General features: G+C 37.3%; 1 long non-coding RNA gene across 2 annotated transcripts; it reads right to left on the bottom strand.

The window, feature by feature from the left end:
• Positions 1–41004: 41004 nt before the first annotated feature.
• On the bottom strand, positions 41005–69509 carry LOC306800981. 2 transcript variants are annotated; one of them, XR_013773958.1, is made up of 3 exons: positions 69381–69503; positions 49457–49601; positions 41005–41684 (listed from the first exon to the last, which is right to left on the bottom strand). It is a non-coding gene; the product is annotated as an uncharacterized lncRNA (long non-coding RNA). The 2 variants fall into 2 exon arrangements; XR_013773957.1 differs by lacking the exon at positions 49457–49601 and having other exon boundaries at positions 69381–69509.
• Positions 69510–72089: the final 2580 nt, after the last annotated feature.

Raw genomic sequence — 72089 nt, 5'->3', positions numbered from 1 at the left:
TTTGCATAGGCAGGCACAAAAGGGATTTTTTTTTTTATAGCTACAGACTAACACTTAAATTTAAAAGCACTACAGAGACACTTTAGTACAGAGCACTAATTTGACAACTATAGAAGCAGCAAGTGGGTTCAGATGAGGAGAAAGATTTCAAGCTTTATTACTAACTTGGCTGGGAAGCTAAAAAAATGAAAGCAAAAGCAGTCTGACAGATGCCAGAGAAGCAATTGAACTGAGGTAAACTTGGAAGTCCTTTCTAGTTGTACAGAAAGCTAAAAACAATTTTTATCCCAATTCACTGATATTCTGTTCACCCAGAGAGAAGCAGAAAGTTTTGAAGCTCAGAGTCAGGGAAACCAGGGGTCCAGACTCAGAGCAGCTTAAAAACCAAAAGGATTAAAGAAACTGACTGTACACCTTGCTTCAAAAACCATAAGCTGTATGTTCCAGGCCTCACAAATATCATGGTGCTTACATTAGAGGCAGTGCAGCTTAGAGAAATCACTAGGCTGCCTAGCTCAAAGCTTCAAGTAAAATAAATAAATAAATACCCTAGCTTTTAAAAACAAGGATAACAATCACAATGTAAGATCTCACAGAGTCAAGAAACCTGCCAAAGATCAGCTTCCAGGACTTAAACAACAGTTCAGGGAATACACACCTCTACAGATCTCTACAGGACGTGCAGCTTTGTTTGTGGTACCATGTCTTGAAGTGCACTTCATACATGAATTTAAAAAATGGCAGCAACAGTGGGATTCTGTGTTTATTGCCTCCTAAGGATCCATCACTCGTAAATGAAAATACAGTATTTGCTAAAGAGTAAGCACCAGATCTTTTAGCTTCTATCAGGATCTTGCACAGAATGTCAGTTCCTTCTTTACATCATTAATTAAAAGGAAACACATCTCCAAAGATGATACTCTGCCACAGCTGTCTAGTAATTTCATCATATTCAAACTGTATTCTCCATTTAATCAGCACTAAGAGCCTCCAAAGATTTTGCACAGGGATAACTTGCAGCTATGCATATAATGGCACTAAATGCCATACAAAAATGGACTAAATCCACCTGCTTGCTTTCAGTTACCCCTCATGCTTCTTAGCTTTTGACAGATAACAGTTGGACAAACTGATGTTTGTCTTTATAATGAATTTTTATTTTCCTTACTTTTAAAAATAAATTAAAGCACCCAGATACAAACATGATTTCACAAAATGAATACATTTAGGGGAATAAAGTACTTTGTGGAACTGCTTACCAGCATAGAATTATAATTTTAAAATCAAAGTTATGTGATGACCATTCTCTGTAAATATATACAACTACCCAGAAACCAGGCTTTGCTCAGCAGCAATGGAAAGCAACTCACTTTACTGTGCTTGGGTGGTGTCAGGTAACAAAGATCAGAAAACAGAAAAAGTGCATAAAGAGAATACTGGGAATACTGGCAGAAAAGATGGGGAAAATTGATGGGTACAGAGAGAAAAGTGAAATTTACTAATTTAATTTACCCTTTCAATCCAAAATCTGTAGTACTAGGAATAAAGACAGAAGCAACTGAGTATATTTAGACACCTTAAATAACAATATACTAAATAATGAAATAGTAAATAAAACTTATTTGTGATGTCAATATCAGAAAGTGAACTGCAACTGTGATAAACTGAACAGTGATAAATTCAATATCAGCAGTCCACATAAAAGTGTATATACACTGTGCATACTGTTTCCATCACTAAACAAATTCATGCCCAGTTCTACATAGTTCCTACTCCCAGTTGCTGTTACAAATCCACACATCATCAATCAAGCTCAACTGCTCACACAGAATGTATTACTGGAAGGTCAGTGTAACACTGGACAGCCAAGGTAATGTTGATGAGAGCAAGATTATAAAGTAAGTTTGACATTTTTATGCTAAATCAATTCTGAGTGATGTGTGGATAAAAAAAATTAATTTATCCCAAAGTGATAAATTACCACTGCTTCGATCATTGCACAAAACAGCCTGGGCACTTATTCTTACATTTTCCACAATGAACCTGTGTCCTTCCATGGATCTACACATAACCCATTCTCTGCAGAAAAAAACTTCCCATATACTACAGTTGAATAAATCAACCTCAATTTTAGGCTGATAACTCAGTCATTACTAGTATTCTTAAAAAAAAAAAAACAAAAAAACCCAAACAAACAAAAAAAAAACAAAAAAAAAAAAAACCAAAAAACATATATTTTTAACATAAAGTGTACAGACTGTAAGGCATTGTCAGCTTCAGCTAAAGGAAAGGAAGAACTCCAGTGATGACCTGAAAGGTCTATAACTCACAGGGTGACAAAAGTGGATTATTCAAGTATACTCTTATAAAACTGATCTTTATACGACATTCTCCAGGTAGGAGTGCTGAAAGCAAATGAATGAAGGGACATAAACAAACCAAAAACATACTAAATGCAGACAGAAGTCTCAAGTAAAAGCATAAAATCAGGATGATCAAAATAGAGTGGCAAAAAGCCTGTGTAAAATTGAAACATTTGCACTCCTCTGACCTAACACTTTCCAATAAAAAGTTACTTCCTTCAGATTTTGGTAGAGTTTTAAAAGAATTACAGACAACAGGAAAGTTATAAATTCAAAGCCACTCAACTCTTGAGTGGAAGAGATGGGAAAAAACTCTGCATTCCCTGCCATCTGTAGTTGTGCTCTCTTACTACAAAATTCCTTCTCATCAACTTTCCACCTGCTGCTTTTCCCATCCTCTCATAATTTCATAGCTTTCCATGAGGGCAGACAAGGCTGGGAAGTTGCTTTTGTTGGGTATAAGAAATACCAAAAGATGGGAAACACTGTTTGATTTCACCAAGTTGTTTTTCAGAGGGATCAGTCCCTTAATTTGGTCACTGCACTGACTGCACCACACTTCTGTCAAAAGCTGGTCAACAGTGGGAATGGACATCAGGGAGCAGCAACATCAATCTGATCCTGCCAGAACATGGTACAACATCAAACTACAGTCTTTTCATTAAATTAATTAACCTTGATTTAATTAGCAAGTGAATTAAATCAGTCCCCTTTCAGAGATGAAAAGCCATGTTGTCAATAAGATCTAGACTTGTGACAAGCTCGTATCCTAATATGCTACATCTGCTCTTGAGCAGACACTGTAGGCAAACAGTATTATTTAAGAAGGTCAAAATCTGTCAGAGCCATGGGGGCTTAAAACACTTTATATCTTTGAATCTGAAGCCCTCAGCATACCTGATGCAAAGAAAAAACCCTCATGTGCTACATCTTCCTGCTGTAGCTACACTACCTTTTAGGCCTGGAACCAGGTGATTACTGTCAGCTCAGGAGAGATCTGCACATGTTCTCTCATTCAGGGTGAACATGCACTGATAGGACAAAGGGTAATTGTTTGAAACCAAAAGGCAGCAGGTTTAGATTGGACATTAGGAAGATTTTTTTTACTGCAAGAGTGGTGAGGCACAGGCACAGATTGCTTGGAGAAGTTGTGGATGTCACAACCCTGGAAGCTTTCAATCCAGGGTGGATGGGGTTTGGAGCAACCTGGTCTAGTGGAAGGTGTTCCTGCCCATGGCTAGGGTGGTGGAACTAGATGATCACTAAGGTCCCTTCAAACTGAAACCATTCTATGACCCTATAAAGGGCCACTACTGTCCCAAACAACCTCAAAAAGGCTTTCCATAGTTATCCAAGAGGTAGAAATACAGTTTTTGAATTTAATTTGATCATTAATATAATATTTTCTGAGAACAAAAATAGTACAATTACTCAGTGTTATACTTGGTAAGTTGCCTCAGGCAAGAGGAAGAGTATATCTATATATCAAGTTTGCAGATTCTCTTTACCATCCTTTACATTTATCTTTTACATTATGATTCCCTTTTATTTCTTAGGAACTCTTGCTCGGGGAACATTATAATACATCATCAAGTATCTTTCACGCTTGTTTAAGTGCTCATATCCTCAGTCTTAATTCTTCATTAAGATGACTGTCAGCTGTTGTTTTGGGCAATGGAGTTTTTAAAGAAGAAATAAAAATGCATCAGAATGACCTCATGTTTTAAAACTAAAAGAATGGTGTAACTAAGGTAATCACTCCTCTAGTATTCTGCATTCAATACTATACAAAACCAATAGTGAGAAATATCACTAGACAAAATGATACAATGCTGATAGATTATGTGTTGATTTACATGAACATCAACATATTGGGAAACATTACAAACCATTTAATCTACCATCAGAGTAGAGAACATTTAGGAATGAAAAAAGACCAATAGTGCTTCATACACAATTTGGCTTTAGGGACCAGATGTGTTATAGCTTCCATATGTCTCAGCCTACTAAATGCATTTTTAATGGCAAGTTCTTGCAGAGCAAAATCTGCACAGTTGCCTGGGTACTCTGTCAAAAGGCAAAATTTGCCCTGAACTGTATTTCACTGATGCTTCTACAAATTCTGGGAGCCCCACAGAGGTCACAGAAGGGACGGAAGCATCAGACTCAAACTATAATGAGCCTTTTTTGGATATTCTACCAATTTCTAGGGCATTAGACATAGATTATTGTTCTTATGACTCAGTATTGCCAGCCCTACTCATTAAGCCTTTTGAAACTTCCCCTAGATAGTGATAGATCATTGGTACTGGAGGACTACCAGACCAATCACACATTTCTTTATCAGAGCAAAACTGTTCCAATAAATTGTCCCTCAATCAACAGCAGTCTGGGTGCTACAGTTCCTCAGGTCTTTCAAATTTCAGACTTTTTCCTTGTTCTCTAATGGCTCTAAAGGGCCCAAAAATCCCCGTTGGAATGAAACCTAGCAGAGTTCTACATTCCATTATACAAACAAAAGCTCAGGACAAAAAAAAAAAAAAGCACAGAATATTCTTATGTGAAAATTACTTTTTCCAAGAGGAATGAAGGTCTAAAGAAGTGTTAATAGGTGCACTCAAGTGTGCCATTTGGCACACAGTGGTATTAGAATCTTTTCAGAGTTCCCTGGCACGTATTGTTTACCAACAGTAAGCCAACATTAAAAAAACCCACGTTTTGTATGATATCTAACATTCCTACATTTTCAACAATGTTTCAATGGTATAAAGGTCAAACTTCTATTTTAGTAAAAATTATCCAGTAGTAAAGGCTCTAAAATCTAATTGAAATCTAGCAGGATTTAGAACAGGCCAAGGAGAACACCTGAATGGGTCATCACCAGACAGGTGAGCCTTTATAAGCTTTTACAGGCACTTCACAGAATAGAGTTGGATGGGACTTCTGCAGATTCTCTAGTCCAACCTCCCTGCCAAGGCATGATCATGTAGAGCAGGTTACACAGGATCCAGGTGGGTTTGGAATGTCTCCAGACAGGGAAACTCCACAGCCTTCCTGGGAGGCTGTTCCAGTGCTCTCAAGGTAAGGATGTTCTTCCTCATGTTCAGGTAGAATGCCTTATGTTTTAGTTTACAACTATTACTCCTATCTGGTCCCTGGGTACCACTGAAGAAAGTCTGGCACCATCCTTTCAGATATTTACATGCATTGATGAGATCCCCTCTCAGTCTTTCCTTCTCTCAATTAAGCAGGCTCAGCTCCCACGGTCTCTCCTCTTATGAGAGATGCTCAAAACCCCCAGACAGACCCAATCCATGGGACCCTCTCCAGGAGCTCCATGTTTTTCTCCAGCTGTGGAACTGAACACAGTACTCCAGCTGTGACCTCACTAGGGTGGAGAAGAGGAAAAGGATCCTGTGACTTGCTGGCAGACTCTTCCCGATGCACCCCAGGACACCATTGTCAGCACTGGCTCATGGCCAGCTTGTCATCCACCAAGACTCCCAGGTCCCTTCTTTCAGAGCTGCTCTCTAGGGGGTCAGCCCACAGCCTGTACTGGTGCTTTGGGTTATTCTTTCCCAGCTGCAGAACCCCACACTTACTCTTGTTGAACATCTTTATGTTTCTCTCTGCCCAGATCTCCAGTCTCTCAATGAATGGCAGCACAACATTCAGCTGTATGAGCCACTGCTCCAGTTTCATCATCAGCACTCTTGCTAGGGGTACATTCTATCCCTTTATCCAGGTCACTGATAAACTTGAGTGAGACTGGACCCAGTGTTGATTTCTGGGCAATGTCACTGCTGCAGACCTCCAGCTGGATTCTGCTCTGATGATCACAACCCTCTGAGCTTCGCCATTCACCTAGCTCTTGATCCACCTCCCTATTCATTACTCTAACCCATATTTCCTGAGCTTTCCTATGAGGATATTATGGCAGACAATGCCAAAAGCTTTGCTGAAGCCAAGGTAGACAATATCCATTGCTCTCCCCTCATTGATCCATCCTGCCACCAGATTTCCCCTTGGTGAATCCATGCTGACTACTCTTGAAGAAAAGTCTATACTCAGCCAAGTTTGTAGTGCAAAGGCAAGTTGGACAAAGTACTCCAGATCTGCTGCATGTTACCAGGGCATGCACAGGCTGCTCACTGCAGTGACCTTTAGCAACTTTAACTTGATTGCACACTTGATACCACAGAGTAATATTTTTACATGTCTAAAAACATGGATTCATGCTGTATGTTATCGATCAGTCATGTGAAAGCAGTTTTAAACATGGGCAAGCATTAAGACAAGTTTCAGTGATCTTCTTTTACTATCAGGGAAAAAAAACCAGGTTACATGAAGGGGTAATTCTGTTTTAACTTCTCAAAACAAACAGATATTTAAACACATGTTTTTGTAGTCCCTAATAAGGTTAATTGCATGGACAATTTTCAAGGCAACCTGAAGATTCCTAAAGTCTGTAAATGCAGTTTCATGTAGGAAACAGATTTTCACCTTAAGATATTGCCATGGGTTATAAAGTAGATCAAATTCCACTGAATTTGAAAACAAAAAATTTACCAATTTTTGAATGTCAAAGATGGCTTTTTCCTTATCTACCACCTGCAATAAAACTCCATCTGAAGTACCTTAGAGAACATTCATCCTCTAATTGTTATTTTACTGCTCTTAGAATCCTGTAGTGAGCAATCATTGAATTACTGTCAGTGATGGTAAGTTTTTAAACAAATACCCTCTTTAAAAAGCCCACATGCATATTTCATACTCAGAAAAACACAAGCGCCTTCAGACTCTTGAGGAAAACAAAAAAGTTTTAGACACAATCTTCAAATCAACAACTAGATTTACAAGACACCTTACACAGGCTTACACTACTAAACACAAGCTTCTTTGCAGGTAATTTAACATTACTTTGATGCCTCTTTATTCTACAATTTGCTCTATGCTTGAGAAACTTCACTATTTTGGACCTGCAAAGTTCTGTTTTCAAACAAGGATGTGCTTGCACAGATTAGACTGAGTGATGGGGATGTCAGCCAACAATTAGCAAAAAGAAAAAAAAATCCCAAACATATACTTTAGCACAGTTGCCAATTATGCTGAAATTAAAATTCAACACCCAACCACTCAATCTAAAAAGCATAAGGGACATGCATGGAAAGAGAGATCATTTTGAGAGTTTTGGTTGTTGGGGAGGAGGGGGGTTCTTGTTTGCTGCAATGGAAATAGGTTCCTCTTTTTATATTGGCTTAAAAACCAAAAGATTTTATAAACATTTTTTGCAGGGATAAAAATGGGAAAAACTCCCAGCATACCTGCTTCACTAGTCAGTGAAGGCCTTTCTAAAATGAATATTGCAAATTTCACATTAAAGTCACATTACTATTCAGTTGTCCTCACATCAAACCTGAGCTTCTGTTTCCTCTGGCACATGTTTATTGGAAATAAGAAAATGTATGCTTTTTATCAAAGACAGACTTTGTACTTGGCACACTCTTCTAAAACTTCACATCACAGGTTACTTATAAAATTGTGTTACTTATAAAATTGAGTATCATATTCTAGTAAATCACAATTGCCTTCTCCTTCCCCCCATGAATCCTAGCAGATTAGTCCATTTATTGTTAAAACTTTCATACATACCAGATCTTAACCCTCTAAATATGCCAAAGACCACTCTTCAACATGTGTTTTGTCTCTTAAAGAAACTATGAACAGTAAGAAAATTTTGCAGTAGTTTGGGCTTGCTTCAAGTGCTGAAGCAGATCAGAGTGGATGTAGTATAGTCACAATCAAATACTCCATAACAGTACCTTTTAAATTGGATTTGAGATGTTATTTTCACTTAATATTACTTCAGTAGCATAAGAGGCACATTACCTCAGTTGATAAAGGCCAAGGCCCTGCGGAAATACACAGTATATGTATTATACTTAATTTTGTTGTCTCTAAAATTAAACATACAGGTCTTCACCATCTACAGAAAATAAAACTTTATGAAATAGGATACAGAGTCTGGATAAGTAGTTAATATCAACAGATATTTTAGAGTCATGAAAGAAGTAAACAGGTCATGCTTCTAGCAATGTATATTATCTAAACCATAAGAATGCCAGGTTTGTTCTGAAGCAGGCTTTTCTATTTTATCAAACAACATGAAAACAACCTCATTTAGAAGTAAGAATCAAATAGGTCAGACTGAATTCATATATGTCCCCCATCAACAAAATTCTGTGAATTTAAGAGACTACCATTACTTAATCTGAATATTTTGAAAATCTTCTGAGCATTGCCCTCTATCTGCTTCAGTCTGGATAGGAGACATGTGACTTGACTTCTCAGCCTGAGACTCATATCTAAGATGATATATGTAGTGTTGTTTTCAGAACACCAGATTCCTACACACTTCTATATTAAAAACTGATTATTGTGTTTTAAGTCATAGTGATTAGATTTGCTTGTTTATTCAGAAGATATGTTCCCTGCGAACAAATTAACTGGAGTGGAAGAAAATTGCTTTCTTGTTGACTTACCTAGACAACTCTTCAAAATTTTATTGAACATATAAAATTCTGTATTTATATAAATACCATCATTAAATTACTTTACAGTTTTATAGAAAAGCTTGCACCATTTTGCTTATATAAACTGCAAGTGAACTAATCTTGCCCTCAGCTCTACCCTTCAAACTGTTCCAGCCAACTTGAAAAGGAAGTGTGGTGCAGAGAGAAGAAACAATACAGATCTTTTTTTCAAGCATGTAAATTCTAATTTGTCTTCCATTTAAAAAACAATGTCTCTAAAGATTAGTTGTTCAGAGTATACATGCAAAACAGGGACACTTATCTGAACTTCCCCAATAAGCTGATAACAGGACTGTTGTTAAAGCAGTCAAATGGACTTACGGAGTTTATGAAAATGCTTAAGCAAGAAGAATTAATGTTGCTACTAAAGCGACTCCCAAACCATTAAATTTTATCAAATGCACTTCCTTTGATCAGATAGTACTTGACAGCTGTCAAAATGTTAAGCTTTAAAAATATCACTAAGCTTAGAACTACCTCCAGAGGATTTTGACTTTCTCATTAACATCCCTGTCAGGATGGCACAATCAGCTTCATACTGATAATTTTCCCCTTTTCAACAAATTATTAGTGAGTAAAGGTAGCAGATACAACACAATAATGAAAGAAAACTTGAATTAGAGTTTCAGAGTTAACAAAACGATCTGGCAAACATTAAAATACAATTGATCAGATTATCACAGGTCTCACACAGCGCCCACAGCTTGCTCCTGCTGAGTAATGAGGATGTCTGAAAGGTAACAGGGACACAACAGTTTGACAGTGTTACAGCCTGATCAGGAGACAATGCTCCCACGATTGCATTTTGCTCAGCTATTCAGTCATTCAGGTAGGGTGCTTAAGTAGACTGCTGACATGTGAAAACACTGCTTCTTTGAATATTCTAAGTGAAGCACTTATCCTGCAAATGTCACTGTTATTTTGATCATGGTGCTCACAAAACAGTGAAGGGCTAATGGAAGCTCCAAGTGAACTCTGTGCAATCTAAAACAAACAAAAAGAGTCTCTGAATTATTATTAGCTTTCTCCTTCACTAGATTACAGAGTTGCAGCACAGCATGACATCCTGCACCTTACCCAAAGCCTTATGCTAAAATAACAAGTTACTCTGACTTTTCTCCAGTTTTACTCAGTACATGTGATACTTCTACTAAAACACACAAAACTATCTCCTCACAAGAGGTTTTAGAAAGTCTGCCCCCATTCAAGGAAGAAACCAATTTTAAAGCATCTTCTCAAGAGAGAAATTTAGGAGGAAAATTATTAAAATGTGTATCTATACAAACTGCTTCATCTAACATCACAGTTTTGTTTTGTACATGAGTATTTTATTTTGATGCATGTACACACTGATAAATCACATAAATTAAAAGGCATTGCCCTGATGGTGCATCCTTACCTGGCTTATTCACAACTACTCACTCACAACATTGTATTTTTGGGGTTTGGGGTTTGGTTTTTTTAGTATTTACAGGGAAATTTCCCCTAGACTGAACCCTGCCAGAAACAGATTCATTTGTATTCCCTCATCTTCAATAAATCCCTTTAGTCCAAGATGCAGAAGCAGTAGTAGACAGATTGAATATACCAAAGACCACTCTACAACCAAAAGGAAAACTACACAACACTGGACAAGACAAATATCTGTCAAAGGAAAGGTAGGAGTCAAAGCCCATTGCTGAACTTGCTGGCTGTACATAAAGACTATTTGAAAATTATGTTCTCTGACTATGAACAAAATACAGGATTTTTGTTGTTTACAATGAAAACTGAATGTTTGCTTTGGATCTAAAATGAAAATCAGTGCAACAACTTGAAAAAGATGATTTTTAGAAAGCTATTCTAAAATAGCTTGGGAAAAAAGTAAAAATTGTTTTTACTGCCACTGACATTTGCAAGAACTGTAACAGAACTGATTTGCTATTTCATGCTGATCCTAAGTGGAAGCCAGTGTCCCCAGTGAGGTACCACACAGCCTTGTCATTGTCCCCATACCCTACCAGACCCTCCAGCACAGGCTGGTCAGCCCCAGCCCCAGAGGAGTGGAAATCTCCACGTGCTGCCATCCCCAAGGACTCCACCCACAACCATCAGCTCAGTCCCCATCCTGACAGCTATGGAAACTGCAGAAAAACCCACAGGAAACATTGAAAACAACTAAGTAACAACCAGCTTGGGCCACATTTAATCCAGCAAGCTCTCACTGGTGGAAATTTCACTGATAAAAAAACCAGCTTGTAACTTTAATTTGCTGAAGTGACCCAAATCAGTATTAGAGGCTTTTTGCTAGCTTTGCCTTAAAGATTTCCACTGAAATCCTGGATGAGGATAATTTTCTGGCAGCATTAATGCCTGGGTACACACTTCTACCATGCTGCAACAGCTACCTGAGAGATGGGGGCACATTTTGCTATAAGACTCCATAGGTGTTTTGTCAGTCCAGAAATCCATTGCAGTCCTGAGCTAAACTCCAGACCAATACACTTTAGCCAGAGATCTAAAAAAAAATTAAAAGAAGGAACCTATCAGTCATGAATTCTTCTTGTAAAAGAGAAAGAAGGGTGTTTACATCAGTAAAAAGGGGTGGCAGAGTCTACAATTCAGATTGGCATGACCAGATGCATGTGAAAGTAAGCAGATGAAAAGTAGAAGTAGATATAGCAAAAAACAATGCAGAAATAGACCATTAAAAGTCGATTAGAATCCCAAGGAGGAAAGACAGGCAATGAAGGAACAGATTGATAATTATAAAATGCAAAATGGAACATTAGGTTAGCAAGATGATAATGCTGGATAGATGAAAAGGAAAACTGTTTAAAAACAGCATGTCAACAACAAAAGAGAGAAAAACAAGGTAAGTTAAAAAGAAAATATCTGCAATATGTGAAAAATCTTCTGTGATTGATTTAGCATTCACTTTCTTCATTTCTAGTTTTATACTTTCTCTAACAGTATCACATACACGGAATCCTTTGCTCCAGCAAAAAGGAAAGATAATGATCACGTCCTGTACAACAATCATTGCAGGTGAATTTTCCTTTTCATCCTGAGAAGCCAGAGGTGTTGTGTTGACCTCACACCTACAGCTCCCTCCCCTGACACACATGCACCCATGCATGCAGTGGTTCAGCCATGTGAGTGTGATGACCACAGGCAGTCACCTGAGCTGCGCGCTCAGCACCGGCGCGTCATGGGCTCATGGCACGGCAAACTAGGCAGGCTCTAAAAACCCCAAACCAAACCAAACCAAACCTGCATCACCACTGCCATCCCCCACGAGTTTCACAAGCCTCACTCCCTCAAACTGCAGACTGCATCAGACAAGCTAAAGGCTCATTTAGAATATGAGACCAGACAAAAGGTTGGGAACAGGACTAATGCTGCCTCAGCAGCAGGTAGTTAGTTTGGATTAGTTTAGCTGAGTCTTGAAAACACATTTGAAAATCCTGCACATTTTCCTTGCCAGCTGAAGATGTGTCAATTGAAGAGTAATAAGTAGGAAAACAAATAGAAATTGAGTACATTTCCGTAAGATCTTCGTCAAAATGCTTCTCTCTGGTCTTATCCGTCATCCATTTCTGTGTAACAAAAAGCACTGGACTAAGAACTACTTCCTGATGAATTTGTCACTAATTAAGTTAAATTGGGCTGTCTACATCTCATCCCTGGCCTCATTTTCAGTACTAACAGCCTTCCTCAATGAACCTGACCGTCACCTGCTACATCCTGTAGCCCAAGGCTAGTAACACTCACCTGGAGCTTGACAGCTGGCAACTCTGGAAACAGTGGATCCTTAAAGAAGTTGAATTAGTATCTCTATTCTTTAGGAGTCTTCAAAAACTTTGTATCCAGCCTCCACAGGAGCAGAAGAAGGTAATTACATTTAAAGTGGCCAGCAGACTTCTCCTTGGCTGCTGTCTCCCTTGGCCAGGAGCAGTTGACAATAAAATTGTCAATAAAATCCAAGTTTCGAAAGTAAGTCTATCCTCAGGCTGCAGTAACATTATCACAGGGTCATTGTGGGATTGGCTACTTGACAGACTCATGCAACAAGCAGGAGTAGTTTGCTTCTTTTATAGCTTCCTTTACAGCTTTGGGCTGTAACTCTTCTCAAGAACTCAGATAATATCAGTCTGCAGTGGGCTACAGATGACAAACAGGATATGACAAAATTTGTTTTTTCTTGCATAGCAGCCCATCAAATGGCAAAACATCATGTACTTCCAATCTGCATCAGGCTAGGCAAGCAATGAAAATGGAAGAATCCAGGATCCTAAAGCGACTTTTGACAGACAGCGTATTTTTGGCAAATGAACATCTGAAGAACAGTACAAACATTTTGATACTACTCCAAAATAGCTCAAAGTCTGTCTTGAGAAGTATCAATAACAAAGAGCAAAAGCCTCCAGAACATAAAAGCTGTTGACAAAACTGTCAGTGCTGTGCAGCATTTGACAGGAAGTACAAGCACCAGCCTGGAGCTTAGAGGGAAGAAAATGAAATTCACCACCCAACCCACAGTCACCCAACACTCACCCCTGAACCTGGAATCCAGCCTGACCCTTGCCACTGCCCTGCCCATGCACAGACAGTAAAATCCAGCAGACATTGCACAGGCAAAACTGTCCTCACAACCAGACTTGGATACAAAACCTTAATAAAAGATTGAGCATTCACTTTATACTAATGTTACCAGATGAAAAACAAAACCTAGTATCCTTCAAGGATAAAATACTTTTCTTTCTTGAATTTTAGACTGAAACACATGTAGAAGGAAACACTATAAAAACACACTTCTTTGAATACCATTTCTGGTTTGAATACACATTCATTTCAGAAACATAAAGGAAAAGTTAATTTCACCTTTCTGGTCAATGACAAAAAAGGGAACTGTCTAAATGAAACCTTATTTGCATTATAATTGTTTACAAAAAATACATTTTTGGCCATTGTTAATAAGCAAAAAGTCCCCAGTTCTTTCTTTGTAGGTCAATATTTTCTCTTTTTATTAGAAAAGTGAAAATAGATTGGAGTGGAAAACAAAAATAGGAAAACCAAAAATTAAATAGCAATTTTCTGCTATTATCATCAAATTATAAAGATTAGTTTGAAAAAAATCATTGTTGTTAAAGACCACTAGGAAATGAAAAATTGCAACCAATTGTATAATGATATCCACTAATCTCCTAAGATTCATAAATTAATTCAATACATTCATCCTCTCAGTATGAACCTATTCTGCTGCTGCTTCTTAATAACTACTAGAATAAACATAATAAATTTACTTAAAATTTCATCTACAAATTACACTCTACTATATCTTCATTTTGTATTTTCATGTTTCTAGAATATTCAAACTATTTCATAGCATTTCTATATAATGCTTTTATTTACCTCAAAAGTCCTGCAAAACCAGAGATTTAGTGAAGGGAAAAATCTTGCACATTCTTCTCCCAATTAAGGTCTCAGTCATTTACAAAGCTTCATTTGATTCCCCTCATTCTTTTTTTTTTCCCCAGTGAGTTCTGCTAGAGATAAATTTTCCATTGCTCTGTTTTAAAATGGAATATATTGAAAAGCTGATTGAAAATAATTTCTATGCTATAAGATGTGGTTTATTTTTAGGTGGTGATAGTTTAGCCCTAACATTTCATTCACATAGGATTTTGTCCACTTGGATTTCTAAAACTGGGGTGTATTTTGGTTTGTCATTAGAATGAAACAGCTGTCTCACTTCCATAGCCTAAATAACATATAGTTGAGTCACAAAATGAGCTTCTGGTTGATTTTCTAGTTGTAAGGAGATTGGGGAATCTAACATTAGTCTGTTTTGGTGACAGAGAGAAGAGGGAAGATAAGAGGTTGCTTTTGTTTGTCATCCTTCATATGACAGCATACATTCAATTTCAAATTTTTATGCACCTCTGATAACTGCAGTGTTATGGTTTACAAATTTATCTAGTTCATCATAATACCAAAAGACTCAAATTGGTTTGGTATAGAAAACTATCAGGAATACAGCCTTCTCAAAAACAAAACTTCTCATTTATCAATGTTCGGCAATGTTGAAGCACAAAGGGACTTGAAGATTTTATCTGAACAATAACTTTGACTCTATTAAACAATTAAGAATAATCTTAATCAAGAACTAAAATTCCAGGCAAGTCTGTTGCCAAATTCTGAGCAACTGAGAAGAAAGCACCAGAGGAAAAACTTTCCACAAACCTTGAAGGATATTTTAGCACCCCTTATTTACAGATAAGGAAATTATGCACAGATGTTATACCCAAGGAGGATATGTACTTAACTGAGAATAAACATCCAGAATTAGCAAGCTCACCTCTGAATAGATATATTGCAGAGAAGTACTCAACCCACACCTGTGTAATTGCATCAAGCAGATATCTTAGGTAACAGGCTTGTTGCTAGGATTCCTAGGGATCTCTCTCTCAACGTGCTCCTCACTCTTTCAAGCCAATGATTTCTCTTAGGATGCTTTCAGAGAGAACTTGCTCACCCTGTTTGAATGGAGATATTTTTAGCTCACACACACATTTGGAATGGACATTTTTTCCTACATAAATTCCTTCTATTTGTTTCTGCTGAACTGATGTTATGGCTCTGCTGCATAATGCCTCCTGTTTTTGCTATCGCAGCTGGATGGAAAGGTGACAATGGAGGGCAATAGAGATGTTTTACAACATTTAATGCAGGCAGATTAGAGTTCACTGGCAGTAGTGGCGCTATAGAGACTGAAAAGGTAAAGCAAAACAGCTACTTCATGATTCAGCTGTTCAAGGATATTGATTTCACGAAAACTTGCAAGCCTAGTACAAAAAGATGGTGCTTGTGCATGGCTGGTGTGCTGGAATCACGTTATTGCTCACAAACAGCAACAGCATGTATGAAAGATTCCCATTCTTGGAACTGCATGAAAAACTTGCCATGACCCATGTTAACAGAGACATACAACACCCTTCCAGGATAGTGTGCTCACTGTTAATGTCATGTGAGGAGATCATTGGTTTATTTTAAAGACATGTCAAAGTTACTGCCTATGTGGATGTCATTATATTGGCTGTTAAGTGGCCTCCTGCACCTCTCTGAAGCCACCAGTTGCACAGGAATGCCTGCCGTTCTCCAGAGACACACATATGACAAGAAAGGAAGGGATGCAAACATCAATGTGAGCCACACAAAGTTGGCTACACCCTCTTACAAAGGAATCCTAGAATTTATCTGCTCTATTATTTTTGTTGTATTAAATCATAATTAGGCAGCATTCAAATGCCCAAACATTTAATGAGACCCTGCCACACAAACATATACTCCAACATCCAACCACAATTGCTGCTCTCTTTGTGTTTTCTGTATTTCTAGTAGAGCATTTGCCATTCTGCAATGCACTAGAGGTCTGTAAAAGGTACTATGCACACTAAAGCCCTGTTTATTGCTCTTCCAGCAATTCCAATGGGATAAAATATATTTCTCTCTTTATACAATTTACCTCTTGCTGCATGTCAGTTCTTTCAGATTACAGATCACCTAACTTTTTAAGTACTAAGCAAGGATTTTTCACAGCCTCTCTGCTCTCATCCTTCACAATATAAAACAAAATCTGCTGTCCTAGATACAATTTTCTTTTTACATTAACAATATACAGAGATCTCCAGGCTGCATGTTAACTATAATTTATCATATTTCTAACAATACAGTTAACTTTTCCAGAAGTACCCCTCGAACATCCCGAGAAAACTTTTTAAATTACATATGCATCTGTAAAGGACTTAAAAGGGATGATACTACTAATTATTATTATTATTATTATTTGATTCCAAATTAGTTAAATCTTTGTTTATGTGAAAGATTTTTAAATGTTGGAAACAAATTTATTAGACTAGGTTTTCACATTGCCTTGGATTAACAAGAGACTTTACCAACTTCCATTTTTTAATTTTGTGCTGTCGTTCCCTTTAGATACTCCATTACTTTGAGTTCTTTTCAGGCTGGATCTTTACCAATTTTCTATTTTATTGTGCTTTTTATCTGCCATAAAAATGTCTTCAGTGTTTCTAATTATGTCTTTTTCCCTCTGGACCTCATGATTTCCTGAATAGCCATCCTAACAGTATTCTGCAGGTGGAAGTCCCTTTCTCCTCCATTAGACAAGTATGGATAAATTCTGCTATTTATCTCAATGGTCTACATAGCAAGTACATAACTGTTGTTTTATCTGTTCAAAATCCAAACTCAGTCTGAAAACTACATCAGAAGATGAGAGTAAGGCCAGTATATAATAACTTCCTCCCCCTAGCAGCATATTCTTTTGCTATCTAGAAAATAATTAGCACAGCACAATCACACATTTTCTGTATAATAATAAGATGAGTTTCATAGGAGGAAATAAATTAGATAATGAAAAAGTAGCCACTGCTTAATTAATGTGTTTATGTGATGAAGTGCTTTAGGAGGACCTCAGATTCGCTACTCCTTGTCAGAAGCAGTATAATCACACAAGTTATATAAAAACCTGGGGCAATTCAAATTACTCATCTATGTTGCTGGAGTTTTGGGGTGGTTTATGTGTGTACTTTTCAAATCATAACACTGGTAAATGATCATTTCAAATAAGGTTTTTCTCAGAAAGACATACAAAAGAATAAAACCCAGTTAGAAAAATGAACCCATGAGTAGTGTCTAGTTACTTGGTTAAGAAATCAATGCACAGCATGAACTTAAGTATTAAATACATATAAAACATTTGTTAGAGATACCTTACTTCAGGTAAATCAACACATCCAGTTTTTATGATAATCTTTTGCACATGTACTTTTGAAAACATTTTGTTTACAAGCAACATGAGTTCAAATAGGCCATGAAATACAATGTCCTGAGTCCAAGCCCAGTTTTTAAACAGACACTAATTAAGTGGTTATCACTGAATGTTGAGACTGTGCCAAAAAGCACTGCAAAAGTTGACAGCAAAGACAACAGCAAAATAGCCTGAGAACAAAACCCAATATTCCTCTTCACAGTCCCTGCTAATAAAAGCATTAACTTAAGAGCACATATGAAGGGAAGTGAGGACCTCCTGCTGCCTCTCTGATACCGTGTTGGTGGCAAATGGGCAATTTCCATACATGTGGCAATTTGCTGTGTTACAACCCATACCCAAATGCCTCGAGGCACTGAAGTGACAGTCAGGAGAGCAGGATCAGCATTAACATATCATTATGAAAGAAACAGCGAAAAGGAAAAGGGAAAACAACCCCTCTGAACGAATGCTTCAGTGAAAGTTCCTTTGTAGACTTGTTTTTTCTGGCAGAATCTGAAATTTCATGCCCTCAGAGGCACAGTGCACTTCACATGTCTATGAAATATTAAGCCAAGGCAGTACTCCTTCATTTCCCTATTTCCATATTCCTCTGAGTTTACAAATGGCCAGATTCATTCAGAATTAAGCAAGCTGTAACAAAAGTAAATAATGTTGTTATGAAAGGAGATGCATGTTTTAAAAGAAAACCAAAAAAGTTTGCAAAACAGGGGCTTGGACTCAGTCAATAACATATAAGAGCTCACGAATAATTAAAAATATCCCGTGCTTCCCTTAGTAAGGAAAATACCACAGGAAAGAGATCAGTTGTCCCCTCTGTTCTTTTATCTCTTTTTTTCTCTTTTTAATGCACAATTCCAGATATTAATATGACCTCAAAATATCTATCCCACTTAAATACAGACTCCTGAATTCCAAGACACACTGTAAAGTGCAAATTGCCTTTAAGAAAGCTAGATCTTTTTATATATTGCCAACTAACAGTGTTAAAAGCAGCATCTAATATTACTGCAGGTAAGAGGAGCTACACTGTTAAAACTTTTAGAGGTCTATCTATATTTTCAGTTTGTTCACCTCATATAATTAGTAATTTGACTATAAATAAGTGGATTTTTATTTTTTATTTTTTCTGTGGAAAACACCTAATCAATTCTAAACCTGCTTCCCACTTGAAAAATAATTGGGTGGGGAAAAACAAAACAAAAATCACAAAAAATGCAATATAAATTTCAAGTTCATGAAGCATTCCTTCTGCTCAGAAGCCAAGCAGACTATTTTACTTCTTGACAGAATGTTACTGCCTCTTAAATTTAATACATTAATTTTATTCTATCAAAACCAAAAAAAGATATGCACATACATCCCTTTGCATATTCTTAGAGTTTTATGGTTTGCTGGACTTTAATGACCAATTACATTGTCTTCTAAGTTGTTCATTCTAGGCCACATACCTCTCAAATATACTTTTTCTTCATGGGATATGTGCCTGGAGTTGTGCTGTGCAATAGCCCAAAACACAGACCTTGCCGCTTCCTGAAGAGATAACACTCTGTACTGGTTAACAACACCCCACCACATTTTCCTACAACAGATACATCCACATACCCAATGGCTGACAGATGATTCAAAGAGTAAATGTCCTGCCCCTGCACTTTCTAAAGCAAATGTCAGGTGGCTTTCACTGCTGTATGATTCCTACTGGCTCAGCACACAAATCCAACTTCCCATCTCTTCCAATATTCCTGTTGCTTCCTAAATAGCAAGCCTGCTGGATGAACTGTGCTAAACAGAGCTGTAACAAGCATGGGCACAGGTACACCCCAGGAAAAACACTGATAATTGCCACCTGTTCACCCAAGTCTTGGTGCAAAGGGAGACCAGTTTTATGGTCAACATATAGAATATCCAGTCCTGTAATGTTCCCAAAATTTCCACATACATTTTTCACATGCAAGAGCAGTATCTACAATGTCTAGGCTCCCTGCCATCCCTGCTACTTCCTACAGTGCAGTTTTTGAGGAATGAGTTCTTATCCATTAAGTATTAGGACATAGACAAAGCAAAAATTTGTGCTCTGAGGAATTTGGCAAATGAGCAGTAAATATTTACCAGCTGCTAAGATCAGCTGGCTGTTTTGAATTTAATCTAAGTATAATTAAACAAACAAACAATCAAGCTATTGAGATTGGATTTAACAGTGTGCAATAAGACCGTTCAAACATTCTTCCATTTTAAAATTATATTAATGATAATCAATGCAAATTCTTTCTCTTACTGCTAGACAAGTATTAATTTTTGGTTAACTAACAACACCACAATAGCTTCATAAATCGTTGCCAGATATCTGTGAAGATGCCATCTGAGAAGCATTTCATTTTTAAAAGTTTGCTGTCATAACATTTAAATGGTTTGTCAAAACAACCTTGTCTCCACAGGAATCATGCCTTTGTTTAAATGAACATCAATTTTTCATTCAGAAAATATTTCCTAAATGACAACTGTCAATTTTTGGCTTGCTTTCTTAAATTGGACTTTTGCCTAAAGCATTTTCTTTATTTATTTAGGAAAAACTCTTGGTTTTAGTTCTTCCTTTCTTAAAAAAATTTTTTTAAGAATTTGAAATTTCAATCTCAAGTCTCAGTTTTAAGGTTTTCATACTTCAAGTCATGCATTACTGGAAAGAGAGGAGCAGAGCTTTTAGCAAATCACAACTTTTTTTCAAATTTATTCAGGAATTAAATAGATGCTATAAAAACAAAACACCATAAGGTGTCCTAATCCTTTCAACTATTTAATTTCAGTAGTATTTCAGCTTCCTCTAGACATTAAATGCTGGTAAAACAAAACAAAAAATTCTCAACTACCCTAGGTTAGTGTTACAAGACACATAGCTATTATTTTTAGGAAAATCTGAGTCTGTTGAAATAATAAAGACTAAAATATCTTTTCCACAGCTCTGGAATACCTAAACATTTCTAATATATATGTGAAGTAAATTTGTACGTATGTTATGCCTAGAATTACAAATATAAAATACTACAGTACAGGACAAGAAATGTCACTTAAATTCCATGGCAGCTAAATTCCCAGCACAATAGCCCATCCCTTCCAGAATCTCACAGTGTCTAACTGCTGAGGATTCTCCTATACAAAGTTCAGGAAAATTGCTTTTAACAATAGAAATTCTGAACCAGCGTGATCTTCTAGCATCTACCATGCATTTTGCTTCTCGGGTTTTTCACTAAAACTTTTTTTGGTGACTCATTGCAATTCTTTACTTATAAATTTCTTGATTAAAAGTATAAAGATGAAAAAAACCCCAAGTATATTTAAAACCTTCCTCCTAAAAACATATGCATATTCATTCTCTTTCAAATTCCTGTTATTATTTTTAAGTCAACAAGTTCCTTATGTAGTACTGGATGGAGGATGGAAAAGGAGACAAAAAAAGAAACATGTCTCAGTGCTGAGAACCAGGCTCAGTGGCTTTTAGTGTTTAAATTTTGTCTGTTACTGGACAGTAATTTTATTAAGTCTTCAAGAAAAAGATAATTCAAAGACAAAAGCAGACTAAACATCAAGTTATACAGTGACATAAAGCCCCATTCTATCCAATTACAAAGGGAAATCTAACAGGTCATCAACCACTCTACTCAAAGAAAGCACAGGGGGTTAAAAGGCTGATGTGTGCAATGTAAGAGGGACAGCAAGCAGAAACAAAATGGCATGAGAAACAGACTGCACACAATTGGGAAAAAAGCCATGATACAGCTCAAATGGAATCCATTTTAACAGAAAATCAATCAAATATTTCTTTTCAGTTTCTAAAGAACAAAGCTGAAAGAAACACAAATATGCCTCTGACCTTGTGGTAACAGTGTCCCAGGAATTAAGAGGCTGTTAATCCAACACTCAAGATCAGTGTCATACTATAAAGTTGACATTTGATATTTTTGTTGATCTCATGGCTTTCTAAGCTCAGCCTAGAAGAAAGGAGATGCACAGATAGCTCATCATGGCACAGAAAACTTCACATTAATGGTCTCTAACACAGGGTGGGAGGTGAAAAAGTCTTAGACATTACATATTTGAACCCCAACACTAAGAGAGAGAAGACAATATAAAAAAAAATGGGCTGAGAAAGAGAAAATACCTTGCTGCCTACTGCAGTTCTTGCTGGCATTTCTAGCTGTGTTTAGGGCTGGGGAACATTGCTGTATATGAATGCAGAAAACTACATTAATGCAGGACTTACAAGCATCTGGTTTCTAGAAGGGAGCTAATTAGCTCCTAGGTACCAATGATTCAGGTTCCAATAGAGCTTTTGATTTTATTGTACCTCCATCCTTGGAGACACCCCAAAAACATCTGGACAAAGCCCTGGGTAGCTTACCCCAGGTGGCTCTGCTCGAGCAGAGATGTTGGACCTGATGACCTCCAGAGATGCCTTCCAACCCCAGCCCTTCCATGATCCTCCTATGAAGTCACACTAACAAGAAGAAATTAAGCCTGTGCTACTGTGAGAGCTCTGAACACATCCTTCTTGAGGGCTTTAAGCCAAGTCCAGCTCAGCAGCTGAGTCCAAAGTCATGAATGCTGCTGACAAGCATCATCATGAAGAAAACTAGAAGGGAGGTTCTTGCCCAGCTGCTTTTTGTCTGTGGCTGTACCACTGTCTCCCCTCACTGCTGCCCCACAGCTGTATCTGTGCCTGCTCTCACCCTCACCTCACCCTGGCCTAGACCTTCCTGCCCCACAGCAACACCAGCACAAAGGCAAAGTCATTTAATCAACAGGAAAATTGAAGTAAAATCAGTGGCCTGTTGGTACTGAATGTCAAAGGTACAGGAACTGAGAGGACAAGCAAGTCAGCATTTCTGTTATTTATGCTACAACCACTTGAGGTAGTACTTCCATATCTGCAAATACGGTAGGAATTCTCAGGGCATGATAATATGTAATAAGGATAATAGAACTTGCAATATAATAAAATATAAATACACAGAGGACAAAAGAATGCCAGATTTATCTGGTAATGCTACAAGGAATGGAAAATAATAGCATATGCTGCATTTAAATAAATACTTTATTTGAAGTCTGAGGGAGTCAAATACTCCAAGGACTATAAACAAATCATATTAAAAGTATAAAACTGGCATTTCTTGGCATGGGTAGGTGTGGACAGCCAATGTCACAGCAAATAGCAGGGGAGGAGAAAAACATATCTGGTTAAAACATCAGAACAACCTCCTGTTTTAAAGGCTCCCTTGGATTCTTAGTGCCTCTGGAAAAAGAAGGTAAAAAAAAGAAAGCAGCAAGTATTTTTTCATTAAAGAAATAAAAGAAGGGGATGTTCTGAACTTTTTCAAAAGTAAACTTCAGTTCTCAGTAAATTTAGTTCCTTGGGAAAATATATCAAGCTCACTCAGATGGAACTGGTGGAAAGAAAATGAAAAGGAGGTATTCCTACAAGCTTCAAAAAGAAAATACTTTTTTTTACCTACCTTGCCCTGGTATTTGCTCAAAATCCAGCAACCATGAGGAAAATGATAGTACTACTGAACTTCAGACCAGCCCTTATTTTAATGCACTGTAAATTAAACAGAAAAGCCAGTTGGGAAAAATGATGAGCTCTTGCTTTTATTATAAACAGCTTTTGTTCCATTTTCTAAGAGCCTGAAAAATTTGGCAGTTGTCAAATTTCTAATACACAACTTTTGTGACTTTTTTACCACCATAACCTGCTGTAGGCATGCACTCTTTATGCCTTCCAGAATTAATACCTAGGAAAGTATTAGTGTGGTCCTGCCCTAAACATCACTTAAAATTTTCATATTAATTTGATTTCATATGTTGTATTTTAAATGTAGATTCTTAAAATCCAGTATTTAATTACATGGTCAAGCTTCTGAGCAACAAGAGAGGCAAGTGTCAGAGCTAATTGTAAATGCCCATGCCAAGCCAAGCTGGAGAAGGAAGGGGAGGGCTCTGTTCAGAAGGGGATCTGACATTTCAGTTGGCTGCAGTAGGACACATGAAAAGTGGATCTCTCTTGGCCACTACCTGTAACCATGAATTTGCCCAATGATCTGGCCTCTGGGCTGGCCCCATGCCACCCCTGGCCAGCCCACAAGTAGCTGTCTTCATATTCTCACATCAGGAGCATATTTAGGAAAGGGGGAACCATTATTTTTGTGGATCTATGGACCATTTCTAGGCTTTGGCAAAACTTCTCTGAACTCAAAGCTCCAAACGAGATTTTCTTTACTCAAGAAAAACAATGAGAATGAGACAATGCTAGTTCCCCTGCACTGTTCCAGGTATTTTTCAACAGACCTTTAGTAAAAGATTTCCCTGACATGCTTTCAGTGGTGCATCACCTCCTGACATTTGACTAGACACACTATAAAACCTTCTACTGGTGAAGGAAAACAAATGCATGACAAGGAATGCAGAAAGAATTAAGATGCCAACATGCAGAAAACAGAAGCATTTTTAAAAATAAGACTTTCAAATGTCTTCCAGCTTCAAAGATATCTTTGTAATTCACTTTTGAATGCCTGAAATGTCCTACAGTTGGTATGCAGAAGGCATATGCATAGCATATGAAAGAGATTCAACACCTTTATTTTTACAAAATAAACAGACTAGCTCTTCCCTTAGTGGGAGAGCCTTCTTTCTACCCAATTCAAATAGGACTGCACTGGGGAAAACAGGCCAAGCAGAACTTCACAAAGTCCCACTCACAAGCTAAATACAACCTGCCTAAGATGACAAAGAAGCTACTACACAAGGCTTGAAGTTCTTGTGCTTGGGCCAACTGAACTTATATCTTAACTAAGAATCAAACTATTAAGAAAAACAAACAAATAAACATCATCACTAGCAGACACCTAAAATCCCCCTCTCAGCCTGAATACCAGTGGGGCTTATGCCAGAACTAAGAAAGTGTGGAAATGGAAGCTGCTGCTAGACATGCAGTTTCTCTCTCCTCACTCATAGACAGCCTGGTAGAAAAAGAAATAAAATACACCAGCCAGAGAGAAAATGGGATTGTGGCCATTTTGGAATCAAAAGAGCTTGGCTGGTTTTTGGTTTTCTTGTGTAGGGTTTGGGGTTTTTGGAAGTGTTTTTTACCACTAAGCATCTATGTACATGTTGCTCAAAGCTACAGTTTCATCTTATGGAATGAAAGGGGTATCATTGCATTTCCCACTCATGATCCAAATTTATAAATGATTCTGAACTACAAATATCCCAGAGAAAAGGAGGAGGGGAAAAAACGGTCCAGCATAGTCTGGAACTGGCTGGCAACGTGCAGCTGTGTGGAAATCAAAACATTTTGCTAATTTCACCTTTTCTAAACATTACCAATTGCCAGATGCTCTCCTGATCTGTAAAGTGTATCTTCAGTATTACTGAAAAATAGAGATTTCTATTTTCCAGCTGAGTGGACTGGAAGACTTGCAAAGTTTCTGGGTAGAACACTGGCAACTTTTAAAAAGCCAAACTATTGCACTCTTACCAGCCATTTGAATTTGCTAACTAGCACACAAGTAAAATCCACTCCACCACTTTCCCAACATGATCCCATGAATCCTTCCCAACAGCACCTTGAAGAAATGCAAGTCACCAAATTCATGACAATAGAGAATTTCCAAATAACAGATAGCCTTAGATGTTCCTTAAAATGCATATTATATGAATTTCACTCATTTTTAGGCTGAATCACACTCACATCACTGAAGACTAAATATGGCCTTTAGCTTTTAAAATAGTTATGGCTGGTAACTGTATTAAAGCTGAGTGGAAAGGTTCTGAAAAGACACCTGCCTGAAAAAGTTATCACAGAAGTACAGAGTAAGCAGTGCTGAACAATAAAAAACTTCAAATACACATAAGTATTATCCTTAAACACAAATCTCACATAGAGGATTACAAATAATGCCAACAGACTGGCTAAAGCTTTATTTCAAGCTAATCCTAAGTATTTTCTTCTTATATGGATACAGCCCTGTAACCATTTATATCCTTTAAAGAAAAGTTTAGAGTATTTATCCCAAATAGGGGTATCAAGATAGAAAAGCAGTGAGGACCTGGCTTTAATAGGAAAATGGAATAAATGGCAGACAAATCTCTCATACACACCTACAGTGCAATACAGGCATGAGATACACTAATCCTGTGCATATGTACTCTACAGCAGTTAAAATGGGGCTATCCACAACTTCCCTCTGCCATCTGTGAATTCTACCTTATGGAGATTAGTCCTGCTGTTAATCCTCTCCACCCGAGTTTCTTCTCACCATCTCACACATGGGAAAGAAAGCAAAACCAAAAAAAAAAACAACAAGCAAACATGCCACACAACAAAAAGAGCAATGTAGCCAAGAGAAATGGGTTGTTCTGCAAGATATAATTTTACTACAAACTGCTCTCTGGAGAGAAAGGAATTGAGAGGTCATTGTGAAGAGACTACCCAAAATGTTACCTGTCAAGAGATTTTTTTTCCTGCATCATCCTTGGTTACTCTCCTAAAGAAAAATCACCTTCTCTAGACTTAGTGTTCCAATATATCCCAGATTTCCCAGGGTGATGCTGCTAGATGCTAGAAAAAAAACAACTGTGCTGAATTAAAAGTTGTGGCAGATAAGACTTCTCAGTTTGGCAAAATGATAAAGAGTACAGAGTTTAATAAAAAGGAATGGCTTTTCTGAAATCTCATTAAAATCTGTGACTTATAAATTAGAAGTAGAACATGCAATACCTCTAAATAATACTTAATATGCCTGCATTTAAATTTACTATTAAATGGTTAATTTAGGCTGACTTCATCTTCAGCTTGGTAAATGTATGACATTTTCCAGTTGTCACAATATACCAGAAAGCATTTATTCAGTTCTATGCAGTGCTAATAAACAATATTTCCCTTCCATTTTCTAGCAAGACCTGCTACCAGCTGTCACCTGGATAATGCAAATACATGCATGGGGCTTAGACACACAGGGACAGAAAAGCAAGTCTCAATTTCTATAATTAATATTGTTGAGGGCTTTAAAATATTTCTTGGTTTAAAAAAATAACTGTTCATTGCCTTGTTAAATATGTCCTCTGGCATAGTCTTTAATTTTTAAACATTGACAAAAACCTAAGAACTTTGACAAAAAATATTAAGTTGAGGAATTGCTTTTCAGTGCCACCTTCTCAGCTCATAGGTTCCAGACAGGAAGTTCTTTCTCCCCCTACCACCCCCCACCCCCCCCCATAATTTCACAAAATCCACTTAGTTATAGATTACTTTATGGGATAATTAGCCTTTAAAAGCTTAAACCAGATGTGTCTTCTATAGTTCATTATTTCCCACACACACAGAGATCAGCAGTGACCTTCAGGGTTGAATGCATGAGGAATGCACAGCCTCTAAAGTATCTTACAAATATACTAGCACTGGTAGCTCAGGCACACAGAGCACACATACACAGATTCTTAGCAGAGGCAAAATCCACCTTTAGGACTGAGTAGTGAAAAATTTTAAATCATCTTATATTTTCTAATCCTCTAGAATACAAGTAGTCAGTGTATATATATTACAGAATGCACATTAGATAAATAAATTATCAAAATATTTTATATAAAGGACAGTTCACTATTCTATTACTAATTAGGACTAAAAAGAGAGAATTCTTACACAATCACTTAATATTCCTACAGATTTGTATTAGCTTTCCTTGATCATAACAATTCACCTACCTGCAAGAGATTAAAAATTACTTCCAAAACATTTGATATCCCACACCATCATTCAGTGCTTAAAGGCATTTTCCTCCAGAAGACTTTCCTGGGCATACTGCAGTTGTTTGCTATGATGCACAAACTTTTCCTAAGTTCCCCTCAAATTCTGACATCACTTTCTTCACCTAAGGTGCCTTGTGCATAAAATAAAATTGCATTGCATCTACATTCTAAAAATAGAATTTATAGAATTATTGAGCCACTTTTTTCTCAATATTCAGTATTTTTCTATCATTATGTGGAAAGTATTCAAAATATTTACCACAACTTTTAACAAAAAGTGTGTAAAAATATTAAAATACAGTAGCTAGGAATTAAACTGAACATCATCCATGCTGCTGGGGTGTGGTTTGCAAATAATTACTGGTATTTTAAAGAGCAGCAATTTAAACTCCATTTAAAAATATAAATTTATGCATATTACTATATTAGAACATAGAAATATAGAGATAACACACTAAGGCCTCTTGCCTAGGGACTGACCTTTCCAGGATTATTCCAGCACTTTGCTTGCTCCTAGTTTGTTCAATATTCCTTTCCCAAGAGCACATTAATAATAATAATAATAAAAAAGGCTAACAGCTTTGATAGCTGATTTAGAGGTTCAGATTTTTTACTGCAGCAATGAGATGGTTTTTAAAAAGGCAAAATGCCAGTCATGAGATTCTAACAGGCTATTGGTAAACTACTGACAGCAGCACTACAGCAAATCAATCAACAATGCAAAAAGCTGACAAAGAAAGAAGAAAATAAAGGCTTGAACAACTTTGCAGTTTACAGGCTTTTGTTGACAAATTGTGCTGCCTAATGACATTTTATCTTGCATTACAGGAGAATTCCAGATTTTGATGCTAGACCAGGTCAACACAATCTAAATAAATTTTAAACATAGGACTATATATAAAAAAATAAAATATTATTTTCAGACCTAAAAGAAGGTATAAAGAGACTCAGTTTCATAACAGAAATAACTATTAAAAGGAGCTTTTAAAATAACAGATTTTTGGCAATATTTTTTCCTCTTTTTTCAGGTTTCTATTATTTGCATTAAATTTCAAATCTTGTTGGAAGTTAGAAATATCTCAGCTAGGGCTAATTGACTTTGCCTCAACATGCATAAAAACTCACTAGATTAAATGACAAGCAATCAGTGGTATTTTTCATTCGAAACAGCCCTCAGTAAGCCTCATTTATAAACAAACAAGACACAGCATTATTAATTTATTAATGGACTCAGTGTAGTATATAATGGCGTCATTAATACCAAAGTCACTTCTGTTCATGTAACTAATCAGAATTCCAGGAGGGGGAAAACTAATATGACAAATGTTTGGGAGAAAATATGGAAACCATATGTATTCAAAAACAATTTTTTAAGTGCCTGTTGAGGTCAGTGGCTGAGGGCGACGAGGAAGGGCTGTGCACAGCTGTGAGAGGGAACAGCAGAACCAGTGTGCCCCCAAATCACACCAGGATAAACCAACTGCCTAAAACACTGCCAATAACCAGCTTCAGAAAATGTCAGCACTAAGCAGGGCTGCTTATTTTTATCAGGACCCTTGGGACTGTGACACAGGGGTGAGGGTCACCCTCCATCCCTTGGGATCCACCAATTCGAGCTGCTCCCTGACAACTTTAACTGAAATGGACAAGAACATCAAAGTGGGAGACAGATGGTGGAGCACTGAAACAAAGGTTTATGTACAGAGAATAAACAGAATTTCCAGCTACATCTGCCTATGCACTTGTTTAAATAGTTTCCATTAGGATGCAGTTTTTTAAACTGTACTGCTAGATTTTATTGCTTACTTGCAATAGTCATTTTACAAGGTTCAACAGAAACTTCACAGACCTCTTGAGTGCACAGTCAATATCTTCAGCACCTTCATTTTAATTCATGCACTTTTTTTAATATCTATTCATGCTATGTTAAAGTTATAACCAATTCCATTACATGTTGCCCCATTTTTTGTCTCAAACTGCATGCTTGGGGAAAATAAGATCTTCCTGTTCTGCTGCCCCTGCCAAACCTACAATCTCCCCAAATATCAACCTTCAGCAGGAGACACCACAGCAATGCCCCTCCTGCAGGTGAGCCTCACTCTCCCTCCAGCATCTCAATGACTCTCAAAATTATTGGAATACCTCCTGAGCCATTATTCTGGGACCAGCCATCCTGCAGGAGACTCACCTGACTCTCTGAGGGCCTGGCTGATGGTAATGTATGCCCCCAGAAAATACACTCTGGTTGGCAATGAGCCCTGTGTGGCAGGTATGGAGAACAGCCTCCCCCAAAACTCTTTGATGTGCTACTTCTCATTCACCACTGGCTTTAGAAGAGCACTTGACAGCCAGAGCCACATTTCTCTTGGGCAAACATAAAACAGAAACACAGAATTTGTTCTAAGATCTTGCAGACTTTTTCTGTGGCAAAAAGGAACAAGTGAAAGAAACACAGGTGTGCAAATTAAAGCAATAACTCATAAAATAAAGGTCTTGTCTACCCAATAGCTTTCCAAGTCATATCTGTCTCCTGGTTTGACAGAGCCCATGCCACAAAGGGCCCAAGAGAAGATGCAGGGCAGAGAGAGAGCAAACAATGCAGGAATTAGAATTGGATGGTGAAAGAAAATGCAAGAGAAATGAGGAGCAGAAGCTGAGCACTGAAGGGCCAATAGCACAGATAAACAGAAGACACTGTCCATATTGCAACAGCTTGATAAGTTAGGCATTTTCAGCTATTAAAAGTCAATTGACAGCTCAGCCACATGCTCTGTCTCTGGTGATTTAGAAAGGAAAATGCTCCCTCTCCCTCTTTCCCAGGTACATTCCCACTTTTGCACACAATTTCAGACTCCAGTTACTATTAATGTCTCTTTCACAGAAAGTGCAGCTCCACCAGGCCCTGACTAAGGGTGCCCACCCACCCCATGTCACCCTCACACCTCTCCTCCAGCTGCCCCAATACTTCTGCCTCATTCAAACACCTACTGCTGGTACATGTGCCCCTGTAGAGGCTGAGGCAGAGAGATAAAGGTTTGTAAGCCCAGAACTCAATTTTTACAAAAAATGCCTGTGAATGGAGACTTCAAATGCTTCAAAATAAAATTTCTCATTTTATAGGAAATATTTCAAACTTGCAGCAATTTTGCACAAATGTAAGGACAAGGCAGAAAAAGAAAAATGGGGACATGCACCATGACAGAAAATGTCTGATGCCATATTTCAGATTCCTAATTTTTCCAAGAGCTGTGAAGAATATCATGTGCATTTATCTCCATTACTGAGGACACATATTAAATCTTTCCCAATAAATACAGGTTGCTTCCCTCCATTAAACCAATTCTGCAAACTTTGTATGAACCCACAGTTATGTTCAGCCACTGCTGTCAGCTTTCCCAGAGGGGAGAAAATAAAAAAAGGTAAAATAAGGAAAATTCATCAAGGCAGCTGGGAATACATATACACATTTCACCCTGAAAGAAGGGCAGGAGCAGAGGAAAGAGAAATACCCATTTATTTTTAAAAAGTCATTCTAAATTAATTTCGTTCTGTGAAGCTTAAATCTGCTTTCATACACTGGATTACTGTGAGGGTTTGTCTCTCTGACTAGCATTGGGATACTAAAGAAGTTGATTAACACTTATTCCTGTATAAATTATAAAAGCAATTGATTCCTCATTCCCATCTGCAATGGATCTGAAAGAAGATGCAACAGAACCAGTCCAGAAAAGCAGGATAAAATCGTGGCCCTAACAAGAACACCACTGATCTAAGCTAAATACAATCAACCGACAGGGAAAAGATTCAGGATGTGTGATACTCTCTGTGACAGGAAAATAATTCCTGGTTATTCCGTAAGAACTGTCCCTGCTATTGGTGGTCTGGGTGGTTGATGGGATCACAGAATAATTTAGACTGGAATGTCATTTGGACCCAAAATTCTCCTTCAAATTTGTTGTTTAATCTAACCCAACGCTAGATCATATCATTAGGGATGAGCAATATTCAGTTAAGCTTTGAGCATTTACAGTGATGGATATGCCCTTGCTGGACACTTTTTCTAGTGCTTAATCATTATCACATGTGAAAAATTATTTCCTTCTAATATCTAATCAGATTTCTCTTGTGCCTATTGCTTCTCACTCATTACTGCACAACCCTAACAGAGGTCATGTCTATAACCTCTCATCAGATAACAAGGTAGCACTAAGATCACCCCCAAACCTTCTCTTGGGCAACTGACTGAACAAATTTGACTGAACAAATCCTCATGTATCATTTCTCTAGCACTCACCTTTGTGACCCCATGCTGGACTACCTATGAACACCTTTCTTGTGCTGGGAGCCCAAAGTTGCACATAATTATGCAGCTACAGACTCACAAGTGACAAAAACCACAGCAAATAAATACATGACTTAAACCTCCTCTCTACATTCTTCCTATTCCAGCCCAAAACGTGGCTGGTTTTCATTACACAGACCCACTTGTGTTCAGCTTGCCCAACACAATGCCCAGGGCATTTTTCATAGAACTGTCTTCCGAACTGCCCCTACACACCCTGTGCCATGGTATGGGATGAGTCACTGGAGCAGCAAAGGCACCACAACCTTACCAATGGCTTTCACCATGCCAAAGACCAAAGAGAGAGAAAGCAGTCTGCTTCAGGATAAGCTGACACAAAGTTTAAGAGCTCCACTGCAGGATGGTGGATGGATCCCCAGCATCTGCCTTTTTTTTTTTCACGTCTATCCTAACTAAACAAGCTTAATTCAGAATCTGACCTGAAGCACATCTAATCTTCTTTCTATAATTCTGCAGCAAGTTGTTTCATTTGAATGCAAAATACTGACAGAAGAGGATTTATCAGCTTTTCACTGTCAGATAGTCATTCAACATTTCAAACTTTAAAACTGAGGACTGAAGGACTCAACACAAAATTTTATCTAACATACAGAGTAAGGAAGTATAAGAGGCCAAGGCAAAATATTTATAATGTGTGTATGCCACAGAACAGGGTGGCAGGATGGGAATTTGAAGATACAAAAGCCAACCATACAATTTTCCTCTGTGAAAATGCAATAGATGTGGTAATCAGGCTAAGGATAGGAACTTCACATGCCTTATTCCCACCTCCCTTCAAAGTGCAATACAAAGCAGAAGGTATACATATTCAGTATATATAGTCAGGAAATTACATTTATGTCCCTCAAACATCTGACAATACATTGTTACTTCAGTTCTGATTCAGTGGGGTGTTTTACCTAGCAGCTATTATAATTTCAAAGTCCTCCCAGCTTCACTATGATCATAATAGACTCTATTCTTAATATTTCCAGATGATACAGCATTGCCCAGAGAATACACCCTTTAACTAAATACTAATGGATCCTACTCTTTAAGTAGCATTTTCTTTTTGCACCATATTTAGCATCAATTACATCCTTTAGGAATAGCTTATTATCCTAATAGTAACAAGACTCTCTTTCCCCGTGTCAAAAATTAATGAGGTCCAACTCTTCTCTGACAATGCATTAAAGTGGAGTTGCACTTTCCTTCAGGATGGCTAAAGTATATGCTATCTAGAAAGGAGTATAGACCCTATCAGTGTGAATGTATTCCTTAGCTGAGCAAATAGAGCAGACTTTTTAAAATTCTGTTGCCAGCTAACAGACTGAGAACAGTCCAGGAAACCCTTTATAGGGAGAAAATATGATCTGTTCAAAATGTCAACATGAAAGCTTAGCCATGCTTGTAGCATAACATATAAAATGGAAAGATGAGTGGCTAGCTATAAGTCCCGAGCTTCCAAAAATTATAGTTAAATCCCTATATGTATTTTGCTGCTATATTTTTCAAAAAATGGCAACCTTTAATTACTGTGTAAGAAAGAAGCAGTTCTAAACCCCTCAACAGTGCAGCTTATCAGTATGGATAGAAATTTCTCTACTGTCTGAAAAGACAGTGTAGAAACATAGGAATCTGAGAGGAAGTGCAACCAAAATTTTGTTTGCAATAAAATGAAAATGGCAGACAAAATAGCTGAGGCTGGAAGGGGTGCTGGTGGATTCATTTAGTCCAATCTCTGCTCAAAGCAGGACCAACTACAGCATGTTGACTGTGACCATGTGCAGCTGGGCTTTAAATGTCTCCAAAGACAGGGATGCCATAAGGTCTCTGAGCAGACCAGTCTAGTCTTTGACTCCTCCCACAGTAGTAAAATTTCTCATGTTTAAATTGAATATCCTGTATTTGAATTTGTGCTCTTTGCCTCTTTTCCTGTCTCTGGGCGGGACTGAGAAGAGCCTGTTTTAGTTTTTTTTACCCCTATCCTAACACACACGTGGGGCTGAGGGAAACCAGAGGATCTGGAACTAATAGTGACTATTTGTGAACTATAACATTCCTACCTGCTTTACACTCACACGAAGTATGGACAACATGTAGACAAATGCTTTATTCCACATATGCGTGTTTAAATACAATTCCTCATTCTCCAGGAAAATGCAATATATATGTTTCTATAAGCACAATCTATATTAAATACACTACAGAATATAACCAGAAAGCTTGTAGGCTTCCTAAGTGAGATAAAAGATGCCATGTGTATGACAGAAATAGGCAGTGCTCAACTACAGAATTTCACTCCTTTCGGTGACAAGAAAGGTTATTTCAATAATTCAAAACCTATTTTAAGAAAAGCTAACTTTCATATTTTATTGAAAATCTCCTTTGATTATATTCAAAAAATCATGGCAGCTTCCTTTGAACTCATTCTTTGTGTCTATCCAGTAGCATTCATATTTGCATTTTCAAAAAAAAAAAATTATCTTGAGAGTACATGATTACTGAAAATTACTGGTTTTCACTAGGCAAGTACTCCAAATACAACACTGAACTAAGTAATTTTTCAACGCTTTAGATTTTAGTGAGGTTTTTGTTTGGTTTGCAGGGCGTTGTTTGTCTGGTTAGGGAATAAAGGAAGGGGCTGTTTTGGTTTTTAGATAGAACCTCTATTCCTAACCTAATGGTATTTCTTCATCCTGCCACAGGAATGTCCATCAATGAAATAAGCATGGCTGTACACTCCTGACAGATACATCTTTCCCTGTGCTATGATAATTGTTTACCAACCTGTAAAGACTGAGGAGCCATGAAATTCTTCATGTTAATACAGAAGTCACAGCTCCATCCAGGTAAGAAAGAGAATTGCACCCACAAACCAATAGAGAGACTAGGGTGATAATTCATACTGCATTTAGAACAAGGGGAACTGTACACCATACTTTTAAATAACACTGTGTAGAAACTTAAACTACATTGATTTCTTGAAGTACCTGAAGTTTGGAAGGAATGTGGTTAGAATACAACCTGTTGGCTCTGTTTCACGAGAGATTTTTTTTTTTTTTCAGTTCAGCTGTTAAAAAAAAAAAACAAAATTCCTCTAATAAAATCCTCCAAAGGTCAGCTTTGCTAGAAGTAAAACTGTCAGGCTTCCCACCCTTGCTAAATAATTGTGCACTTGATGCAACTGTGTAATATATCCACTGCTGCAAGCTGTTCTTTTCAATAAAGTAAAAGAAAAAAATTTCCAACTATTTGCAAGCTACAGATCATTAAAACCATCCCAAAAACTGACACCAGTAGCATCTACAGTTACAGCGTTTTCCTGATTCTGTTCTGCAAACTTCAATTACTTCTTTTAACTTCAGAGTACAAAGACATTCTGCACACAAATTTTAGGTTACATAATAATGCTTAGGAAGAGCCTGCACACATTTCTTGAAAGTTTGCCAACTCTTTAAAATCACACTGACACAATATTAACCCACAAAGTATCGAATATTTTCCTATATTCCTTTCCTTGTAAACTCTGACTTCACACATTACTCTTCCCGTAGAATTACTGCATCTTGTACAGGTTAAAAGAGGGGAAAATAAATAAAAAAGGAAATCTGTGAGGGCCACCTGAAGTTTTCAAAAGCATAGGAAATCAACAAAAAGTAACTTTTTGGCTTCAGACAGTTTTCAGATGGAGAAAATGCATTAATGAAAACTCATACTTCATAACAAAATATAACTACAAAGAGCTAGTATGCAACAAAAAGTTGAAATACCTGTTTCCTCAAAGACAAACACTGTGTTCACAAACTCTGTGGGTCTCAAATATCAGGCAGAGACACAAGACGTCTCCAAAAGCTGAAACAGAAAAAAAAGTCCAGCTTCAAATAAGGCTACAAAATATTTTGGAGTTGAGCAATACTGCCAAATCCTAAGGGAAGAGTTGCAACAATTCAACTAAGGTTCCAGTTAGATGAAAATCTTCCAGACAGCCTTTTTGACAAGTCTTTCAGGAAAAAAAAAAGGACAAACAAAGAATACAGCAGCATTCTCTACTCATTAGTACTGCCACTTCTGGATCTCAGCATATCTATTTTAACACCAACAAGCAAAAGACTTCCAGAACCATGTTTTTAAGAAATGGCCCAAACTAACTTACTTCAACTACCTAAAAGTCTCAAAAGCCAGTAAGTTGTATTTCAGAAGTATTTCAGTTTGAAGTCCCCTATCTTCCACCAGCCTGTAATATCCCACTCCTTGTTTAAAATAAAAGTAGGTGCTGTCAGTTTAAATGGCCCAGGATTTCTCTGCTTTCTTGCCTTCTGCAAGACAGACTCTCTCTCTGAGCAGCCTTAATCCTGCCAGCTGCACATGCCATTGCTTTGCCCTCACTGTATTGAGAAGGTTCCAAAATCCCCATTGCACATTTCCTCCTCTATGCATTGCATCCTCATTCTGTCCAGTCTTCCAGCCCATCTGTCATTCCAGGAGTCTGGCTTCTCTTTTCCTCTCTCTGTGAGCTAATGTTCACCTGAATCATCTCCTCACATTGGCAAATCATTCTTTTCTTTTAGACTGAGGAAGTAATCTTTATGTGAATTAACATTTTAGAATGACAAAAAGAATGGTGATGTTTTTAAGATTAAATGTAACCATTAATTCAAACCAACCACTGAACTGCTTTAGATTCTACAGGCATACAGAGACAATGAAGCTGATGGTGCAACTATTCTTCTACTCTTTCAGTCATCACCAAAGTGATTAAAACTTCACTCAGAGATGCCTGAAAGAACTCAATTGAAAATTGATCAGTGCTTCTAGAGCTGGTATACCAGGGACTTGTACAGAAATGCCACTCAAAGCAAACAATCATTTCAATCAGGCAGTAAAAGGGAAAAAAAACCTTCAAATGTCAAAATATTTCTGGTTTATATTGCTGTCAATTCAAGTCTGAATATAAAATAATGATAACATGGAAAAACTCCCATTCTAACAGTCATTTTTCTACAATCCTGTACAATTTAAAATCACATGTTTAATAATTACACATGAGAATGAGCAATATCATATTAAAAGCATCAAATAAACATGAGTTAACATTACACAAATGAACAATCAGTAATAATATCTTATTTAAATTTAAATAAGCAGCTCTAAGAAACTAGGACAAACATACCTAACTATTCAATAGGAAAATTAACAAAGCATACACAAAAATATTTAAAGTTTCCTGCTCTCACCTTTATTGTACCTAATATAGTAATCAAACTAAAAATGCAAAACAAATTGTGAAAAACTCTGCCTCAAAGAACTGATGACTAAATCAGGGTAGCATGTAAGAAGTTAAACATAAAATAAGTGAATAAACCCCTCAACTGCCACCTTCCTTCTCTTCTGCTGGCAGTACCATTCTGAAGCTATCAAACTATCAAATTCATGTAAGGGAAGACAAAAAAGTTGAAAAACATTTTTTACTGCATGTTCTGCTGATTTTTTTCTCTCAAAGCATCTGCTACACATCTCTCCTGTAGATGTGATATAACACAAACCTAAAAGCTGTACAGGCATTCTCACATCACTTTAGGGTGAAAGGATTTGCTCCTCTCACTGAGACCTTCTTTTTTGATGTCCCCTGTGCTACTTACCTTCCTGAGCACCATGGGAGAAGCTTGGATGGATGTCCCAGAACACATCCCCTCCTCACAGCTTTCCCAAAACAAAGTGTGATTTACCACAATGAAAGTCTCTATAATGAGTTAAGTAATAAGAAGAATCATGTTTTTCCTTTGATTGTGTTGTATCACCTGTAGCTTTATGGCAAAAAAATAAATAAAATATATTTTGCAAGTATTTTCCTTTTTAAAAAGTCACAAGTCAGGAAAACACAAAGGATCAGAAATCTGTATCAATATTTATCTGGGAGGGGAAAAAAAGCAATTCTTATAATGAGATCTTCATTTTGCCTACTTAATCGATAAGATAAATTTATTAATCTTCAGCTCTATATAAAAACTTGAGGGTTGATTTATAGCATACACCTACTTCTGTGTATTTCTACATAGACATAGCACAAATCCTTTGTTTTTAAGACCAGCTAGACAAAAAAATACAAACTAGAAATCCATCATAAGCTCAGAACAAAACATCATCCTGGATTTGACAACAGGTGGGAGTAACAGCGTACCCATGTTTGTCTGGCTCTGCATACACAACAGCAAAATAAAATACACAGTCTGAAGAAAATTCACCCCTGGTTACTAAAAAAAAAATTTAAAAAAATATTCATATGACAAGTTAACTTTGATAGATAAAATAAGATAATTATTTGGGCTCATCAGAAACATGTGTCTGAAGTGTTATAGTCCATGACAGATTAATGGGCAAAATACAGGCAGGACAACTGGGAGTTTATGGTAAATGAAGTATATAACACATCTGACAATTTTACTATTGCACATAGTACATATATACATATATACTCATTTACAAAGCCCTAGTGGATGAATTAAAATAAAGCATTTTCTAACTCCTAAATTGGCCAATCATAAGAAGCTTGGTTGTCAGATCTGTTTAAAAAAAAAGCTCATTAAGCAGTTGCCTCCATTTCTTTCTTTGCAAGACACCATGAGACACAGATAATGATTTGAAAAAGAATCTGTAGGCTGCAACTAACGATCCATTTGGGTCAAAGTTTCTATTGAACTTGCTTATTTCCACTTGCAAGAGGTTTCAATGTCTTGTGCAAAAGGTGTTTATATTTCTTGGTGGATGTCCTTTCACCATATCCAATGACACTTGCACATCCCATGAAATATGCATATTTTTGAGTGTCTTAATCAAAGACCTTGACTATAAAATTGTTTTAATTTGATGATGTACATTACAGTGCAATCTAGTGCTTCACTGCTTGGAAGGTATTTATAAGGAACAGATTTCTCTAAACTTACTTTATCTTTTGTATACACATGGGATAACTGTGGGAAGCCTGTTAGATACCTAGTGGTTTTCAATATGTCAACTTCTTCAGGGCAGATTAATGTACATCTGGTTACACATTAACCAAGGAAGAGCTTTATGGGGAGAAAAGCCTTGATTAAGCTGGCATGAGCAGCCCAACTGTTAAATGCACACAACAGGAACAGTTTTCTACTACTCTAGGTGGAGACATCAAACTTGCACAGGTGGAGGGAAAGGTGAGGAGACCTGTTACAGAGCAGGTGATCAGATGAAGGGGAAGGGTTGCAATAACTTTCACCAAGCAGGATACAAAAGGTAAACTCTCCTACTCATTTCCAAAGCCACATGATCGTGGACACACCTGCTCTGAGGAAAGACTGTTGTTTCAAAAGCCACCAAATTTGCTGTATCTAAACAGTACCCCAATGCTCATTACAGATAACATCACATTTTCAGCAGTCTTCTTAACTGGGGTCCCAGCTGGCAAAGCCAGAATTTAATTCTGTCTCTCTATTCTATCAAAGATATCTGATGAAGTAACACCAGAATTCCTCAGAAAAATCAAGTTTTTATTATTCCTTCATTCATTGATGTTGCTATCAGATGTCACATAGATAAATATGCATACCCACACACAGAGATAAGTGTGTGTGTGTATATATATATATATATATATATATACACACCCCCCCATGATAAATCTCACACCAGTTTTGAGGTCAACATTTCAACTCAAAGACACCACAGGCTTTACTGCAACACTGCTAATCTTGTTTCCTTAATGAAACCCAGATTGAGGTAAACCAATAATTTTAAAAGCAAAGATGAGTCCAGAAGCCATTTGTTAAAAGCCAGCAATTTTTGATAGGTAGATTTCCTTCCAGATTGCTATGAAATGCTTTCTGAAAATAGGTATTTTTTTAGAGTACGTGTATCTATTATTATCATTAGCTCACTCTTGCCAAAATATGTCCTTTCAAATTTTTAAAGCTCCCCTCAGTTTGTGCTGCTTTAGAAAAATATGACTCTGTGAAGTTATTTACAGTATCAGATCAAATGCATATGTGCATACTAAGGAATCTGTTCCAAGCAGGCAGTTTTCTTTCCTGGGGATGAAATAACTGATGTAGAAGCAGTGATACTGGTAGAGCCTCTTGCTCACTGATTAAACAGAGTTGAGTTAAATGATGCCAATTCTGTCAAACCACAATGGGACATCCTAACTAGAAGGAGCAATTAGATGGAAGTCAAATGTTTACTTTCCATTTTTCTTCATTTTTTTTAATATGTCAACTGGAAAAAAAAATCTGGCTGTAACTCACAGCATCATTACCAGTTACAATTACTATCCTCTTTTCCATGTTTCTTCCATACTATTGCCCTTTCAGTTTCTGATAACTACTAAATAAACAGTCCTTCCAGAAAACAGACAGGTCAGACCACTCACAATTTCAATAAATGGCAAAAGTATGGACTGAGCTCCTGAAAAAATTGTTGTTTGCCCTCCTATTAAGATTCTCATATGATATAAATGATCCTGAACTTTATCTCACAACTTTGGTTGGATTTCAGCATACTTACATTCTGATTCCTCTTGTGGGATGCTATTAACAATCATTACAAACAACTTCTCAAAAGGAACACAGCATATCCTAATACTCTGGAGCACTGTATCTGCATGTTGCAGGTACCTCTATTCTAAATTATCCTCCCACTCCACTATTACCTCACCTCCCACTCTCTGCAATAAAAACAAGATCTGCTTGATTTATAAAGGAAGTAAACATAGCGTTTCTGTAGTTTATAATAGCATAAAATGGACTGAGTACCATTCAGTGATACATCTGCACAACTGCTTGATCTATAATTTAACCACATTGTATTATTTCAGCTTTACACTTTAATTGGCTTTGAAAGAAAGGTAGATAAACTGTATTTTTTATGCAGCTTATGCAAGATGGAGTCCTGATATTTTCTAACACACAAAATGACATTTGAAATAGTGAACAAAACTAAGTCTCAGAGGACACCAAATGACTGAAGATTGCCATTATTCAGACTCAACAGGAATCTCATTCTCTTCTTTAGATTTGTATGAATAAATAAAGATCTCCAAGACTACTATTCACCTTGTATAACTTGTTTTATTATACATATAGTAAAAAAACCAAAATATTACAATATTCCCAGACCAGTTTCTTCCCAAGACATCTATTCTCTCACATACATTTACAGTTTGCTTGAGGTTTGTTTCTCTAAATTTAAAAAAAACCTAAAACTCAGTCCATTAAAACAGATTTTTCAGCTAGATCGTCCCCTTTTCTGTTCACAATGAAGGTATACAGTGGTTGGTGCATTAACCAGGTAGGGGTATGGGATGTCTACAGAAAAAAGCAGAAGAGCAGAAGAAAGAAATGGGGGAAGGAGGGAGAGGAGGGAGAGAGAAAAGGAATAGCACATTGCTGTGATTTTGATGGCAGTGCCAGCTTACAACCATGAGGAGTTCACAGAATTAGTTTCCAGTGACTACACATTTGCTGCCCTGCTTCACACAGCTGTTTAAAGCAAGTTTTGATGAAAAATTATGTTTCCAAGGAAATTATCCTCTGTACCTGGATGTTCAGCATCTGCTAGTCCTTCCTCCTAGACCTAAAACCACAGCACAGTCCTGTGGATGTCATCCTGACCAAGTCCTCACTCAAAGCCAGGTCAATTTTTGTGCTGCATCAGGTCACTTAAGGTCATGTTGAGCCAAGTTTTAAATGTCTCCAAAGGAGATCCAAAGAGAGGCTGAGACTCTGCATCTGTAATTTAAGAGAGTATCTGATACAAGCCAGCTGTAGATTAGCCATTTGCACCTATCCTCCATTTTAATAGTTTTACACATGCTCACTTATTTTAATGATTTCAATTTCTACTTCTTATCACATTGCTGGAGAGCCAAAGAGGGATGAAAATTATAAAATCACAATTTCAGTTCTCAGTAGTGTAGGGATTTGGGGTTTCAGCAGAGAAAAAAAGAACGCAGCCATCTTGGAAGAACTGAAGTCCAATTATTTTAAGACAAACAAAATAGTCTCACAGTCTTTTGCACCACTTCACCATAGTTTAAAAAAAGCAAACAAAGACAGCTCACATTCTTACTACAGCTTGACTGAAAAAGCCAGCTAAAGGAGAAACAAATTATTATGGCCACTAAACACAACCCAGTTTTGAAGCAAGCTAGACAGCTGCTTCTCTGAAAAATGATGCAGTTATTTAAGCTGGATTTAAGCAGACCCCTCTCACCAGTCTGAATAAATCTTAACACAGGGAATTTGAGGAAGCTGATGGGGTAGCTCCAGTGACAGTAGAAGAAAGATGAAGAGTGGTGGAACGAGGTTGTCTCTGCCTCATTCACTCCTATTTCCTTCCAGCTCCTGTCTCCAACAGCAGTAAAAATCGACCAGTGGTGACAGTGCCAACTCCAGCAGCAAGAAAAAAGAATTTGGCACCTGAGACCAGAAAAGCCCCAGGTGCACCACTGATACTGATTACCTTTCTCCTACTGCAGCGCATAAGAATTGCAAGAAAAAAGTTTGATTTATTTATACTGCTGTGTTTGTTGAAAACACCTTTGTTGACTTGAGCTCAACATATTTATAGCTTATTAGGTAAATTGGATCATTCTAACAAAGAACAAGCCACTGGGACATATTCCAAGGAGAAAAAAAATACATAAAACCAGATGCTTACAATCAATTTAGTTTGTTTTCAGAACTATATAGTAAGTGCACAGTTTATAGCAGTCCCCTTCTACTGATTTATTTTATCTTAAAGAAAAATTTCAGGGAAACTAAAGCATTTCATATGCAGATAGTGGGATAAACAGCTATTTCACCTGTACCTTAAGGTATCCTATCCTTAGCCCACAATGCTAGGGACAAAAAGACATTATCATCTGACATCTTTTCCCTGACTTACACAGTAGACTAAAGCAGAGTCAATGCTGGTCAATGCTCAGATGTTCAACACAGGAAAATTACTACATTGGAGTCCAGAAACTTTTTCATCTTAATAATAAATATCCAGCATATTAAAATAGCACATTCCTTTATGAAACAGTCTGCAAATAGCTCCTAAAACAATTTTTTTCTTAGATAAAGAACAAAAACCCTGCACACTAGGACAACTGATACACTTGTGGAATTTATTAAGTTAAGCACAAATGCTAAGACTAAATGAGCTTCTTTAATTTCCATAATGAAATTGTTTTAGTAAAGTTAAAAATACTGTAATGAGGCTAAAACGGTGTGTTTTCAGAGACTCCCATGGTGAAACAAATGAGATTTTAGCTTCTCTAATTGGGCATACTGCAGGCTGGGCTTGATGCTGTCCTCAGCACAGGATTGTTTGTTATCCCTAACAAAAAGAGGTCTACAGCTGTCAGCACAATATCATATCTCTTCTCTGAAGCCAAGCCTTCAGAAAGAAGGCTGCTGCTCTCTGACTGGGACCACCCAAAGGGAGAGATCAAGTGGAGAACAGCTCTACTCTTCCCTGATTAAGAAGTTATTCCTAGAGATAATTTGTTTACAGCTATCACAGAGAAGCTTTTGAAGCAAGGAATGAGTATTCCCAAAATCCACCAAGATAATCTTATTTGATTAAATAATGAATATGGATATTCCCTTACTCTTTCATTCCCACCTACCCCTTTTCCCCTTGCTTATTAGATCTCATTACCTGTCAAGGCAGACCTTAGGAGCTTGCCTGTTCCAGCAGGAAAAAGAAAAATGTTAGAGGCATTGTGTTGCATCTATAGTGCCAGAATCTGCTGGTTTGATGACATGTGCCAGACTGCAGTGACACCCTTCACCCTTTAACAACTGAAGACTCATTTTCAATAAATATCATTTTGGTTTTCCCCTGTACTGAAGTTCAAGTGCAAAGAATGGAAAAAACACACAATCAACTTTTAAAAAATTAACCATCTTAATCATCTGGCAGTAGTAAAAACAAGCCACTTAGTTCTCACACAAATAAACAATGATCTAATATTTGAAGCATGACCAATAACTCCACAGAAAAAAAAAAAGGGCTGAAACAGAATGTGACTATACATACTTTTAGATGCCCTATACAAGGATACTCAATTCCAATCAGTTATATGAAGAAGAAAGACTTCTCTATAAATGCATACTGGTGGAGATTTCTACACTTTGCTCTAGACCTAGGGTTTCATTGCAAGATCAAACTGTTTAACCCATGCCAGAACATTTTACTGGACTAAAAAGTCAAGCCATAATTTCAAGGTGACATCCTTACTATTTTAAATTTTCTCCAATGATTCTAACAGTTGCTTCATTGTTATATTTTGAATATTATTGAATCTTTATATCTAACCTTTCACTCCTTTCCTGATATGCTGTACTGCTTTCACTTCTCAAGATTTCAGCTGTCAACCTGCTGCAAACAAAAAAAGTGTTTTCTTTAAAGAAAGGCTTTCAGAATCTTGATACTTATCACATGTTCTACAATTCACCCCTCTGCTGACTCATAAAAAGATAGAGAATATAGTCTTTATAATGAGAGCAAACATTGATGAACAAAAAATAAAAGTGAATAGTTTAACAGAGGTTTAAAAAAGTAGTATAAAAAATTACTGTAGAAGAGAAACAATAGGCAAATTTTTAAATCATCAGAATCGATGCATTTTTGTGAATGAGTTTTGCTTCTTTCTTAGATTTTGCTGAGTGCAAAAGAGGGTAGCAAAACTGCACAGAGAGCGAGAAATATGATTCACCAACAGAACTTTCCCAGAATTGTATAGACATCCCTCTAAAAATATAGCTTAGAAGGTAAAGTCTTAAAAACTCTTGTGAGATTGTGCTCTTCAACCTACTTCCAAGACCCCTGTATACTGCACTAATGTTTTGTAAGGGAATATAGAGAATTAGCAAAAGATAAGTGAATAATCCATTTTTTTCATTTTAATTCAAACTGATTCATTAAAGCCTCCCAAAAAAACCTCTACAGTACATTAATCAGATTCAAATAATGAGATATTTAATTAATTTGAACTTGGAACTTTACTTTGAATCAGAGAAACCTTCTTAGAGGATGCTCAGAAGACCAGCATGGGGTAAAAGCAAAATATCACATTACTAGATGTTCAAAGAAAACCTATCTTGAGAACCTTCTACAAAGACAAGGATGATTCTAAAGAAAAATTAAGAATGGGAAAACTCTTATAGCCTTTTTTACAACTGATTTTGAGTATTCAAGAGTACCTGGCTTTGTGTCTGCTATGATACAGTAGGCTAAATAAAAATTATATACATGTTGTACACATATGTTTATTCCTATGTGCAGTAAACTATTCAAAGTATATCATTTCAGGTTTTGAAAGAGTAGAAAAAGCCTGAGCACTGCATCCCTGTACACCAACATTACACCATGAAATGTTATCAAGCTGTGTATCTGCATTAACTGAAACAAGGGTCAAGATGATATACCCTAAAGAACAAATTTAAAGATTAAAAAACTAACAGCCTCCTGAAATAGGCACAACACAGATTGCATGTAACTGGCAACTGGCTGCCAGTTTCCAGAAGCATCACCACTAAATGATAATGTATTGAAAAAAGTTTAAATATGCATCATTTTGGTGTTACAAATACATATACAAAAAGTTTTTCTAGAAATGGTATTTATTTAGATCTAAAAAAAATCTACTCTTTATTTTGGTTAGCCCTTTAAAAAAATAGGATGTCTCATAAAAATCTTCCTGTTAGGCTTGGACTATAAAAGGGGGAAATGCTTTAGGTGCAAAATATCTTTGTCCCACTGTTTTCTTTTTACATATTGTTACATGATGAACAAATTACATTGTCCCATCAATCAGCACATCTGAGCAACATCAGTTCTGACACAAAGCAAATAATAAATCTCTCCCTATAATGAGTTCTGCTTTCTAATAAATTCACCCATTATTTTAGTCTAGAAGATTAACTATTATAAAATCTACAATAGGAAGCACAGACAAAACACACATACAAATATCCACACAAACTTTGGGGTCAAACCACATTTCAGTATTTGCATTATTTCACAAATAACATGTCACCTTTATTTAAGCTGATCAGGCCAGCATCTCCTTTCTATCAGCTGAAGCAGCTAATTTACTTTCATTGACCATCCAGCAGCATAATGTACCACCTGCTTATTGTGATTCTCTCTGGCTAGACAGAAAAAAAAAAAAAAAAAAAAACCCAAACCAGCATCTCTCCCATTCTGTAATTTAACTTTGTACAAATGTAATCTTAAATTCTTCAATTCTCTTGGGCATTTTGTGAGTAGAGCTGCTGGGATTTTTACAGCACGGCATCTGTGCATGCACATCGTGATTAATACAAGAGAAATCCTTCAGGCATATTGCAATTGATGCAGCAAAGCTGAACTTATTTGAAGCACTGCAAAATTATCTGTTTCTTCAACTGTTAACTTATTTCTTCACAGCCAGACAGGTATAGAAGATTAAGCACTTCTTGTTTTCATTGCTGATTACTGTATGAAAGTAGAAGATGCACATATGGTGGTAAAAAGGCAGAGAATAGTGTTATAATCCTTTCTAATATTTCAGAAAGAATTTGCTTTTCAGACCAGTTTAATTTTTTAAACAACTTTATATGCTTTAGAAAATCTAAGTCATGTAGCAATGAGGAATCCTATCTAGTCAAGTTTTCATTGCTATTTTTGTCACCAGCTAAGACAATTTTTATTGGTCTGCAAACATTCACAACCCCACCAAATGCTAGTTCATACTTGCTGATGAAAATCAGAAAAAGAAGCCAGAAACATGTTATGTTCAGTCTGCTACTTCATTTTGGGTTAAGAGACTACAGTTTTGACAGTAGGGCCATCTGCTGTTAACTTCCCTTCTCATCAGAATACCAGTCCAGTCAAAAGCAATTAAGCGTGTTTTGCCATTATAATATGCAGATAATTATGATAAATTACGGTTTTTAAATCAGCCTCAAATTATGCATATGGTAGGTATTTTCCTTGCAGTTACTGATGTAAAAAATATTCCCGCGTTTTCAAAATATTTCAGCTATTTTATTGATGATGTTATTTCTGTAATGAGATATCTACAAGAAAATTTCTTGGGCACAGAGCCTGACAGCCATTAGAAATCTATTTATATCTCAGCAAGATATTTTGCCAAGTAGATAGAGTCATAACATTCTGCACTGCCATTACACAAAATACTCAGAAAATTGTCTACTTTATTGTGTCACAAAAAAATTAAAAACATATGCAAGCACACAGCTAAATAGCCAGAAGAACATTTTACTTTTTTAACAATGTGAAATGATTCATGAGTTTAACATAGGCTAAAACACATGATAAAAACATGATTTTAAGGAACTTCACACTGTTGTTTTGTGCTGAACTCTCATTGTCATTGCTCAGGTGATCCCCAAGATTAGTCAGGCAAAAATAGGCAACAATACAAAGTGGAGTAAAAAAAAAAAAAAATTCATCCTCTACTCCAACACTGGATTTATTGTGAGGGTGCTTTTTTAATATAGGTGGGAGCATACTGCCATACTTTCTCTGAAGTTTAACTGAAAAATCACCACTGTTAATATTTTAACTTTCTTAATAATATTTCCTCAGTATTTCTTTGCTGGTGAATAGAGTACCTGAGAAATAATCAGGCCCTACAATGCAGCCACATGCTCTCTGTGACCACATCAGCACTGAGTGATGATCCAGGACACTTCATCCATCTAGTTCTTGCCAGGAATGTGAGACCTGCTATGAAAGATGACTCATAAATCCTGGACACTAACAGCAACCAGTAGCACCTGAGCCATGGCAGGCCACAGAGGAGCGATGAGGAAGAGAGGAAAGCAAAAGAAAAAATGACACAATAATGCCAGCAGCAGCAGAATCAAATCTGAGCTCTGCTAAACACACAGAGATGGTGTCTGCATGGCAATGGCCTAATCACCTTCTCATCATTGTGGGCACACAGTGCCCAAATACAAGTCAAAGAGACAAAAGTTACCAAAAGATATCAAATCAATTTCAAGTTCAAAAACTTGCAGTCAAAGACAAGAATGATATGAACTCAAATCATTTCCCTCAAACAATGAAGTCAAGCAATACTTCCATTTGGCAACAAAACAGAAGGGAAACCAGTGGTGAATATCTGTATCTGCTCTACTTAAATGCCAGCTAGCTTGCTCTTCAGCTGTGTTTGCAGTAACCACATAGACTCAGAAACAGGAGATACCAACAAAACAATAGGAGAATATCCCTATCTCTGCCTTCTGATCCCTAGCACTATGAGACAGAAAAGGATAAGATCTTTAACTAAGGGGAATGGAGCCTTTACATAATTCTGCCTGTAGAAAAGATGTGTGCTCTCTCTGTATCCCTCTGGTAGCTGCTGTTAACAGCTGCTGGTGCATTACCATATTTTTTTTCTCCTTGGCAGGACAGGCAAATTGCTCCCCACAGATCAGATGCCAGTCAACGTGGCAAAAGGAACTGTGTTGAGCATAATTTCTCTTCCCATAACAGTAAATTGTTTTCAAAATGTTTGGTTTCCATCAAACCACTGCTTGGGGTGAGTTTTACTTCTAGATTTTTCTTTTGAGCATAACATTAAGTTGTACTCAATTTCCATAATCAATTGAGAAAATGCAGTGGATGTTTTTATTTCAGAATCGCTGCAAAATTTAACAAACCATTCAACTGAGAAAGCTCTTGTTAAAAAACTATTGAAAACTTAATGCTTATCTAATTTATGTTTTCATTATTAGCTTTGCACAGCATCACAAAAACTGAATTGTACTGCTCAACATAATTCTCTGCAAAGTTTTTCAGAAGAGGATATTTGGATTGCTAGGCTTCATGTCTAACACAACAAGATATTGCAATTTTGAGCTGGGAGAGCTGCATGCAGCCTATAAAATATGGGGTGTAAATGTACAAACATATAAAATATTATCTGTATCTTGGCTGCTGCTTCAAAATAAATTTCTTGCCCTTCATAAAAAAGTTCATTTCTGAATAAAACCAAGAACTGCACTCTCTACTTGACTAATCAACTTGAATTCATGCACAAGCCAGTGCACCTTAATATTAATGCAGGTGGCTGCTCAGAAGCATGCAGAATGACAAAAGCATTCACTGAGTCTTTTTAGAAGCAGCAATGCTGATTTATACCTTCTTAAAAACATATGTCAAGAGCCAGAACAGATAAACAGGAATGCAAATCAAATTCACCAGGAAAAGCATTCCCTGTAAGCAGAGAATTCTCAGCATAGTTTTAACACAAATCTGCTCCCAAAAAACCAGTCTTACCATGAAATATAATTAGCACCATGGCTAGAATTAATAATGAGTTAAGAGAAACTGACTTCAAACAACAATCTAACAGACTTGGGAAGGACATCTCAGTGGGGATATTTCTGTTTGGTTACAGTATTGTATGTGCATTTCCAGAATAATAATTAGCATATCTGTATTTAAACCAATAAACACTAATCCCTTATTAAAGTTCATACAAGTCTGATACCTCCAGTTTACAAACAAAATTTTCTTTGTCTATCACTTGATATTCCAGTTGTGGGACAAAAGGATGTCAAGGTAAGAAGCACATCCACAAGTCCTTACAATTGGGCATGTAAGTAATTCCCTAGTATAGATACAGGTCCCAGCTCCTTCAGATCTGGGGAGAAAAGGTGAAAAAACCCAAATCAAATAAAAATTCTTTCACTCTTGTCCTCAAACACATTTGAGAAGTGAGATTGTTTATTATTAAGTGAGGCATGGCTTAATATGAGACATAAAATAATACATAAGACAACACCTTAAAAATATTATCCATCATTAGTGACTCCATGACCAGTTCTGTCAGCTAAGGCAGAGTGAAGGTGTGGTCCCTAGGAAGCAATGCCTTGGTGCTCTATGTCAGTAAAATTGGAGTCTGGATCTTTGTGACTGCATCAAGGTCATTTCTGGTTTTCAGCCACCAATTTGGAAAGTGATTTTTTTTTGTAAATTCAAAAGTAGATAGGACAGTTGAGTGAAACCATGTTTGGAATTAATCTTTTCTTAAATCTAAATAGCAAAATGCAGAGGAAGTGGAAAAACTTGAATTCTTTGATACTAAATTTGAGAGACAGCATTCCTCACCATCTTCACCTTCATCAACTGTATATTCAAATTTTGTCTAAGTGCTATTAATCTCCCTTCCATGACATCTCAAATATTTTCCAGAAAGATCTACTGCAAGGTATAAAAATCTACTACGATTTTCAGCATTTAGTAGCAACTTAATAATCCTTGCATTTTTTCATTTTAAAAAGCAGACTTCCAATTTTTTGCAATATTGAGGACTTCTGTATCAAATAATCGCAGTACAACTCTCTACAAGCACTCAGAAAGAACCATTAGTATTTAATAACTATCTTTAAAAATCTCTTCTGTAACTGCTCCCTCTCTTTTGGTTCATTATCCCTCAAGAGTGGCTTCATCTGCCTGAAAAGAGCCCTTCTGCCAGAAACCTGGCAGCCAAGACCCTGCAGCACTTTGAGGGAAGTACAAAGCAGGCTGGAAAAACCTCTGGCACAACCTTTCAAAAAGATATCACATCAATCTCTTCAGGACTGTCAAAGACAACAGCTAATTAGAGAGAGCAATGTCCAAGCACAGCAAACGATGGGGGGGGGGGGGGGGGGGGGGGGGGGGGGGGGGGAATCTCCCTAAATTTACCTGTTTAGTTCACATAAAGTGGAGATAAACTCAACATCATGTAAATGCCACTGGAGTTGCATTGTTATCATCCATTCTCACCCTCCACTGAAGCAGTTATCTGCACTCACAGGCAGGCAGGAAGACCTTGAAGAATTAACAGTGCAGTCAGCACCCCACAGGCAGCAGGTTCCCCCCTTTAGAGATGGGCACCTGTGGTCACTAGAGCCAAAACACACAAAGCACGCTTGCTGAGTTGCACACTTTGGCACAAGACCTGTAGGTTTTGCCCTCAGAGCACTCCATATGCCTGAAATGCTCTGAGATAGAGCAGGAGTCACCACATCCCCAGGAAAAATAAATGTAGCTGCGTTATTGTCCCAAATCTATCAACTAGCAGGATCTACAAAAGCAAAATGTACCTAGAAGCACAGAGAGTTCAGTACATCTCAGCATAGGCAACAGTGAAAGCAAAGTCTCTACCTTTTTCTGTTTTCAAACCTGCCCAAGTAGCAGATGAAGGAAGGAGATAATCATCTTTGGACACACAGACATACAATACAGCATCTCAAATATCTTCAAAATGCAGACACTTCCTGAGAATCCTCCCTCTGAAATAGAATTTCTGCTAGGAGAGGGTGTCATCTTAACTTTCAGATGCCTGTTATCCAACATCAGAAAACTGTAAGACTTTAAGCAGTGCAGGAATGACGAATATTGGCTGACAGCACTGTCCTTTAACTCAGATTCAACACTAGCCCTGGCTGTGCCCACTTCCAGTACATGGCAATATATTAGCACAAGAGAAATGGAAATTCTTGGTATTCGTCTTCTACTTTTATAATATTGAATCAGATTCCTGGCAAAAGAAGAAGCAGCAGTAAAAGTAGAAATATTCACCCAGAGTATCTGAAAAGTAAAAATAAATTTCAAGACACCTTGTTCATGGCTTGAAATAAAAATCTGCTGACATCTGGTATGGATCAGCTGGCTGAATTGCTTTGATTACTAAACCAAAGCCAAGTCCTTTTTTTATTTATTCATTTACTCATTTATTTCATGGTTATAAAAATGTGTTTCATAATAAATATGGAGAGTGACAACACAATGCTGATTAACAAATGTGATGTTCTTGACTTCTTGAACAGATTTCAACAGATTTTATTTTTTAAAATGAATTGTGTGCCTGTAAAATTGTCAGTCCTAAATTTTATCCATGCCTTTGCTGTCACAGCTTGGTTTTGGCTTTCTTTGGATATGCTAAATTTATAGGTGTTGACAAAGTATCAAGAACTACAAGAAGAAAGTATCTGTGTAGAGCACTTCAGTATTTATCAGACCACACCTGGAATGCAGTGTTCAGTTTTGGCCCCCACTATAAAAAGGGCAGGCTGCAAAGGGCCCATAGAAGGGCCAAAGGTGATCAGATGACTGGGAAGCTGGCCACGAAGGGAAAGGCTGAAAGGACAGCATCTGTTCACCTTGAGAAAATAAATCTTAGGGGAGGCATTATGGCCATGCTCCCTACTTAAAGGGAGACCCCCTTTTTAGAAGGAGTCATGTGGAAAAGACAAGGGGTAATGGAAACATGTTACCCCTGGGGAGATTCTGGTTGGACACAGGAATAAAGTTCTTCACAATGAGAACAATCAGCCATGGGAATAACCTTCCCAGGGAAGTGGTGAATTTCCCAGTATTGGGCACCTCTAAGATCCAGCTGGACAAGGTGCTGAACCATCTAGTTTGGAACCCAAACTCTCTATAAGCTCCTTTTAGACAATTGAAGAGAACAATTAGTTGTGCCTCAGACTTCCCTTTGAATCTTCTGTTCTCTATTCTAAATCAATCCAGCCCTCAACTCTTTTACTCCCTTTCTGGCTTGGTGTTCTGCAAAGCTGCTTTCTAGCCAGACAGCCCTCACTGTGTAGTGTTGCATGCACTTGTTCCATCCTAACTGCAGCAATTTGCATTTGCCTTTGCTGAAGGCAAGGTTCCTCCAAGCCCATTTCTTCAGCCTGTTGAGAGCACCCTCTGAAGAGCAGCCCTGTTCTCCAGCAAATCAAACACTTCCCTCCAAAAGAGCAACATTGAACAAGCTTACTGAGATTGCATGCAATAGGATCATAGAGGTTGTTATGAGGGAGCTAAGCAGACCTGGCTCCAGTGCTGAGCCCTATGGAACTTCCAGCAACTGGTGACCAGCTGGACTTCAGACCACACTCACCCTGAGCCTTTAGGTCCAGCAGTCAGGATTGTTTTCCAGCTACCTTAGTCTGCCTCATCGGTATCTCATCAGTTTAGCCACCAAGGTATTACAGAACTCTGAACTCCAGGGTTCCAATCTTGCTATTTGCCTTCCTCACCAGCACCTCACAGGTGTGCAGCTGGAGCTACCACTGACCTTCCCGTGCTTCACCAGGTCCTCTTTACTCACTGTGGCTGATGGGGCAGCACTTGCATTAAAACAGATCCTCAACACATCCCAAAAATTTCCTTGGTGCATGTCCCACACCATGTTACACCATCCAACAGATGTTGACAGGTCAAAGCTGCTCAAAAGAAACAATATTTTCAATCAAGCTTCCTCCAATCCTCTAAAGATAATTTCAGACAAATCCTTTCTTCTCTCATTTGGTCTGTTGCAGATGTTTGCCAAGAGGCATTCATGTTGGACTTTCCTTGGACCTTGACCAGCTACTATTCCTTCCACAGTAAATCTGGATCTGGATTCAAGCCACCACTGGAGCACAAGCCTTTCTTCCATCTTAGCACCTGGTACTTCCAAAAGAGCTTGTACTCCTCCACTGCCATGCACTGCTCATGTAAGCCATTCCATAGCACATTTCTGTGCCCCTAATGAGGTACCCAGATGCTACCCAGACTTTGCATTCCTTGTTTCTTCCTATGCACTGTGTGTTTCTGTACAGGTAGATGGGCCACCAGGGAAAGCATGAAAGTTTTTCTTATAATTCTGCCATTTAAGTACTTCTCTGGCCCTCATTCTTTTTGGGTTTCAGTCTTCATTTCCTGAAATGAATCCTCTTTAAAAATGAAGTGTCATTGAAAGAGGTGATATCCTAACTGAGGCTCGAACTCTTCTCCATAGGTGAAAAAACCCACATGCATGTGTAAAAGAGCAATACCCTGGCACTTTCCAGCTAGGTTGCTCACTTTCCTTCACTCCCAGAGTCAGAAAGAACATCTTGGACAATGTGAATCTAACCCATGTTGGTGCAATGCTACTTGAACCTGGAAGTTACCTGAAAGGACAGCTCTAAAAACTACTCATGCAGCTTAATCAAAGCTTTTTAGACAGCTATTCAAACTTAATATCATATATGAAGCATTCTTCCCTGAGGATGATCCTCACAATTAGAAGGGCATAAATGTTTTGGAGAACAGATCAGAAAAACCACAGAACTCCAAAGGTGTACAAGATGCATGACTGCTCCTGTGAACTACTGAACTACAGGAAGACAAATATAGATGGTTTGATTATGAAATGAGATAAGGATGTATATTACCCTTTTACCATATGCTCCAACAATGCTCCTTTGTCTATTTCTTCATATCTCTGTAAAGCAGAATTTTCCAGAAAAGCTGTTGTTAAAAACAAGAACAGTAGCCTGCTGAGTACTGAGAATAAGCTACTTTTATGTCTGAAACTTCCCACTGCTCCTAAACAGATTTGTGGCTCCAAGCAGACTCATCTATCTCATTAACAAGAGGTACTATTAGGGAAAAACAGAAACCTTTGAATTTAATTAAAATTCAAGTACATTTTGTCTGAATGCACATTTTTATTTATGTTGCTACATACAAAAGGAAGAGTATTATGAAGTTCTATCTATGCACTTGTTTACAGAGAAAGAATAATCAGCCAATATTTTGAAGGAGTGATATTCAAATAGTGGGGGAAAAGGTACCAACTACTATAATTTGTCAATTCCCAGCTTATCTTTGCATGCCATGGTCTACTCCAAAAGTTATCTGGTGGAAAAGGATGCATCTTGTAACCATAACTTCCAAGTGATACTTAAATTTGTTATGCTGTAAGTAAAAACAGTTGAGATGCAGAGGTGCATGAAAATCCACTGACAAATGTTTGAATGGTTTGGGGTGGAAGGTTGGAAAAGTAATCTAGTCCAGCTTTCCCTTCTATGACCAGGGACATCTTCAACCAGGTCAGGTTGCTCAGAACCCACCTAATCTGACCTTGAATCCCAATCCCTGTTAACTTGATCATGTGACTAGTAGAATGTACCAATTTGAAAGTCTTAATCATACAAACATATTTTGAATAATTTTTCAATTTCAGAGGACTACTACTAGCTGTGGCTGGTTTCAATAACTGGTGATCCTTTTAGACTGTTTCCATAAGGTGAAACACAAAGCCTAGGCACTGTAAAATTTATTTTAATTACATGTTCAATGGGCATCATCAAACCTGTAATCCCACTTCAAAAGTAAAATTTCAAAAAAAGTATATTACCCAGAAAATACCCAGAGGAAAAGAGAAAAGGGTCAGAGAGAGAGAGAGAAGAGCAGAGGGAAACCTTAAAGAATCCTTTAGTTACAGAAGACAAAGTAGAATAAACATAGGCCTAAACCAGAAAAAAAGTTTGTGTTCATAATCTAAATTAGAAAATATTTCTACTGAAACCACTGAAAGCACACTTATTTTTCTTCCCCACAAAGTCAGTAAGGAGAGAGATTATCCAGAGAGGTGCACAGGATTTAAACTACTAATAAAAAATTCTGTCCTCATGCTCACTGTCGTACATTCTGTTTTTAACATTAACTGACAAACACAAAAAGATTCAAATAAACATCCACTGAATTATAGATGCTATACCCCTATCAAAAAAAAAAAAAAAAAAAAAAAAAAAAGCACATACTGAAAACCAGTTTAAAAAGCAATCAAACCGAACCCAGCAATAACTACTTCAGTAGTTATTGACCCTCTACTTCAGAAGAAAACCCATATGAGGAAGGTGATGCAGAGGGTGGGTCTGTCCTATACCCTGAGTATTACAGATTACACTTGAAGACGAGCACTTTGAACCAATTTCCTGAAGTAAAGTTCACTGACTTTTACCACTTCTTTGATGAAACAATATCAAAGGGGATACATCTGTCTTGCTCCTGTTTTGAATTCAATTTCTTCAAATAATTTCTGTGCTATCCAGCCTCCAATGGACAAAATTGCTGAGGAGACCCTGTGGTCATCCCTGCACAGCTGAGGAGGAGCAATTGTGAATTCCAAGAGGCACAGCTACCAAGTACACCCCAAGACAGCTTCTGGATGACCCTCCTGCAACCTGAGCACAGCCACTGGATAGCTGGGGCTGAAAGAACACTTCTCCCTGAGTCAGAGCTTCATCCATAGCACGTGGAACAATAAAATTAATTTGAGCTGAGCAAATTGCTAATATGACACTATGGGAAAGAAAGGGTGATATGACCAGGCCCATGTTTAATGACTGCTTCTGAGCTAGATAACATACACATAATGGACTCACCCAGCCTCTCTCTGGAAGCATACACTGCCCAGTCAAAAGCATTCCATCAATTTACCCACCCAATACACTCCAAGGGACTTCAGAGCTCACAGCAAGCTCCTGGACTGCAGTCACACTGCAGCTTGAAAATGGTGATACCCTAAAGTCAGCCCAACAAGGTCCCAATGGCAGTACAGAACTGAGTGTTAGAGACATCAATACCCAGCTCAGAGGCCATACTCCAAGGGCCAGGATGAAAAGGGCTGGAAGCCCAGCCTCAAAGCAGGTTAGAGCCTGGCCAGGAGCAGCAGCAGCAATGATGCCCCTGTTATTTACTGGGGTAAAACCTTTGAGATCCAACATTCCAGATCAGGCACTGTCAAGACAGCAGGTCCAGCATAAGTGATGAACCTCTCAAACATCATCCAATCAACTTTCTTTTCTGGGTCAGATCAAGAAGCCATCTAAACCAGCAGAAAAGAGGCTGTACTTGGAGAGGGAACATAAGAAACAAGGCAAGTATAGAATGGTCATCCTCAAATCTTGCCCTCTGGCTTCCAGTGAAGACCAGTACTTTCTTTTCACTCTAGGCAGTCTTTCCATCAAATTATACCCCAACAGAGGGCATGGAAGCTACAAATACCAAAGCAAAGCCACAGTCATCTTCTACCATTTCCATGGCTAAAACCAGTTCATTTTTTACAGGATTAACAGCCTTCTAGCTCTTAAGGTACAATACTGACCCTCCTTTGTGCTGACAACACCCATTTAGTACCACACTGCCATGAGCCACTGATTTGGAAACTTACTTTCACATATTCAGAGGTTGACATTAACCTGTGATACATAACATTCCAGACAGGACACCTTATTTCTGGGAGTTCATGAGACTTGTTTTAATGAAGAATATTGGCACTAAAGTTTCTCTCATAAGCCCAAGTGTATTGTATGCCAAGGAAAATACTATTCATTTTCCGAAGAAAACTATCCTGAGGAAAAAAAAAAAAAAGAAACCAAAATAGACCAAAACCCAATATACAGTGCACAAGCAAAAAATTAAAATAAAATAAATCAAAAATTTCAAAATAAAATAAATTTTTAAAATAAAATAATAATTTAAAAATGAGAGAAAGAAACCCACCCCACATACAACCACCTAAAAATATGTAGTGATTAATTCATTTGGGAAGCAGAGGGAACAAAATTTGAAAAGGACCAAACTTCATGGAAACTTCCTCCCTCAAGTCAGGGTCCTAGAAATTCGTTCAGCTTTTGCTTGCAAACTTCAGAACTCAGAAACTGGGAGTTTTCCACTGCAGCAAAAGGCAGAGCTTTAAAAAACTACAAGACTTTAATTAGACATTAAGATAGCCTTTTCCCAGCTCCATCCCCTAGGATATGTTCAAAGAAAGCTGCATTTGAACAATTTTCAGCACTGGTAAACAGCAGTCTGGGGAAGGAGCATTAAGTTACAAGACTTTTCTTCTACAATCTGACAAAATCAGGAAAGTTGGAAAACTCTACCTACGTATCTGTGAAATAGACCACAACAGTTTGATGAAAACAGTCTTGTGCTTGTATCTTTGATCTAGGATCAAAGTTTTCACCCCAGATGAATCTGAACCAGGTATTTCAAATGCTGAATGACAGACCAACTGAGGATTAAAGGTCAGGCCAATAGCTTGAAATGCAGGAACAAGAGACAATGCTGAAGTACTCTTAGATCTTCACGCAAATAGCCTTCAGGCTTGCTATGAGTTTACTCAAAGCAAGGCAGCATGATCTATTCAAGGTGTGCTCCAGGCTGGCTGCTGGAAGACAGGGTTGTGCTCATGACTATGGTATCAATTTGCTGTATGATCTATTCTTTTGGATTCAGCAGTATTTCACTACTGACAGAGCAGATGTATTCTGCAGCTTTACATACTATCATGGGACTAATTCCCTATGGGATCTATATCATTTTATTTTGGGCTTCTTGTTGTCTTTCCAAAATGCTTTCACCTGCTGATTTTTCATACATCTGGAAACAAAGCTGAGGCTTCCTCGATACTGGTGGCTCCTCAGGGTCTATACAGGAAATTGTTACTGCTCACATAAATTCCCTGAGTATGGGATATTGATAAAGCCAAGAATGTTCTTTCCAATTATTTATTTAGCTGCTGACTTCAAGTTTCCCTTCAATGTAACAGCTTTTCTGTTATTTAATCAGAGATAAACAACTTTTTGAAAGGTTCTTCCAGTTTAATAATAGGTTATCAGATAATTAAAGCATTAAAAATAATCCATTAAGGATCATTCATGGTCTTACTCAACAGGTTTTCATTTTAGATTTCAGAACACCACAGCCTTTAATACAGGTATGTTGGAGCAACTAAACTTAAGCAGTAACTGCCAACATGCCCAGAACCTCTCTTTCACAAATTATTATTTTGTTCATTCCTGCCTGCAAGAACCCATCTACAACAAACCTCATTCATTTACATGTGTTAACCAGTATTCCTTAGTGCAATATCACAGGCAATAATTAACAGTACTTCTACTCCTAATATAACTTTGACACTATAGTAGGACTGTACTGATACTGCAGAGATACTGCATCAAAATATAAACATATTAACAAAAATAGCCCAGATGTATCCAAAAAAATATTATTTTTGTTACAATTCCATCTTGAAAAACAAAATTCTTTCAAGTTTCCAGAGGGGGTGGAATTCATATCCCTGAAGCTAGGGTGCTTGCATAGGCAGCTAATATCCTGTGGCTCCTCAATACTCAGAGAAAGAAAGGCTTCTCCAGGAACAAATTCAGAGCAGAGACCCAGAATAAGCACTTTGTAGAAACAATTTCTTCTTGAAGTGAAAAAAACATAAAAGAAGCACAAGAGAAACGATCTGACTGAGGTTTAGTGGTTCACACTGGAACACAGAGAAACAATAAAAATCCTCATTATATCATACTGTCTCTTCAGGCTGCCAGAGTTCAATGAATCAGAATTCCAATATGACTGGATTATTGCCCTCTCATATTCTTTGAGGAGTCCTGGTCTCAGCAATTCTGAATGATGGCCACAGGAATTAGGTTTCATGGATATTTTGATGAGAAGAGAAGCAGAGGTCATATCCTCCCAATGTAGAAACAAAAATGTTTATCTAGTGTTTGGCTTCTGCAGTTATACAATTCAATTAACCTCATGGCAATACCAGCATGATCTGTGGTAGAATATAAGATGAGACTTCACTGGTCTCACTGATTTCAATTTTGTTATGAAGTTTAAAAGCAGTGATTTGGAAAGCTGAACAGAAAGAGTGCTATTGTAATCTAAGAGATTTCTGAACAATCCAAAGTCTTCCTGTGAATTACCTTCAATATGCGAACTACTGATCAACTATATTATTTGTTATTATGCCAGGGCAAGTGATATCTTTTAATGCTACCAACATATAGATCAGCATTGTGAGAAGGAAATTATGTAAGTTTATGTCATACAAGAGTCAAGGGTTTCAAGGACTCAAGGATTCATGTATGCCCATCACCTGGGTAGCCAATCATCTTATTCACAGTCCTAGATTTGTTTAGAGAGCAGATATCTTCAAGATAAATGACTTGGGTCCTTGACTTCACTTTATGTAAATCATGAGATCATAAGTATGAATTATGCATTTTGCAGGAGATATGCTTTTATGACAGTTTGCACTATGAAGAGCAACAGTAATACAATTCACCTTGAGAACACCTGAAAATGAGTCAGAGCATATGGCAAGTAATTCACTGTAAATGGAAGATAGAATAGAGACATTCCTGTGGAATGAAGATCACATCTCCAGCCCTCTAGAATTTCAGACTTTTCTCAAACAAAAGACTTCATGATTTTCTGGTATTATTCAGAAGGTATAACGCTTTCTAGATGAGTTACATTATTCAGGAATTTGCAAAGTAGCATTCTATCCTACACCTTGTCTTTCATTCTTAAAGGAAAAAAAGTCACTTTTAATTAGAAGAAACAAAAATACAAACTTCAACACTATTGGATTTTGTCCAGTTAAGCCAGTTGGTATGCTTTTGCTTAATCCTGGCCCAAAACACTTCTGCACCCAGCTATAACAAACACTTAAGATTCAGATAGGCTGCAGATCACGTAAGAATCCATAATCCTGGTTATAGCACCTAACATCTCCAGACACTGGTCACAGCCAGAATGGCTTCAAGAAGGGAAAGTCTTGCCTCTAGAACCTGATTTCCTTTTATCACAAGATAACCCACCTAGCTGATCTAGGAAAGGCAGCAAATGTAATTCCTTTGGACTCCAGCAAAGCTTTGATACTGTCTTTCAGGTGTCCTTGGGGACAAGATGCCCATGACTGTGTCGTGCAGGGGGTGAGCAACTGGCTCACAGGTTGGGCACAAACAGTTAAAGTGAATGGGGCAACACCAGACTTTACAACTATAAAAGCTACAGCAAACTTTCACAAAGCAGGAATCTTCCAAATAGTTTCCTGAAAACTTGTGCAGTTTCTCACTTGAGTAGGGACACCTGCTTCTCTGTTACTGCCAAGAGTTTCAGTGAAGAACTCTGTGTACATGATCATCACACTGGTGGCAAGTTACATTCAGCTCCTAATCAATACTGTTTCTTTTGCTAGTTTTAATATAGGAACCTAGATATAGTTTAATGTTTTATGTCTTATTGCAATCTACTTGGAGGTCTTTAGTTTTATAATGTGTAGTAAGTAATTCTGATTAAGACCTTGCATCTGTTATTTCTTGTCTGTTAAATATTCACTTCTATAAATAGATATGGTTTGCCATCATTAGAACTTGCAGAGTGATTCCTTCATTTTAAAGTGTGGTCAAGTTCTGGGGCTGAAGCAGAGCCTGTCTGAAGCTTCCACTCATCCCATGACAGCTGGACAGTGAAATCAGATAAGCAATCTGCTTAATACCATGTGTTGGATACAGACAGTAATGTGTTATGCTTCATTTCTTGTTTTAATTTAGTCTGTGGGTTTCTAAGGCTGAACTTTTCTATGAGTAAAGTGATTGCAAACATTTGCCTTAACCTTTCCCCTCTGCCCTCCTGCCCTCTCCCCAGGTGTTCTCTAATGCTTGCTGTGGAAGAGCAACTGATGACTAACATTTCTTAAAGGGTAAAAAATGGTAAATGCAACCACAGAAGTGCTATAGTGGCCTGGAACAATTTCAGAAGGGAAATGGAATTAAAGGCACAAAATTTTCTGTACTATGTTATAAAAGTTTCTTCAGTTCAACCAAAGAATAATCAGAATATTATAAACAGTCTTTTCAAATTAATTTGCAGTCCATGTCTGGTCATCTGTGACTAGATTTCAGTCAACAAGAGGAACAGCTTCAAGAACAAAAGAACAAGTCAAGGACTTTAACTAATCGTTCTTTGAGCAGCTAAACTAGTTTGCCTGGTGTCTCCCAAGCCCCTCACAAGCCCCAGTTTTCCTTCACATTCCTGATATTTGTCATTGTAACAGCTCATTTCCACCCAACATGCCAAAGCCACACCAAGTCTGTATAGATTTGTTGTTTCAGACCAAGCAAGTTGATGTGCATCTGCTCAATTCTTGCCCAAAGAACACCTACATGCAGCACCACATTCTCAAATTTAATCCTAGACTCCTCAACACAGGACTCTTGTTCCCTTTTCTCCCAGAGAAAAGCCTCTTCTAGCAACACATCCTGAAAATAAAGGTCATAAGAGCAGAAGCCTCCCTTCCTTCTTGACAGTGGGGGAACAAAAATGAGTTTCTACTCCATACCAACACCAATTTTCATGCAATGTCTAAAACCTCAACATTCTTAAGATCTTTCATTAAATTGGCAGAAAGATTCATTAGCTGCTAGAACACAGAGATGGAGTGATGGCATATGCCTCATTTCCTTAGGAAGGCAGGCAACAGATCAGGTAAAAAGATGCATTTTTTGGAAAATGTTTATGTCACTCTCTGAACCACCTAAATTTTTTTAATCTGTAATGTATCACCTACACATCACCTATCACATTCCTCTAAAAACAGCAGACAAAGGAAGAATGTGAATATCAAATATACTCACAAAGATTTCTGAGGCAAAGTGGTATACATCCCAACATTATGCAGCTAGTTTAAATAAATAAATAAATCTGTAATATTTAGCTAAATAGCAGCAATAAAATTACCAGGGATATGCTTTGCTGCCTTGACAGTAAATCAACATAAAAGATTTTTTTAAAATGTTTCCTGTCATGTAAACGAGCTAAAATGCTGCTTCCTGAACAATAAATATTTGGACCATGCTGTGTTACAGCAAGTCCCTATAAACAGAGTATGCAGTTAATAACAGAGATAATAGAAAAGCTGACACCTCAAGCACTGTTTTTTATGTTGCATTGTTTTCTGAAAGACCAGAGTAAAACACTGTATGACACACTGCAGAGAAGTCCAAGAAAAGGACTCGGTATTTAAATTTCCCAAATGAATGACACTTTTGACATTTCCCTTAAGAAAGTTCATGATGTATGGCAGTTTTCATTCTGCTTTCCATTAGGAAAAAATGATCAGAATAATGATAGCAACTGGTAAACAGATGAGTGAGAAATCCCAGAAGTAAGCTCATATTAAAAGGCCACAATACATATTACTGAGGAATACTGGTTTATAACAGTTTTGGTTGACTCATAGATGGATTTTTTGCTCTGGGTTGTTTGGTTTGTTTTGCTCTGGGATGTTAAGGGGTTTGTTTCTTCAAATAAAACTTTCCAGAAAGCAAGACAACACATTAAGGAGGTCTCAACAGGTCATATAATCCCTGGGAAGACCAACCACTTCTGCTAAGACATCCACACAGCTTCTCTAAGTGAGACTTCCAGCAGCAGAGATCTCCACAACATTCCCCAGGCATTGGATGAGGTTACCTACCTCACTCACTTTCAAAAAAGTAATTTTCTAACATCTGACCTGAATCTGTCTCAATGCAAATTAACTTTTCTCCTCTCCTGCTCTCTGTAGGCCTTGTAACTGCTTGCTCTTCCCTCTGCTTTTCTTACCTTCTTGATTCTGCTGTTTATCCCATTTTTCTTTAGATTCAGTGGCCCAAACATGATATATAAGTTCTGCCAATATCCTATTGTACACAATATAAAGTAATGTTATTTATAAATTATTTTTAAACAAGCAGAACAGTGTGGGTTCACATTTAGTGTCATATCCAACAGAGTTACCATAAGCTTTTCTTCAGTATTTTCTAAGCAAAAAAAGTTCCTTCACTTTGTGATTGTGCAGCTAATTATTCCAAAGGGTAGCACACTGCAAAAGCCCTTACTAAATTTCTCCCAACTTTTTGCAGACTTTTGCTCCAGCATGTTTATCCTAATCCTGTCCTCCAAACTTCTTGCTGTTTCCTCCTCATGGCCACCTACAAAGTAAAGAAGCATGCTGAGCAGACCCAAACTAAACCCTCCAGAACACATTCAGTCCCCTATTCAACAGCAGATGCTGCACACAGTCTGCACAGTTTCCTAACTACTAGGTGAAATAGCAGCTGTTTCCTCTACTACATATTTCTTTTCTTTGCTTAAAAGTACAGTATGCAAAAAAAAAAAAGTCCAGGTGTTAAAGGTAAGTTGCATCTCATCTGAAGCCTAAAAGGTCTGCCACTTTCATAAAATTAAATTAGACTGGTTTGAAAGGAGTTGCCCTTCAAGATGCCTTGCATGGCATGGTTTTATTTAATTTTGTCAAAGATTGTAAGCCCTAGCACTCTACTTGAATTTAAGTTAGGTAAATTGTTTGCAATTCTCTGATCTTCCTCTTCCATTCTCTTACTTTTTCCATCATTCTGAAAATTCACCATCTTCACTGAAAATTCTGTCAACGTTTTCTTGAACAGGAATATTTTACCCATTTCCCTAAATGGGATGACATTCATCAGGATCAGCCAACACAACAGTAGTCCCTTTCTTCCTCTTTCCACACCTACTCATTGATAGTAATCATGCTAGTTATGTGAGAAGATCACTGCTAATTCCCTTTTCCACCTCTAATGATTACCCATAGATTTCCATGCTCAAATTAAGCAGCAGTCTGGACCTCAGAGCATGTACAACCTTGACAAACCAATGTCAATCCTGTTAATAAGGCAATATAAATATTCAGGCCTCTGAATCACTTCACCAGATTTTTTTATAGCATGTAACTTTGACATATCTTGCATATTTTTATGGCATTTAGAAATCTAAGATGGGCAGCAGGCTGCTGCTTTTTTCTCTTCTCCCTCATATTAGCCCAGCAATCATGAGGCAAATATCAATATGTCCTGATGTTACCAAAGATACATATTTCAGCATCATTATGCCATTTTTTTACAACTACATTGACTGCCACACCAAGTTCCCAGAAAAGATAAAAGCCACATTCCCATCCCACCAGTCCCTAACTCAAAGCATCCTAACCAGCATCATTCTGGCTTACCTACCAAACTAAATTATAACAATAAAAACCTCAGAAACAAAAAGACCAGCTGGAAAATGAAAACATAAATCTTGGCTGTAACAGCAGTATCTCCCCACCCACACAGGGCCTGCCTCTGACAAACCAAAGCAGTTTTTCATCTCCAAGAAAGGAGACACACAAACCATATCTGTGACACTTTCACCCTGTTCTTAATCCCTGACATACAAAAACTCCACTTGTCTTTTCAGGCTCCCAGGCAAAAAACTACATGTGGTGTGCTCTCTAAAATGTAAGTAACTAGAAATACTTTTCATTGAAATTGGAACAGATCAGCAGTAGTCACTTTGCAAATAGTATTGAGACCTCCAAAACTGAAAATATAATTCAAAAGTCAATCTCTCTCAAGAATATATTCAATTGCATTTGGATTTTAATCCTTATGAAAGTATGTTAGTAAAACTAAACAATGAGTCTTCTATTCTTGTCATCAGAAAAAGATAAAGGGAAAGGAAATTAGAGCTTGTTGCTTTGTTGTTTGGGGATATTTTTTAATCCTTGACACTTTCAAGAAGCCAGATTCCAAAAAGTCCTCAAATAACTTTAATTCTGTTAAAAAAAAAAAAAAAAAAAAAAAAAAAAAAAAAAAAAAGGAAAGAGAAAGAAAAAAAACCAACACAACCTTAGACTTTATCTCTGCTATTGACTTTTAAAAACATGTAGAGCTCATTCAGGCTGTAGTTCATTATGAATTAGTGGGGTTTTTTCTCTACCCTACTTCACATATTAGATTTACTAAATAATTACAGTAGATTTCCCAAGGTCAGAAACCAATGTCTCTACAGACAGTGACAAAAGCTGTAAGCAGCAAGAGCTATTACAAAAAAAACTCTTAACAGAAAAAGCACAAACACATTTTACAAGCATCCATAAACCCCACACTAACTAGACAGAGCACTCTGCTTCTAACAGTTCTTTGAGAAGGGAGGAAGGGTTCCTCCTTTTTCCCATTCAAACTATAATATTGTAATTTAGAAAAAAGCCATGGGAGATTATATGATGGATAACAAATAAGACAATGGCAATAACTTTTAGGAATTACTAATAGGCAAATTTTTCTTGCCTGCAGGAGCAGGGCATATGGGAATTTCTTGTTTGTTTGAAGCAGCACTATCTCTGCCACACTCTTTTCCATGATTGCCTCACCCAACAAGATGTAGCTGTCATCTCAACCATGAGACCAGCCAAAACTTAGCCCCCTAGGTGGGAAGCAACCTGAACTGATTAATGTGTTTATCAAGATGTGGAAAGCCATTGGGTTGCCTCTAGCCCACCTGTAGTAATTAATTATACAAACATGCCCCAGTACAAACCTTCCAACGGGATTCTAACACCCACGACCCCACAATCCATCCTCAAATCCTGTGTTAACTCCACAAAATACACAAAACTTCATTGCAACTGTTAATGTAAAATGAAATTGCTAATAAGAAACATTAGTTCACTGTTAATACTCAATTCTTTCCCCTGAGTCTCAAAGCCAGGTAACAGATAAGCACTTTGCAGATTTCTACCCTTTCAGATTTTTTCTTTTGTCACTGTCTTAGTATTGCGTCAATTTAACTCCTGTATTTGGGGTTTTGTTTGGTTAGTATTTATAAAATATGTTTGGCAAAGTCCAATATCACTCACAATATACCAAAAGCATAAATATTAGAAACAAAAAATTAAATTATATGAAATACACTATAATATCAGCACAGCTCTTTCTTACTATGCAGAGCCTTTTATTAAAATCTAATACTAACACCAGATTAATGTGACAGCCATGAGTATACAAACCAAGTTACAAAGGAAATAAGCTTTTATTACTTTTCCAAAGATACAACTAGCTTAAAAGTAAGAGAGGGATGATGAAAATCGCTCAGAGCGGGGGGGAAAAAAAAAAAAACCCAAACCAAAACCAGAGTGTTTCTGGAAAAAAAATATTCAACTTGTTGAGCAGTTAATTGGATTTCCAGGCTTACATTTAATACAACAATCCTCCTTACATGAAGTCTTTACTTAGGCTGTGTATTTCCCCACATACAAGCCAAGTACAAGAAGATTTAAATAAAACTTTAACATTTGAGATGTTTCAGTTCTTATAATGAAGTTAAGCACTAGTACACAATACCCATACAGGCAATAACCAGGGTTAGTAACAAAAAATAGAACTGGATTAGTCAGATGCCAAAAACATGCATAACAACACACCTCAAAATAGGTTTTCTCCTGCTGGAATTCTCCAGCAAAGTGCTATGAATCAAATACAACAGTTGCAGAGCTCCAGCTGGAATCATCCCTCACAAAACTCATCAGACACTGGAGTGAGTCACTCTTTATCATTCACATTAACAACAGCAAGTTTTAGTGCCATTAGTGAAGTTGAACATTAAACTTTTTCTAAACCATTAAACAGATGTTCGAGCCTTTATGCTAGCATGACTTTTTTCCTAGTTGTGTCTATTGTATCCTACCAGAAACCTGTTATTCTGGCATCTCTGCCCAGCACTTGAACTTCATCCCAAACTTTTCTCTCCTTCCACCTCTGCAATTCCTTTTGGCAATTCCCTTGCAGAGGGCAGCAGCAGCAGCTAATGCCTGTGCTGCTAAGGGAGTGAGGGCTCTCAAGGAGATGGAGAGACAAGGTACACAAGTGATGGCAGCAGGGCATAGAAGGAACATTTTCCACAGGTGGGTCTGAGCACCAGGAAAGCACAGTGGTGGGATGGGATGGAACACTGAGCAGAAAGGAGCTGGACACAACTCCAGCTATCCTGTTTACATTTCAGAAATCCACTGTCGATTTAAGAACGTATCTTCAGAATGAGCTGTAATCATGCCTTTTCTCTCTTTTATTCTTCCTTGCCCTTACAGGCCACTTACTGCCTATCTTGCTGCCCCATTGGAGTCCCACAAGGCTGGGAATGAAAACAACAAAGTTCTTTAATTTCAGAAGACATAACTGCAAATGGCTTCCAGCTGAAATATTAGAAATCTTTTCAAGTGAAGTGACTTGATATGACTCATTTGCTAATGTCATAAGCCTGTGGCACAAAACATCTTAAAAAAGATAGTTTTGTCTAACTGCTTATTAAATAGAGTCAATTTTTATATTACTATCTTTTTGTTTTCGTTCTACATCCCAAATAATCTAATTTTTCAACAATTAAGCAGTTTGCTTTAATACACTCCTGCTGATTTAAACAGGAAACAAGAGAAGTAAAAGGGTATAGTCTTTATTAGGTCAGTGATAGTTTCAATAGAATGCAGTAAATTAAAAATTTCATTATATGCAATTAAGCAACTTCATTAATATAATTGCCATTTTCCTCACTCTTTTGGCTTAGGATATGCCAGTAATTATATTGAGACATACACTCATTCATGCACATACATATAATTTCCACCTACAACCTCCACATTACTTCCATGTAAAAAGCAGTAATGTGCTTCTGAAAGCCAGTTTAGAAACCACACCTAAAAAATAACTTCCCATCCTGGACAACAGTGTGAGCATCACCCTTTGGCTGTGTAAGTAAAACACATTGGAGCATATATGCACTCAATCATTCTCTTAATAAATTAGATCCCATTTGTTTTCCAGCTGCAGGGCCTGGACACAATTCAGAATCTGAAATGCCATGCCACAGCACAATGCTGCTCCAATACCTGATAGAACACTTGTCTGCTCTAAAACTTCATGCTTCCAACTTTGTAGAAGAGGGAGTTATGTTATGAAACTAGTAAAAAAAAAACCTCCAAAAAATGTTATGATTGTCTATCTTGCAGAAGGGAAGCAATTTTCAGCCAAGTAATTGGTACATTTTCTTAGTGCATTATGTTTCTCAAAACATGTTACTGTATGTGGAGATTAGCATCCCTTTCCTTCAAGAGGAAAATTACTTGTCTTCTGTAGTGACTGGAGCTGTCATTCCAAGTGCTGACAAATGTTAACAATCTCTGGAGGTGTTCTTTACAAACATCTCAAAAATAAATAAATATCTTTGGAACAAGGATCCAATGACCAATGAAAGGTTATAAATAGAAGGAAAATACCACTGTTTGAATATTCAAACACATCACATATCCATCATTTCCAGCATTAGGAGAACTATTTTAAAACAACTAAATTGGCACATAAACAACTAATGTGGAACATTGGCAGAGAAAGAACACAAGTATTATTCATTAACAACAAAAAAGTTAGCTCTATCTCCCATTTTGCAGGAAAAAATCAAAGAAGAAATTAAAACAGACAACAGTTTCATTCCAGATATCCAATCTAGTAATCTGTGCAGACAGATTAGCAAAACCCTTACATCTGTAATTAGAAAACTGAAAAGATACTTTTCTTTAAATCTTTTTGCTGTTCATCACATTCTCAACTGCAGTTGGTTGAAACTGTTTCCCGTGCTTGCAACAACAAAACAGGAAGCTGCACTACCTTATTCCATATGCTGAAAGCAGGTCCACAAAGTCAAAACAAACCAATTTGCTCAAATCAATTTATTAAACCACTGTAATTACCATAATTTGCTTAAACTATGTTGCCAATACCCCGTGACATTGTCTATATGTGTAGCACAGTTAAACATTTAAAATTTCAACCATAAAACTCATCTTGGTTTAAAAAATTTATAGCAATACACTAATATGCTCAACACAAAAAGTCACAAACACTTTTCCTTCTTATTTGCAAGAAACTGTCAATCACAAAACAAGGTACTTTACTGAGAAACTCTCTTACCCTTTCTGTAGTATTTCAGAATAGCAGCTACTCTTGGCCACATGACATGGCTCTTGAGAGGGTCCTGTGCAAGGCTAGGAATTGGATAGATGATCCTTGGAGTCACTTTCAATTCAGTTTACTCTGTGATTAAATCAGAATCAAGTGGAGAAGCTTCTTTTCCCAAGGTGAGACTTTTCCTAGGAGACAAATACCTACATGTCAGAAAACCTTAGTTAAAATTACAGCTATACAGGATGTAGGATCACTTTCAGAGAACCACATGAACAATAATCAAAATAATTGAAAAAAAAAATTAGCAGTCAACACAGCTCACTAATGCAATAGCCAAAAAAAGCGTAAGAAAGAACAGATTAGGAGATTCTCATTATACTTTCAAAACTTATCATTTCTCAATCTCTTGATGTAAATCAAGGATTCAATTTTAATATAAAATTAGTGCCCTATCAGACAAATAACAGAAATATAAATAAATCAGCCTTGCAATTAGTTTAGCCCAGGGTTATAAGTAACTCTTCTAAATGAACTAAGAAGCACACCACAGAATTCCCAATGTATTTAAAGAACCTCCTTGCAAGACATGGACCTTCTTCACCCTGCTCAGAGTCAGATTTGAGCATGTAGCCTTCAAGTTGATGATCTTCACATGATGGGCTCTGCCCAACTCATAACTCCACATAAATTCATAGGCTCTAAACAATGGGATTTAGAAATAGGGGATGAAAAATTTGCTGTGGGGAAGAGGGATAGAAGACTTAAGACCTAATTACTTCAATCTGACATAAGAATTAGTATCTCAAATGATAAAGACAAAGCAATACAGACGAAGGGCAAGCAAGCAGGCAATATTTTTCCGTGTCAGACTATATATATCTGCTAATAAACCAAGAACTCCAAAACACCCCACTGGTTATGGAGGCAGAGCTTTCTGTTTCTTTAGCCCTTCATCTTCCCCATTATGAAGTCTGACCTTCATCAGCTTCAGTGCTTGATTTCAGCATTTTCTTTCAGATACTGTGGAGACAGATCCCATTCCACTGGTGGAATTACACTGCCCCATTCCACAGGTGGAAGGGACACAAGGCAGCCCACTATGGATGAACTAGACCTGCCCCAACTCAGAAATATTTCTCATGTATCTACCACACATAGCCAGTCATCTACATCCTGCAAAGTTTAAGAAGCAGAACTATTCAGCAGGATCAGATTTGTAGCAGAAAGGTAGGCATCAGTTTTCTTCTCCTGATTAGATTTTCTTCTAATTTTATTCTAATTCTAACTAAATTTTCTTCTCTGATTAAAGGAGAACAACCTAGAACATTTAAGCCTCTGAAAGGCTTAAATGAAAGACTCATTGTTATTTAGTAAATTCAGTTTATTACATGAAACTTCATAGAGTGGAGAAAGGAAGCTGTGATACCTTATCATTAAAAGGCCATTACTTTAGAAGTAGTTCATTAAAAGAATAATATGTATTGTAGAAAATACTTATGAAATAAAATATGCAGTACTATAGATCAAATACATTCTACCAGTATACAGGTTATGAGGCTGAGAAAAATACTCCTTCTTCTAAAGCCAGAATGTCATATCCATACAGTCAAATGTATTTGATAATTTTTATATATTTAAATAGGAACTGGGATTATTCATTAGCTGGCTGAAGTCAGCACTATGGTTTGTGCAACCTCGTGCAACATTCTTTATTAGTGAGTCTTTTGATCATACAATTATTTTGTTTGCAAATAAGAACAGCTTTTTGTCATCAGCCACAGTAAGGTGCCAGTTTAGCTCACCCTGGAACAAGGAAGATGTGGGAGTAAGCCAAAGGTAAAACTTTGTAATACTAAACAGCAGGTTGTCTGCTGTCTTCAGCATTAGCATTTAAGTTCACTGCAGCTCAACTCATTTTGTATCAGAGGAGATTTATATCAAGCTGTGGGAAGGCATGTCAGCTTCTGGTTCTGTCTTACAAAATTACCATCAAGAACATGGATCATAAGGAGCAAAAAATAAAAGCAAACTTAGGGAAATATTTCATGTGCTACCAAAACTTGTAAAGGTTACCCTAATGCTAAACATCTTGCTCTTTGAGATACTTTTTGAAAAAACAGATTTTCTTTTCTAATTGATGTGTATAGTAAACTGGAATTCTATATAAATGCAAGCCAGTATCAAACTACATAATTTGCTTTGTCTTATGCCATTCTGAAGTAATATTTACTGTTCATTTGTCCTTTTGCTGCCTCCTTAGGCTGAGATCCCCAAAGGTGCAGTGCCAACAGCAAACATTCACAAGGACATTTTGACCATAGTATTAGACTACTCAATTTGAGGGAAAAAGCACCTTGAGGATAAAACCTGGATAATTTACATCCTGAAAAAGATTTTCTATCTGGGATGCAACCAAAAGCCCAAGTTTGCTACTTCCTCTCAGAACAATACTTTATTAAATGTAGATCTTATGATACAATCTTTCATAAAAGTATTTTCAATAGCATTGAAATATTTGACTATACAAATACAGACACATAAGGAAAAAAACCTCAAGTTGTCTCTTTGTTCAAACATTTAGCTGTGAACATGCTTTTCAAACACAGCACTATTATTTAAAATTTCACTGCATTAAGACAGAACTTCTTTATTGAAAAATGTTTGACATCACCAAGTGAAAAAGAGCCCACACACAAAAATCTCTCCCTATTTTAC

The sequence above is a fragment of the Erithacus rubecula genome (assembly GCF_903797595.1).
Source record: "Erithacus rubecula genome assembly, chromosome: 4".
NCBI classification, from domain to species: domain Eukaryota; kingdom Metazoa; phylum Chordata; class Aves; order Passeriformes; family Muscicapidae; genus Erithacus; species Erithacus rubecula.
This window is presented reverse-complemented; position numbering and strand designations above follow the sequence as displayed.